The sequence below is a fragment of the Corvus kubaryi genome, unplaced genomic scaffold (genome assembly GCF_017639235.1).
Source record: "Corvus kubaryi isolate FWS band 111438036 unplaced genomic scaffold, C.kubaryi_AGA036_p1.0 71, whole genome shotgun sequence".
In the NCBI taxonomy this organism is placed as follows: Eukaryota; Metazoa; Chordata; class Aves; order Passeriformes; family Corvidae; genus Corvus; species Corvus kubaryi.
Window position 1 is genome coordinate 5,811,526 of NW_024582059.1, and position 69,651 is coordinate 5,881,176.

The 69,651-nt window shown below is 48.9% G+C and overlaps 3 protein-coding genes and 1 long non-coding RNA gene across 6 annotated transcripts in view; 3 read left to right on the forward strand and 1 right to left on the reverse strand.

Annotated features, from left to right (window-relative positions):
* The window catches only part of ERI1 (exoribonuclease 1), a 12,812-nt gene extending 7,990 nt beyond the window's left edge, over positions 1-4,822 (forward strand). For all 3 annotated transcript variants that reach the window (XM_042049599.1, XM_042049598.1, XM_042049600.1), the window contains 2 exons: positions 1,227-1,341; positions 2,328-4,822. In XM_042049599.1, the coding sequence (XP_041905533.1) occupies positions 1,227-1,341; positions 2,328-2,570 (358 nt within the window). In that variant the 3' untranslated portion in view covers positions 2,571-4,822. The remainder of the gene's footprint in view (positions 1-1,226; positions 1,342-2,327) is intronic.
* A 26,635-nt stretch (positions 4,823-31,457) lies between these two features.
* On the reverse strand, positions 31,458-37,674 carry PPP1R3B (protein phosphatase 1 regulatory subunit 3B). Its single transcript, XM_042049865.1, has 2 exons — positions 37,599-37,674; positions 31,458-34,873 (listed from the first exon to the last, which is right to left on the reverse strand). The coding sequence occupies exons 1-2, from the start codon at positions 37,610-37,612 to the stop codon at positions 33,982-33,984; spliced, it is 906 nt and encodes a 301-aa protein (XP_041905799.1). The 5' UTR covers positions 37,613-37,674; the 3' UTR covers positions 31,458-33,981.
* A 737-nt stretch (positions 37,675-38,411) lies between these two features.
* Positions 38,412-42,495, forward strand: LOC121674928. The gene is made up of 3 exons (XR_006019897.1): positions 38,412-38,583; positions 38,845-38,977; positions 41,364-42,495. It is a non-coding gene; the product is annotated as an uncharacterized LOC121674928 (long non-coding RNA).
* A 21,124-nt stretch (positions 42,496-63,619) lies between these two features.
* Positions 63,620-69,651, forward strand: part of LOC121674982 (low-density lipoprotein receptor-related protein 2-like) — a 13,799-nt gene continuing 7,767 nt past the window's right edge. Inside the window, exons 1-15 of the mRNA XM_042049895.1 lie at positions 63,620-64,095; positions 64,563-64,682; positions 65,008-65,127; positions 65,210-65,437; positions 65,664-65,777; positions 65,883-66,002; positions 66,301-66,426; positions 66,527-66,733; positions 66,896-67,064; positions 67,200-67,368; positions 67,579-67,804; positions 68,154-68,279; positions 68,474-68,689; positions 68,913-69,221; positions 69,468-69,651. The exon at positions 69,468-69,651 is cut by the window's right edge and continues 29 nt beyond it. Coding sequence (XP_041905829.1) covers positions 63,984-64,095; positions 64,563-64,682; positions 65,008-65,127; positions 65,210-65,437; positions 65,664-65,777; positions 65,883-66,002; positions 66,301-66,426; positions 66,527-66,733; positions 66,896-67,064; positions 67,200-67,368; positions 67,579-67,804; positions 68,154-68,279; positions 68,474-68,689; positions 68,913-69,221; positions 69,468-69,651 — 2,546 coding nt within the window. The 5' untranslated portion in view covers positions 63,620-63,983. The remainder of the gene's footprint in view (positions 64,096-64,562; positions 64,683-65,007; positions 65,128-65,209; positions 65,438-65,663; positions 65,778-65,882; positions 66,003-66,300; positions 66,427-66,526; positions 66,734-66,895; positions 67,065-67,199; positions 67,369-67,578; positions 67,805-68,153; positions 68,280-68,473; positions 68,690-68,912; positions 69,222-69,467) is intronic.

Genomic DNA, 69,651 nt, shown 5'->3' on the forward strand with positions numbered 1-69,651 from the left:
AGAATGAGAGGAACCCTGAAACAAAAATGGAGCTTATGAAAAAACAGCCTGTGGAATCTGAGCATAATTTCCTAACGCTTCTGTCAAGTAAAGCCCAGATAAATATTCTAGTCTATGAGTAGTTTGAAAAATAATTTATCAGAGTAGATTAGTAGATACATAATAGATATACAGGGTTTTTTTGACTGACCCAACTTAAATTAATGAGAGTTGGTTTTGGCCATGAGACCCTTTTCTCAAAGTTACTGAAGTTTTAGACAATTACTGTAGGTCACAGGTCTTTTCTGGCGAAGAACCCACGTTACTGAAATACTGTTGTGTCCAGTGTGAACCATTTAAAAAGGTGTCACACAGGACTTGAGGTGTACAGTATAGACCCATGTGCACCTTAAAAATAAGGAGTTAACATAATGCCATTCCAATCTTAATAAATTTAAGGAGCTATGGTAAATATTTCTGTTTAACTAATTTTTAACCTGTAATACATTGCTATCTTTGGAAGCAACGGTGAATTCAAAACAGAAAATGCTAAAGCAAAACTGGCGCAAGGCTGGTTATATTACTGGGCCTAAATGTCTCTGGAATTCCCCTCCAGAGGAATACCCTCAGTGAAATTCCTTAAGGAAAATAGGTGCATTGAAATCTCTGTTGTATAGGTGAGATTGCATAGACAGCTACAAGAGATGGGGAAAAAAAGCTTTACTTTAGCTTGCCGCTTACAAACTTGTTGGGGTGGTTCCCTTCAGGAAGGCAGGCTGCTAAATAAATAGGATTATAATTTCTTCATATTTTCATAGAGATCTGGTTTCTCATAAAACTAGGTGCAGTCGAGTTTCAATAGCCTACCTGAAATAGAGGTACATGCATACCCAAATAATCAGGAAGATTTAAGGTGTCGCTTGCTTCCCCGAGGGCTGTGTAAGCATCTAATTTATTGGCAGTTTTCAGTGTTGATGTGGTAGGTGGAGTACTTGGTGTGCTATTTTTTGTCTTAACCATTGTGGACCTGAAACTATCCTGGTGAAAGTCTTGCTCATGTCATTATTTTTTTGGCCATGATTAACAAATTCATATCAAAAAATTCTTTACCATGACTATAGCAAAAGAGCTTTTCCTAAACTGTTTTTCTTCTACCAGAGACAAGACAGCTCTTAGTTCTACAAGTGTGTAATATGTAGAACACAGGATTATATATGACTAATGTTTTCCTCTTTTGACTTTTTAAGATCATGGGATATGAGTAAATTTTTGAACATCCAGTGCCGTATTAGCCGTATCAAATACCCTTCTTTCGCCAAAAAGTGGATCAATATTCGCAAATCATATGGGAACTTCTACAAGGTTTGTACAAATTGCTGTTTCTCTTATGGGAAAACTTGGTTTAAAAGTCTAGAATGTCCTGTTGTGCTTGTCATCTCTACTTGTGTAGTATAAAATTATAGTACTTAAACTAGTTGCCTGGTGCCTGATTTTCAAATGTGCTTCATGTGCAGATCTCACTTCACTGATTGAAGATCATATAATCTACAGCATTTTGGTTTTAATCTTGTTTTTAAGAGTCAGGTTGTGCTCCTTGAAGGATTGTCTAAAACTTTTATACCGGTCCTCTTAGATCAAATGTATTTCGAAGTAGTTCAGCTGAAAAGACTGTATTGATTTTTCAATTTTTTTTTCCTGTTTTCATGCAATACACTACAAAACTAATTTGCACCTCTACCCTCATATAGTCTTGACTTTTGACAGTGTAATGGGGACAGAGAAAGATTAGGACCTCTAGATAAAAGAGAGATTGACATTTAATAAGGGAAGAGCTTTACTTGGTGCTGGGCAAATATTACAGGGTTGCTGTAGATGTTGCTGATCAGATCCTGTGAAGGTTGAAGGCATTCAGGATCTTGATGTCAGTGAGAATCAGGAGCCTGGTGCTTCTTTAATCACTTAGAATTTAGAAGGAAAACCAGAATCTGATTCCCTCTGCAATGCCTCTGTGGGTGGTAATTTGTTTTTGTAAAGATTGTTAAATTTATCTAGGCTGTGGCTTCTACCCTTGCCAGCACAGGTGTATCTTGAGCTGGTGCTGGTGAGAGGCCCTTGACATCATCTCAGGTCTAGACACTGTTGACTGTGTCTCCTCTGTAAAAATGGGAGTGTCTGTCTCACGAAGGTGCTTTGAAGCTAAATGGTTAGTGATCTGACAGAAGGCAACATGAAAGTAATATGTGACTTAAGTAGACTTAAAATCTGCATGTGTTTCTACTGCCTCGTGTTAGATTAAAAAGATTTGGTTCTGAACCTAATCCTTGAATGTTACTCCCTTTCTCCATCAGGTTCCTAGGAACCAGACCAAGCTGACAATCATGCTTGAAAATCTGGGCATGAATTATGATGGGAGACCTCACAGTGGACTTGATGACTCTAAAAACATTGCAAGGATAGCTATAAGGATGCTGCAGGATGGCTGTGACCTGCGGGTGAATGAGAGAATTCACGGTGGACAGCTGATGACAGTCTCCTCCTCAGTCCCCTTAGAGGGAGCCCCTGCTCCACAGATGCCCCGCTACAGAAACTAGCAGTTCAGGGTTCTGCCTCAGGAACTGCCCTCAGATACCCGCTAAAGACTCCAGAGCTTAGTAAATGGCCACCTCTGCCAGCTTGTCTGCCATGCAGAATCCTAAAGCACCTTAACTAATCATCTCTGTTGAAATAAAGAGGAGTGTGGAAGCTTTTTGCTCTTAGAAGCCTGTTACAGCAATTTTTTTTTGTACTGATGACTTCTGTTGTTGTTTCCAACTTAGCTAGCAGTGAGGTTGATATCTGGAATCCAGACAAAGTGTTAAGCTTTTAAGAGCATGTAATTTAAACACCTGCTAAGAGGGATTGAGTCTGTGTGCCCACAGCCTGTGGGTAGTATTTGTTCACTGTGATGTACTCCAATCATATCTAGCATCTCCTTATTCATTGCACACAAATAAACCATTCCTGGAAGAACTGAAAGAGCAGTGGTTGGGCTGGCCCTTCCTGATAAGGCACTCTTCTAAGGGTTCCTGCCAATTTTTTTGTTTTTTACAAAGTCTAGGAGAAATGGGTACGCATTCATCAGTTCTAAAGCAGTAGAGGAGTACTCTGTTGTTTGGGGTTTTTCTTAAAGGGATATGTTTGTCTGCTTCCCCATCAAATGGAGAGCTGGGTGTTGAATAAAAATTCCATTAACGTTATATGATAGTATTTTTCTAACCTGTGTTTCAAAGGGGAAGGTTCTTCAGATTTTCACTTTGAGGATCGCATCTCCTATTCCTACATAGCTGCCCTTCATTTAATGTTGTTTTTAGACACTATCAGCCATTTGGTCTTAACAATGAGTGAAGTAAAGTAAGTTCAAAACATGCCAGGTTGTTAAAATTTCATGCTGTGTGATTATTACATAAAACAGGAAGTTTCTCATTCATGGCTAAAGACATGCTTAGCTATTTTTGGTATCTTCTTGTGCTTCTACCACCATGAAGCTATACCTTTATTGCAAAACCTAACATTGGAAGATTAATGTAATTTTATTATTAAAGGCCACAGCTAATTACTAACTACTTCTGCTTTCTCCTCGGGCCTCAGATAAGATGATATTCAAAAGAGGCCAGAGTGTTAATTTGCTTTGTCTCCATGGACTGTTACAAAGTGCACCATTAATGTGATCAACTCTGCATTAGAATGGCTTGTTCTGAAAAGTGGAATAATATATTTTGGTTGCTCTTAGTTAAAAAAAGAAAAAGAAATTTGCTATCCCTATGTTACAATTCACCCGTTTTGCCATTTACATTCAGGACACAAATAACCAATTAATAAACTTTGTTAAGAACACTGACTGTTTGACTAATCAAACTCCTCCCAGCCCTGCTTTGCTCTTCTGACTGTTAAACTGCATCAATGGAACTGTGAAACCTTCCATTTTAAATTCATGTAAGAGGGAGAAGTGTTAGTCAATTCTCAGTTGCTTCATATGTTTTCTTTCCTGAGTCACAGATTTGGATGGTCATAACTGCTTAGAATGCTGGTGTTTAGTTTAGTTTTGGTTTGGTTTTTTTTTTCCCCTGAAAGCAGATACTTGTTCTCTTGTAGAGTTTTGTTGAGCTTTACGGTTTCTTTTCCTTTTGTAGCCATACTTGATGGATTTTCAGAAGGTAAAATCCGAATCTCTGATATGCTTGCTCCTAAAATACCATGTATCTGTCAGCCCATATTTTGTACAAATTCCTATATACATGCTTTTCACTGTAGTGACTGTAGTTCCTCTTTTTCTGAAGTACCATGGTAATTTACTTCTTTTGCGTCTGAGTTACTGTTGTGCAAGTTTCTGTGATGAAACAGTTTGGTTCAGCAGATCTCTCCTGGGCAGCCAGAGACTTTATCACTAGTCTTTATTTACAGGTCTGTAACCGGGCTCACAGTCGAATGAGAAACTTCTATTTGTTGCAGATTATACTACAGGTTGCATAAGAGCTGTTGTAATTGTACATCATTTATTTTAAGTACAGAGTTGTTTATTTTTGCTAAGTAACGTCAAAAAGATATTTTGAGGTAAGGGTTAAATAATGATTGTTTTCTGTTTACTGCTTGAGTAGGTTGGGATGCTTTTTATCAGTGAGCTGTAGAATTCAGTAGAATCATTCCAGATACTATTTTATCTGTCAGATTAATGTCAAACTGTAAGCTGGAAGTATTCTCACAGACTATTTGATTCTGTGATTTTGAGATGAAGTGAATTTTAACAATGTTTGCTGATTTTTTGGAAATGTAAACAAAGTTATTAAAATAATTTCATATTTTTAAACATGTCAGGTACTGAATTTGGTCTGTAAAGCATGAGATTATTTCAACAGTCCTGGGGGTCTTGGCATCAGCTCAGCTCATGATTGGTCTTCAACATTGCCATGGCTGGGTGGCTTAAATCCCATGCATGTGACTAGTTCACAACAATCAGTAATGAGATAAATTTTCCTGGATACTTCATACCGCAGGGGAAGGAGGCACTTGAGGGAGAAAAAAAAAGTGGTTTGGTGATTTTACTAGTGATGCTCATGTTCAGCCAGACAGTGTTTTTTCAGTTTGAGCTCATTTGTTCATCCGAAGAGGCTTGCTGAGTGCATCTGCTTTAATGAATATTTTAATTTATTAGAGGAGTCTTCCCATGCTGGAAAAATTCATTGACAACTATGTAAAAAACAATCCAGTCTCTTTTTTATGCAGGGAAAAAAAGCATGCAGACACTGATTGCCTTGTTGATCAAGTTCAAGGCTTTGTTCTGTTGTTGCTTTTTATTTCACATTTTGGGAGCTGTACTTGACAAATTCTACTACTACTGCAGACAGCCTTTGTGGAACAGTTGCAGCTTTAAACAAAGGGATTGCAGACTAATTTCAACATGAGTGCTTTCAAGTAGATTTCTTAATATATATTTATATGAATGTGAGAGGGATTCACAGAATCTTGGGGTTATGTTAGGAAAAAAGGTTTCTCAGACAGGTTAAAGAGCAGTAGCATCTCTGTGTCAGTGAACAAATGGGAAGGTGAGGTCACAACAGTTCATAGCCTCCCATTAACTCCTTGTGAGGTATGGCTACAGGGGCCGCTCACAGCAGGTCAGCTGTCCACAGAAACTGCTTTTGTCTGGGCTTGTCTGATAGTAAAACAATTTAATAATTTGGTCTAACAAGGTAGTTGTTGTTTCCATATTTTGTTGGAAATTGACATTGCAATGAGGAGGGGGCTGTTCTCAGCAGTGGAAGTAAGTGAAAACCTCAGTTCACTTTACATTCTCATGCCCTTGGAGAGCTCTCGCTGTTTCACTGCAGGCCTTGACTGCTCTTTGGTGACCTTGAGAAAGCAGTGTTTTTTCACTCATTTCTCTCACCCTACACTTCCCATGGCTGTTTTTAATTCCTCCCTTTCCCTTTTTTTTCTACTAATGAATGTTTGCCTCCTCTGGAGAGAAGTTCATGCTAGGTAAGATCTTTGTATGTTCTTTCTAATAACAACCAACAGGCCCTTTATAAAGAAATTGGAAGTCTTGCCTGTGGAGGATAGAAGAGACCCAGTTACTGACTGCAGCTTTTGAAATGGGCTAAATGTATGGAACATCATTCTGCTGAAACCAAGTCCATTCCAGCCTTCTCTCAAGGCCTTCGTATTTGGCAGCCCCGTGGGGTAGCAGTGACAGCTCACCAGGAGGATTCCCCAGGTGGAGATGCATGAGGTGGCCAGGTGTAGTCAGTACACACTTCTGTGGCCTCAGCTGAGCAGCTGTGGTAGGGAGCAGGCCAACACTTTGTTCTAGAACACCTTCCTCCAACAGAGAATGGGGTGCTGATCTGCAAGTGTGGATGCTGACAAGGCTTTGGAGGTTGAGCAGTGGCTTCTCTTTTGGGTTCCTTCAAGTTCAGTCCTTTCACAGCCTCCAGTGCTGACTGGCTTTTGCCCTTTTTAAATTGGAGGACTTGGTGTTGTGGGAGGAAAACCTGAAGCAGCTTAAGCGATGTGCTCTTTCAACTAAAGTAGTGTGACTGTTTTGCACTAAGTGGCCCCATATGGAAAAAAAGTCTTTCTCGAGTGAATGGTGAGCCCTGACCACCTCTTTATGGCAGAGGTGACTCTGGGTGTGTTCTGATTATGGATGTGATTCCATGGCTCAGGCATGTGTCTCCTCAGTGGCCACTCAGTTCAGGAGTGCCCATGGGTAGCACCATGTCCTGCTCCTGTGATCTTAACTTGCTGTGGTCATAACTGCACATCTTACTTGTAAATCTTGTGATGCTGCTTGCAGATATTTCATGGCAGGGTTTCTGCTTACTTTTCTGGCTAAATTAGTGCTAATTAGGAGGTTTTGCTCTTTGAAGTGAATGATAGTAGTGGTCTTGCATCGGTAAAGTACTTGCAGGTGATTCTGACCTCCTTTGTTTATGTTCCCTGCTTTCAGCAGTGTTAATTTTTAAAGAGCATATGTAGCCAAATGGATCTCTGTGAGCCAGAGATGTCCCAATAAGCAGGAATTGCTTCATTGTGGTTGCGTTCAGGTTTGGACTGGTATGCAGGACCTGGGCTGCAGGCAGGCTGTGAAGCGTGACACACCTTCCCAGAGAGTCCCATGCTGAGCAAAATTTATTTTATATTAATTCCTAGCTGAATTGATAAGTAGTTGAATACTTATGCTCTGTGCAGCATGAAAGTGCTTTATATGCAATTTAGAGGCAGGTGTAGCAGCCAGCTGTGAGACTGAGTGCCTCCTTTTCTCATTTGAAAACACTCCTATGTTTGTGATTCACTTCCATTTGTGCATAGATGGACTAAGATGATAGAGAGCTAAAAAGAAGGGAGAAGTGACATTTTACTAGTTGATCTAGGCAGTCTAGGCCAGATGTTACCTGTCCATATGGTCTGAGTGTTTGATACAGCTGAACTTTGACAAACAGGCTCTTTGGGATGCCAAGCACCATGTCCAGGGAGGGTGGCTGACTGCTACTGTGCTGAGCTTGGCTGTATTTAAGCACAATCTGGGTCATACCACTCTTGGCAGTCTTCAGTAAACGGGCAGACCTGAAGATAAGGAGCATTTATTTGAGCTGAGAAGCCTGGGAGGGGCATAGCTGAAAAAGAAATCAGTCTTCCAGCATCAGAGGGAATTGTGGTGGTGCCTGCAAAGCCTGTCTGTTGGTGTGCTGCAGATCTCTAGGAGCAATTTATTTCAGCTATGCTGGTGCTTTGTTTTTCCCCTTCTTAATCTGCAGAGTCACATGGGCATGTTTCTTCTTCGGACCCTTCTCAAAAACTTCTCATTTGCTGTTTTTGGGGCTGGCTTCTCTGAAATGTACTGGTTCACTCCTTGTTCTTGCTTGTTTTGCATACACGAAGTAGTCCTTTTTTGACCCTGCCTGTACTGATTTTCTAACAAGCCATGTCTGGAAGCAGCTGTACTCTCTGCTGTAATCCTGTCTGCACTGCTGGCCTCGCTGTTATGAACAGGTCTTACAGAAACCTTATCAGATCAGGGACTGCTGCCTTGTGTAGTGCAGTATTGGGGTTCCTGAATGCTGCTTCAGCCATTTAGCAGACACCAACAGTAGGGAAGACAGTATAAGTAAATGGAGAATCTATTGGCTTCCTTCACATGTCATGGCAAACTGCTTGTGGCAAATTCTCAGGGTTTAATGGTGCTTTCATTCATGCATGCTATCAAATGTACATCTCTGGAGGTGCCGCCACCGTTACAGATTAAAAATCATGGGAAGGGCAGGGTTATTTTGAAACTAAATGACAATTAAATTAGATGTGTGATGGGTATTTGTTTGTGTGATTGGTATTTGTTTCCACACTAGAGCTGCATTGGTAAGTGTAACATCATGTGGAGGAGGTAGAGCGACACTTTACTAGATTCTGCAAGTAAACCTGTTCAAATGCCTTTGATTTTTCTGGTAGGTTGTCATTAGACTTCAAGCATGGAAAACTTGAAAAAATAATGTTTTTAAACTTATCAAAATCTTTAAAATTATTGGGTTTGAGGGATTGAGAAGATTAAGAGTTCTACATATGATTTCAGCATTGCAGGGGGAAGTTTTCTTCCACTCTACTCTGGGAGATGGTGATGTCCCTGCAGGTGTTGGATCAAGGCTTCCAAAATGAATGATCCCCAGACAATGCTCTTTCACTATGAAAACAGAATCACTGTAACAGCCTATGATTTAGCTCCCTTTCTGGCAGAAAAAAAGAAATGCTGCCATGCTGTCCTCCAGCCAAAAGACCTGCCCACCTTGGTGGATACTGACTGCCATAGACACGGGAGTTTTTGTTGTTTAGTGACATGGTTTGGCAGAGAGTGAATGAACTCCTCTGTGCTTGGCTCATTTGGTGTGTGAAACATTTCTGTAGACGTTGTAGTAGGCGTGTCATACTGGATGAAACTTCTGTCTTGAACCAAGTTAGTCATGTTCAAGACTGCAGAGCTGCTCTTCTGAGCCAAGAGACCACAGACCTAATTAAGGTCCCTCTTGGTGGCTGTGGTAGTGAGCAAAATACTCTGAGGTGGAAACATCAGCTTTTGTGTTCGAGAGATGGAGAGCATGGATCTTGGCTGTGTGCCGCTGGGTATAAAGGAAGCTTGTCCCACTGTGTTCATACTGGATATGAAATGGCTTCACAGCTTAACAACTGAGCTGGTGGCTGCAGCCACGTGGCCATGGCTGTGGGGAGCTTTCCATCTGTCCCTCCTCTTCTGCCATCTGCAGAATATTTTTTAATTGTGTGAAATCTCCTTGAGCACAGCCTGCACTTCAGCCAGTTCCTTGTGCTCTGGAGCCATATATGCAGTTGTAATCTTTAAAGTGCTCCCACCAACCCTAATATTTGAGTTTTGGAGCATGTGTAGAACAGACTGAATTGTCTTCATGCACTCTAGCTGACCTCTGTTCCTCTATCCACACCACCTAACTTTCAACCTGGCAGGCAACCACTGCTCTGTTCACTTACGGTTTTTTTTGGCAGGACAAAGTATCTATAACATACCTTGAAGTACAACTGTCTGCTTTCTGTCCCCTTTTTGCTTTTCTGTTTAAGCTTTCCACTCTGTTCTCCACCAGCTGTGCTCTGCATATCTGGAATACAGCTTTCCTTTTGTTTTACCTCTTTCTTCTTTTGCTTCCCTATGCTGTGGTCCTGACCATGGCATCTTAGCACAGTTCAGCAGCTCCTCAATGTCAGACATAGAAGCTCCCAAAGCATGTGCAGTTGGGCTGAGCCCTGTGGTTGCTTTAAGGAAAGAGACAAGTGTAGTAACTTTTTGACACTGACTGTGGTTTACAGTGAAGTTACTATCCCTGCTCTAAAGAGGAAATCCAGGCATAGAATTAAATTGCTGTTCAAGTTCATGCAATGACTAAGGGAAGTGCTAGAAATGGAAACCAGCTGCCTTGTCTCTCCAGCTGCTGTCTTCCCTAAACCTTCCACTGTTTCTTTTCAGTAGACAACATTTTAGTGTAGGCTGCCACCAGAGGAAGAAGCTGTGCCACTGCTCTTGTAATTTTGGCTGAGCTCTTGAAGACGGCCTTGCCTGAGGGAATTCCACACAAGGTCCCGGTCTCCAAAGCAGCTGGCATTGCATGTCCTCTCTGGACAGGCAGGAAGTGTCTTCTGCAAATGTTTTCCTGAGCAATGGGGCATTGCAGTCTGCCTGCCCTGGCTCTAGCACTGAGACTTCCAAGAGCTCTGAGTGCAGGCAGTCACTCAAGCTGACAGCATAAAACCCTCTAGATTATGTTTGTGATGAGTGCAAAGGAACATCAGGAATTGCTCTTCAACTCTCTTATGCTGCCAGGAGTTGTGAAGGAGAAGGAACGTTTAGAAGCACCAGAAAGAAGGCATTAGAAGTGTCTGAGAATGAGGGGTGCTGATGGCACATGTGTTAGCAGGTCATCAAAATTACAGCACACCTACAGCTCATAGAGTCCTAGAATGGTTTGGATTGGAAGGGCCCTTAAAGATCATCTGGTTTCAGCCCTTCTGCCATGGGCAGGGACACTTTCCACTAGATTAGGTTGCTCAAAGACCCATCCAACCTGGCCTTGTACACTTCCAGGAATTCCTACATGGAATGAACAATGGATAGCCTAAACTGTGACAAGACAAATCTGAAATCTCAAGGCATAAAAATATGCTTGTTGGATAATAAAGGAATGGGATTGGGGCAATTAATTGTTGAGATAAAGAGACAAAAGACAGTGAGGACACCCTAATGATTCACAGAGCTAGGACAAGATAATCCTAGGATTACAGTTATGGCAGGATCCTCTTCCGATCCATGTTGTTTGATTTATTTTGGCTTCATGAGAGCATGAAAGTTGGTCTTGGGAGCATATATGCAGACAAATCCTCGGGTTGCAGAGTGTCTGTGGACCATTTCAGAAGCTGCGAAGGCACCAATGATTCACTGGATTGTAAGGATCCCACACAATATAGAGGGAAATCTGGCTGTGCTCACAGCCATCCTTGCAGAATCTACCATCACAAGAGAGAACTCAAAGGATGGCAGGGGACTGTAGTGTCCTACTACAAAACAACTTTTTTGATCCACTCTGAAGGGTACAACCTCAAATGACAGGCTCTGAAATGGAAAAGGTGTCTGTGAGTCTTTCCAGATATAGTGTACAGAAGTATGATGAAGCATACATTTTCAGCAGTTTAATGGTAAACAGAGACCAGCTAGAAAGTTGTTTTCTCAAGAAGACAGAAGAATTAGAAGCCTGTTGATTAGAGATGGTTCTCACTTGCTGGATTTGTTATAGAGTTACAGCTTTCAATCTAGCTCTGTCCCAATTCTACTTTATTTCTTCCTGTCTCAGAAGAGCCTGGCACAAACAACACGTAAGTCCCTCTATATTAAGCTCTTCAAGAATTAGACCTGTAGGGCCTGCTAGGGGAAAGATTTAGTTACCTAAACACAGGTGTCTGGTGCCCTCTAGTATCTGAGCTGTCTGCACAAAGCATGTGGGAGCTGCAGGACCTCCTGTCTTCTGCAGCAGCAGCTAGAGGCCACCCTGGAGACCTGAAGCATCTCCAATAGCACTGCTGCTCATACCTGTGTGTGGGCACTGGAATGGTGCCCTGGAGCAAGCCCACGGCCCAGTCAGCTTAACAGGAACAGACAGGTACTGCCAGAGGATGAACTGTCCCATTGGTGTTCCCTGCCTCTTTATGTGACTTAGCTGGGAGGTGGAAACTGTGCTGCTGCTGCTGCTGTGCAGCATCCAAGCTTCCACAGAACTTCCCTAGAGAGATGGGAATTTCAGGCAGCCGGGAGAGGGAATGCAATTTTGAGGCCCAGACATGATCTCCCAGACATCAAAGGCTTTGGAAAATGCGGATGTATTTCTCTTCAGTTCACTCACTAGCCTTCCCAAAAAGCATGGGAGGAACACAACTAGATCTGGATTTAGGTGTTTTGTTTCTGCACTTCAGTGAAAATGAATAGTGGCAACTGCTCTTCGATTGCTAAGGTTGGGATCATGTTCTGCTATACTTTGCACTTTGCACAGGGGTGGTGGAGGAACTGATCTGGAAGTCAATTACTTGCCAAAGTCCTCAATTGCAGAGCAGGGTGCTTAGCCTTTGGTCTTTAGAAAGTCTTGAACTGATTCAAAGTTGGGAAGAGTCTGAAGCACTTGCTGAAGTGAGGAAAGTGTGGTGCTTGCTTTTTGATAGTGGTTTGGTGCTAGTATTTAAGCTGGGATGAAGAGATTTCAGCTTTTCAGATTCTTAGAACAAAATGCCATTTGGGATGCTTGGTCTTAGCACTTTCAGGGTTAGGTGTCACTCCCTCTCAGGGCAACTTTTGCCTGCGAAAGTAGCTCTGTGGTTGTCTGCACAAACCACAAAGACTGAGACTGTTGTCTCTCCTGGTGGAACATGGAAAGGCATATCCTGCACAGGCAGGACAGAGCTAATTTATGTGCAACTGCATGAAAACAAGTGAAGCAAACCAGAGTGCTCAGCAGTGAATCCAGTCTTGCAAGACACAGAGACAGAGCTGATTATAGGTGAACGGGGTTGTCAAGAGACCTGTCCCTCCCCTGCAAAAAGAATGCCCCCCAAAAAATGGAAGGGGAAAAAAAAAAGAGTATTTTAGGACTTTATTTTTCCCTTTGTAAATTTGGAGCAGCCAGTCTTTCTGGGCTGCCTTCAGCTCCATCCTTCTTCTCAAAAAGCAGTTTATCTGTGCTAGAGACCGTTCCTGGTAACGGAGTCCTGCCTCTGGAAAAGGTAGTGCAAGGCCTCAGAGGGATGTGTATGCAACACTGATAGCACAGCACTAGCCTCTTTCCACAAGCGTGGGAATGCTTTGTGTTAATTATTTAGCCAGGAGAATTGGAAATGGCTGTGAGACTGTTGAAGGCAGAAAGGGACAGAGTGCTGGCTGCAAACAGAGGGACAGCAGTAAGAGAAGGGCATCTAATGATGGACTCTCCACACTGTCTTCAGTCTGGTGCCTCAGACAGGCAAAAAAACCCCACTGGAGAAAGAGGATGGTCTCATGGAGGAGGGAGAACAAGAAAGAATGCAAAGTGGATACAAGCAAATACATGCATAAGCATCTGCAAAAATGGTGGTGAAACCTAGCCATGTGCTTTGCAGGCAGAATCCTGCTCCTCCCTATGGGCTGTATCTCTCTTCTGCCCATAGATAGGATTTTCAGGTACTGGAGGGAGCAGGGATACCACCCTGGGCACAACCCATGGGGCAGGGAGTTACAGAAGTAAAGGACTGGCAGACAGCTCCCAGGCTGAAATGTGTTTTGCATGAACAGTTTGTACTGTTCTGTGTAACAGACATCTGCAAGCAGACCTGTGAACAGGTAGCAGGGCTAAGGTGTGCCAGAGAGTTTGTTTGCAATGAATAATTCAACCAGTCCTGCTACCCTTAAATTTAGATAATAGTGCTGCAGTCAAAGGCTTTCCAAATTTGGCAGCTAATGCTATTACGGACTTGCCTCCATGTTTAGCCTGGGGCCTGCACTATTTCACAGGTGACTTTGACCTTGTGTGACAGCATCATTGCAAACTGGTTCCCTTTTTACCTGGCAAATCAGGCACAAATTCTTTCACCAGGTTGCTAATACCAAACTTGTAAAGCAGCCGATGTTGTTTTAAAGGGGACTGAAAACAGAGCTGGAGGTGGGGGGATGCTGGCTGCAGCTGGCCATCTGAAACACCTTCCTGGAGTTCAGCAATTTTTCTCCCTAATGCCATCTTGCTGCTGGTGGTAGTATTCACTCAGGGTCCCCAGAGAGCTTAGCTGGCACCTACTTCTTGGACTCTGAATCATCTCGAGGTTTTTGCAGTGGCATCTCCTTTCTCTTTGCCTTTTCTGATGACCGTAGGACACCCTCTGTATAGAACACTGTAGAATTCATGCCAGTTCATCTTAACCCCAAAACTGGCAGGCTCAATACAAAAAGGAGTCTTCAGTGAATGCTAAGGGACTCCAAAAACAAAATTGCACAAGATAGAAAAGGACTTCTGAATTAATAGGATGCAAATGTAATTCTAGCATAAACCTTAAACGCAGATGCATATTTGCCAGTGACTTAAGCCTTTCCTGCAGTCCATGTAACCATGGATTTGGTGTCCACAAGTACACCTCTCTCCCAGCTGCTGCCCTGTTTTCTACAGAGCTCGTCACACCTCTGAGGACAATTCCCGGTGGTGCTTATCCAGCTTCACTCCGGTTTTTGGATGGGACAGAAAGTATCCTTGATGTTCTAGAGTTTGCCCTCAGGGGTGATTTCTCCTGATGAGCTCCCACCCACTTGACAGGAGCAAAGGAGATGGTTGGTTTCCATCTGCTTGGTGTTTGTAGCTTTGTTTCAGAAGAACCGTGTCCAGTTTGAGGACCTGCAGAAAAAAAGATGTCAACAAACTGCAGTGATCTGAGCAGTCATTATATGTAAACAGGCTCCAAAAATACAAGTTGGCAGAAAACCACAGTCCTTACTGGTACGGCAGGAACAGGCCTTGGACAGGGTGGTTTCTCTTATAAATGGTGTATGTGTGATGGAGAGACATGCCTTTCTTCTGAGCCATGACTACGGGGAGAGGCAGGGTGTGGGGAAATAATGCTGCTCTCATCTTTTACTCAATGCACTTCTGAGCTCTTGACACTGGGGAAGGTGTCCTGTCAGGCAGGAAGGGTCTGAATGTGCTCAAAGAGAGGCAGGACTGAGGAAAGTGTCAAGGCAGGACATAGAACTTCATAGTTTTGCTCAATGCCTGTATCTGGCCTTTCCTTATGTGTCCAAGATGACTCCAAGTACATTTCCAAGGTCAGCCAACCAGAACTCGGAGGTGAGAAGGGCCAATGGCTTCCAAGTCATGGAAGTGCTAGTAGCCAATTCTCCAGAAAGAGCAGGAGGGTGCATGTAGCCATAAGCATTACTCGAGGTGCTCAGGCCAATTTCAAGTTTTAGCCTTTCCTGAAACTCCTAAAAAAGCACCAGCATTTTTTTCCAAGTTGCTAGTGCTTTTTTTTCCCGGCCCTAGGTTCTTTTTTTAGACTTGCTAATGTGTTGATACCACGTGTTCTTGATTTGTCTGTGGACTACTGAAATAGAGAAGTCTTGCTTTATTAATATACAGAAAGTCTTTTGGTCTCTAGCAAGGAAAATATAAGAAAGTATTGAAGTGATGTTTACCTTACACATTATTTCAATTTTCAGATATTTGCAGTCCCCTGTGATGTAGCAATTTTGTAGTGGCATTGTGTTCTTGCTTGTTTACTTTGTAAGAGTGAGCTGAGGTTAAATTTCTGGTTTTGTATTGCTCAAGATGACAAATAACTCGAAATGTCGCTGTGGCGATGAGGGTCTCATCTTGAGGAAGGTCACTGCTTATTCAGGTGTCCTTTTTTCCAGCTCTAACTGGAGCAAAATGTTGGCCAAGTAAGTTCAGGCAATCTTTTGCAGAGAGGCAAGCATGACTAGCAGTGGTAGATGAAAAGCACTGATATATGTGAGATCAGTAACCTCCAGAAAATAGATCCCACTGGATGCTTGTGCCATTGTAGGCATTTTCACCATGGCTGGCAATCGCTTAAGCCAGCTGCAATAGTTTCTGCTTGTACTGCTGAAAACTCTCTGTTTAAGGATTGTGCATAACAGAAAACAAAGTCTAAGAAGGAAGCTTTGAGTTTCACGGTAGTTGAGAAATACAGGGCCAGTCCCTTGTCTGTGTTTGTCCAGTACTGAATCTTCTCTTCGGAATTTCTTTTCTTGGTGTTGCCACACAAGGCTGTAGGGCTCTGGATATTTTTGAACACTTTTGAGAGCCTTTTTCTGCTTGAGAAGGCCTTCCAGTTGCTGGCAAGCTGTGCTCATACTGAATTCTGCTTTACATGGTCAGTTCATAGCCAAGTGTTTGACTGCAGGGTGGTTTGTCCTTAGCTCGTCCTCAAAACAACATAGAAAAGGTCTCTGAGTGGGGAAACACAGCGACGTCTCCTTGCTCAGAGCTGAGAATGGAGAACACTTATTCTGTCAGCGGAAAGTCATTGGTTTTACAGCTTGGACACACTGTCAGCTGCACAGTGACTCCTTCTCAGGGGTCTCCTGTGCAATTCTGGTGCCTTGTGGATGGACAAGGGCCTGACCAGAGCAGCCCAGCTGTGTCCCACCCTGCTATGCTTGCCTGTGGAGTTGATAGCCAGTTCCCACCTCTAGTCACTGTGGGGCTCTGGCACTTAGTCACGTCATCTCAGATTTGGCACTGGCACTTCCTCCCCTGCCCTCTTCCTGGGAAAGGGCTGAAAACTGCTGTGATGGGCCATCTCGTGTGTCAAGTGTTTGTGTTTGGAGCAACACAAGCATCTCTGTACTTCCAGCCTGGCTTTTCTGCTTTCAGGAGCTAGCAGCAGCAGGGAAGCTCCCACCACCAGTGATCCTGCACCAAGTCACATGGGGTATGATGTCCTTGGAGGAGAATTCCCACTACTGGTATGCTCAGCCTTGGTTTTTGCTTTGGAGAAGTTTCATAGGTGTTTCCTGCTGCAGCAGTTCTCTCTTTCCTGCAGACTTGTGACCTTCCCAGGAGCAATGTTTGACCAAGGCAGATCTGACTGACAGAAAGACTGCAGATAGGTACAGGACAGTTGAACAAACTATCTCACAGCATCATGGGCTAAAAAACTACCCAGACCCGATGTCCCTGTGCTGCTGCAGGGAGAAGGGAAGGAGTGCTCAGCACAAGTGGCCGTGTTGGGTTCTTTTCTCTTCTCTTGATTGGTTGTGTAAGTATCAGTTCATGGGAGGCAGTGCTTCAGCAGAAGCAGTGACTGTGGGTTTTTTTCCTCATTAACTTTGCAAAAGCTGGCCCTGTTCCCATGTTTGCATACTTCTGTCAGTCTCCTAAAGTGCACAAAAGCCAAACATAGAGGGACTCAATTAAACACAGACTGCTGGCTTTTGCTCTTTTGCACAGCAAAGATGTTTTTTGAAGGAAATGTAGTATGCTTATTTAAAACCATATTTTAACAAAGCAAATATGTCAGACTTCAGCTAGCTTGGTACTAGTCTACTTAGCAACTCTGGGGAACGAGTAATTAACAAGCATTTGTCTCCTTTGGCAGGCAGTTGTTGAGAAAGCAACAGAAATGAAGAGGGAGTAGTTTCGCAGGCATTTTTACCACTCCTGAGGTGACTGGCTTTCTGCATTCCAGTTTCAGAGTCTTTCAGTGTACACAATTCAAACAAACTGTTTTGCATAGCAACAGTTCATATGGCTTTCACTAAGGGAGTCTGAACTCAGAAACATCCTGTTTTTAAACAGGATTTAGAAACACGGGGGCAGGGGGAGCAGGGAGTGACACGAGGTTTGATTCCCTATATAGAAGATGGTGAGATTCTCACTCCAGCATGGGCTCATTAGATGACTTCGTGGCGAAAATGCCAAATCTCAAAATGTTGCCAACAGGCTTAAAACCTGGTGGTCATCACCAAAATGTCCACCATAGCCTTCATGTCTTAGGAATGCCTTTGCCTCGCAGCATTCCTCACATTCAGGTCCATCAGCGTGGGCTGGGCTCGGAGCCTGTCACACCTCTTGCCACAAGAGCAAACCCAGAGAAGCAATGCTGGGCCTTAGAGCTTTGTAGGGCTGATCTTTCCCAGTCAGACTGCTCCTCGGAGGTCTTGGGCAGTTGTCCAGGCTTCTCTCTTCTCTGTCTCCTGTCTGACCTTCGTTCTGTCTGCATTGAACCATTTGGAGCTGCACTGACCCCTCGCTCTGCCTGCCACAAGTCAAGGCAGGCAGGTGAAGTCCCGGGTGACTGGAAAGGGGGAACATTGCACCCATCTTTAGAAAGGGTAGAAAGGAGGACCTTGGGAACAACTGACCTGTTAGCCTCACTCCTGTGCCTGGGAAGATCATGGAACAGAATATGAATCTGTGTTGATTACTTCCATGCAAGACAGTGTTTTCAGTGCTTTAACAGCATCACTGATCTGACACTGCTGGAGGCAGGACAATGGTGGGATGGCTGGCTAAGGCATCCTGTGTCTGCAATGGGCTCTGTCCATTTTATCTCAGAGAGAGGAATACTGGCACATGTTCTTGTTACCCTGTGCCATGCAGGCAGTGAGAAGGAGGGCTGTCTTCTCCCCATCTCCCTCTGGGGGATTCGCACCGAGGGAGTGGACAAGTATCCTGTGAGTCCACAGCTGTCTCTGGTGTGAGGGTTAACTGAGGAAAGGAAGCTTGCAGCAGCTGGGGAAAATAGGACTGCTCTCACCAGGGAAAAGGTTTGGAGCCAAGAGGCGGTAATAGCCCTGCCCTGGGTAAGAAGCAGCAGGCTCAGAGCCTGGCAGGGAGCCTTTCCAGACAGCGGGGCCTGAGTTCCAATGGGATTTTAAAGACTCCAAAGCATGGGTCCAACTTTGAAATCCAGGGTTTGCTCTGCCAACACTATGAGTCAAGGACGCCCCAGACTCCAGTGCAGTACCCACAGAAACATTTTTTCCATGCTAATCCTTCTTTTTGGTTGAAAAACTCCCTGAAGAGCGAATGCAAGGCCTAAGTTGAGTGTCTGGGTTTGTTTCAGGGGGGAGAAAGCCATAGTTGTGTCATAGGCAGACACTGCTCCCTGCAAGCCTTCAGGCCTCTCTCATGGTGAATTCAAACACCCTTGTAGGAAGGGGTTTGCTTTTGCCACGAAAACTGCAATGTTTTTATTCTTTCCTCGCCCCAAACCAGGATGGAGGGTCAAAGAGAATGTGAATCAAGGCTCAGGGAATACTTTGTGTTGGATTTATCCATGTTTCATCATGCAATTTTCAAACACTTGATGTTTGGCCTTTTAAATATCTTAATTTTCCTCTTAACCAAGCCATTCCTTGGCCCAGACTTTTTTCATGAAACTCCTGGTCCTAAGCGACTTAACATTAGTTCATGGGGAGAATTTTTGCCTCCAAAGAGGAAAAAGCTGGCTCCAGCAAAACCACAGCTGATTCTGCTACCCTGTGTTTAGTTGGCTATTCTTGGATGCCTAAGGAAAGGCTTCTTAACCCACCCTACAAGCAACTTGGGGGAAACTTTATGTCTCTCATTGGGTGCTCCCCATGGGCCTTCTGACTTAGAGTTGCATATGCTTTACTAAAAGAATTTTGGTGGAACAGGGTTTGGCTCAGCTGAGCCACAGGCTTACTTTGCATGACAGCTGGTGTGACTGAGAGCTGCTGGCTGGCTTCTGGTCAGGGTGTGACACACATTTTTTTCCTTCTTTCCTCGGGGGGATTTGATGGTCAGTGCTGCTTGTTGGTTGGGTGAGAAATGTGCAGCTTGCCTCACCTTGAAGCATCCTTGTCTGTGGCTGCTGCTGTGTCTTGGGGAGAGGAGTGACCTCTCACTAGTTCCTCGCTCTCCTCTACTGTGGAGGACTGTGGTGGAGTAGGACAGCCTTGGTGAGCCTGGGGAACTCTGCTGCCCTTCCTCAGACTTGTGAAGGCACACCGTGGAAACAGAAAAGGCCTCTCACTGCCATTTCCTTCAGTCTTGGTCTCTCATAATTCTCATTCCATGGTGCTGGGGCATCTCTACCTGCCTTCTTGGCCTTGGGGCTCCTTCTCCAGGTCCCTCCCTCCTCCACCAGCCCACAAGACCACCCTCTCACCAACCCACCGCTGCTCTCCTGGTGGTTGTGTATTGGAAGTGGCAGGAGGGGAGAGCAAACCATGACAAGGGGTCAGTCAGGCAGGCAGGCAGCCTAACAAAATCACAAAGCAGCGGGATAGTCAGTGTAAAGGTTGAGTAGGTGCAGGTCGACAGGAGTGAGGGTTGGGTTTGCCTCTCCATGAAGGCACTTTGAGTTGCACATCCCACACGATGGCCTCACCACGCAGCCCTGTGACATGTGGCCTGCAGGTTGTGTCTTGCCTGTTATTAATAACCCCGTCCTGATGTCTCTCCATGATACTCTTGCAAACAATTTTTTCTTCTTCTTCAATTATTGGGTGAGAAGCCAGGCCCTTGAGCAGCATGGCTGTCACGTTTCTCACGTCGGAGCATGGTTTGCTGTTCAGCCTGCATGGCAGCAGGAGCACCCAGATGTTTGGGTACCACTTAGCTGCGAACATCTTGGGAGCAACCTAGGGCATGGCTTGCCCTGATAGAAGTGAGGGGGGAATGATGTGCTCCTTTAGCAGCAGTGGGTTTCCAGAGAGAAACCAAGGCAGGGAGAGGAGACCAGGAGTGGAATGGAAGAGTTGAAATGGGGATTTCTATCAGGGAGCTTACCACAGGAGTGCAGGGCAAGGAGGAGATAGTAGTATGAAAGAGTGGCCTAGGAGAGGCAGAGACAACCTGAGTTTCTGTCTGGCCAGAAAAGGATTTGTCTTTACCTTGCAAACATGTCCCTGCCCGAGTATCCTTTAAACGTTCCATTTCTTTTTAGGTGTGTGCATTTTCAGTGCAAACTACACCAACAGAAAACAGAACTGCCCTCCCTGCTTCCCCTCCAGCCTGTTCCCTTCCAACAGACAGGTAGTGGTGACCTTCTTCCCCTCATTCAATTGTAAGTAAGGCTAAGGTATTGGGGGGAATTATAAAATCTAGGGCAGGCAAAGGATACTGAACCTGCCCTTGGAAGTAAATTTTTCCAGCGTCCCAATGACAAGGTCTTAGGTGGAACTCTGTTAATAATTCACACAGTAGACATTAAATAGTGGTATCAGGTTACATTAGAAAGTCAGGTGCTGATGGCTCTTTGTTGCTAAACTAATGGACTTTGGCTCCAGTGCAAACTAAGCACTGCCTTGTCAAATGCCTTGGAACAGAAATGGCTGTGGCCATCCCTTCTTCCTGCCAGACCAATTTGCCGAAAACCCGTGGCTGTCTTGGCAGAGAGAGGCTCTGTCTCTGCTGGCTAAATTTTTGGCTGCTAATCAGCATGAGCTGGGTCAGAACCTGTGCTGGGCTCTGAAACTTGAGCTTGGAATGTCTTTTTCACCCCTCGCTTATCATAAAGTTTCTCAGGTCCAGCCAAGCCATGTTGTACCAGTGATGACCTTGTGGCTTGACACTGTGGTTTGCACGTGCATAGCTGATATAGGTAATTAAAAAAACCACCAGAACAAAACACCTGCTCCCTTTGCTGGACTTGTTCTTCCTGGGTTCAGAGGAGTAACAGGCAATAAACCCCTATGAGAGCCACTAACCTCAGCAGATCTGGCTTAGATCTCACACAGAGAACAAATTTAAAACGTAAGCAAATAGTTTCACAAAGTCGTTTGTTAGAGCAGAGCTTTAACATAAAACTGCTTTAGCTTTAAACTGGTAGAAAAGCAATTTAAGACCAGGGAATAGAAAGAGAAGGGAAGGGGAGGCTATGGAATAAAGATAAAGTTATTTCAAATGATTTGCACAGCTTTGAAGGATAAACAATAGATAAAATTCATGTTGACATTGCAGAAAATAGCACGGTTATCATGCACTGGGTGGGTCAGAGGTTGTACTGCTGGGTGAAGGTATTGGGAAGAGGCAGGCACTCAGTATTTCTGGTGCAGGTTACACATCAGCATGAGGTCAGCAAGTCTCCGGTGAGAAGGCAGGAAGACTAGTGGCTCATCTCCAAAACGTTTTGTCCTGGGTGAATTTCTGTCCTCAAAGAGAGTGCCACTCAAATATGCTTTAATCTCAGTCGCTTTGGCCTTGGGTGTTATGGAAAGTTCCCAGTCTGACCATTCAAGAGACTCTGGCAGCCACACTCCCAAGGCCAGACTGCTGGGTCTGAAGCCCCTTCACGGCAGGAGCTCCAGTGACCCAACACGTGCCCCACTTGACTCCCTGCACACCCCACTCACACAGTGTCAGACCAGGTTTCCTCACTAGTTTGACCCCAGGTTTCCCAGAGCAGAGTCTCAGATGTCTCATTCCATAAAGCCACTTACTCATGGCACAGTAACACAGAAACACCCGGAGCTGGTGCCTCCAAAGAGGACCCCCAACGATGGAACCCCTGGGCTCTTATACCCTCACAATCTACCCGCACGCAAGTCTCGCTCTTCCTCCCCAGCCTTTGCTCCTGCTGCTGAGCCTCTCCATGTCCATCTACCTCGCTGGCATCACCCCTCTTCCTCTCCTTTGTTATCAAAAAGGTCAGCAATTCCCGGCTCCTGCCGTGTCTCTCAAGTGTCCATTCACCTGGCTGGCACCACCTGTCTTTGTGCCCTTTGTTATCTCAAAGGTTGGCAGTTTGTGGCCTCTTGTCTCTCGGGGCTCCTACCCAGAGCTCAATCTGCATCTCAATCTGCAGTTTGCAAACCAAGCTACCTGGACCAGATGTATTGGGTTCAAAACCAGAGGTACAAACTTTCTTCCTCAGATGCCCTCCTTCAGCACACAGGTCAGCCAAGATCTGGTGTGTGCATGTTTGCCTCTGGCTTCATAATCCCAGGTGGGCTGCCAGCACCTCTGCCCCTGCCTGCCAGTTGCTGAGTGGGCAGTGCAAGAGAAGATACAGGAATGGTCTGTGAACATGGCAAAGAAAGATGCCCACCACAGGGCTGTGCTTAATGGTTGTCTCCAACACACCAGCATTTGGAGGGGAAACCACAAGCAGAGACACCCTTGGGTCCCGTTTGCCATGTGGACTGTTGATATCTCAACTCCAATCCTTCATGTTATGCATCTTTCCCTTGACTCTTCCTCCCCTGTTTTTCACAGAGTGGATGCTGTTTTCCAGCATTCCAAAAGAGGAGTAATAATTTCCATTTAGGCCACCATGCCCTGAGTACGTGCTTAGTGTTGGCTTTGTGCATCCATTTCCTCTGGGAATGCTCTAGGCTGGCTGCACAGAACATGCTAAGAAAGTGATTCCAGGAGAATCAGAGTCATCATTAGAGGAAGGTACTCACAAAACTACAGCTTGGCAAGCTAAGCGAAGCAGGGAGGGCTGCCTGGCATGTTGGCCATGCAGTGCTAAGAAGAGAGCTGCAGTCGGGCCAGCTCTACAACTCAAGGGACCAGGAGTGGTCAAACAATGGAGCTTTTGCTAATTCTGCAGTGTGGGGCTTGTGGCACCAAGTTGGGAGAGCTCTGTGCGCCACAATGGAGAAAACAGAAACGGTCCCAAATCTGCTGAATAGGGAAATGCCATCCCAACCATTCAGAAAAGAAATTGGAAGTCCTTTCAAAGTAGCACAATGCCAGAGAAAGCTGGCCCAAAAAAGGTCCCAGAGATCTAATTATAGCCTGCAATCAATGCTGCTCTTATCCATGCTGCTAATGAACATACATGAAGTGAGCAGATTTGCTGCTCCAGGGCTTCTTGCAGTAGAAATAGCAGCTTAGTAATAACTAGCTGCCTTGCCTGATTGGGGCTCACTTTGACTTCTCCCAGATTCCCAGCTATTGGTGCATGCCCTTTGGAAATGTGGGTGCTGTAGCCAAGGTTGTTCAGGGTGGGGTAACCAGGTCAAAGCATGTGGCTGCATTAATGGCACATGGAGAGTTGGATGATGAGGGACAGGCCTCCCAAGAGGGGCAAAATGCCACCATTCAGAATGTGAAAGAACACCAAATTCCCAAAAACTAATTGCACAGTGAAAAAAAACCTTTCAGGTGCCAGGTTATGTCCAACAGCTTCTTCCTGGAAAGAAAAAGTAATGATCACGCTACTTCTTCAGGGAATGAAGCACAGAGAACAGAGGCCAGCACCTCTGTATTATCAGATCAGCTGTTGAAGCACACAAGGCCGTGCCAGGCAACCACCTCTCCTTTGCATGCTCAACAGAAAAGAGATCCTGTACCTTTGGCTCTGGTCCAGACAACACCTGCCAAGTGGAAGGAGAGGCTGCTGCTGCTGCTGCTGTGGAGGAGTTGCCTTCATGCACAGACGGGAGAGGCCAGAGGCAGTTCTCAGGCATCTGGGTTTTTCTGGCATTCATTTTTTTCCAAACAAACTAAAAAAACACAAGCTCTTGTCTCAGCCTTGAAGAACTTGCAGCCTTTCACTAGGTAGTGCAGAAAAATAGACACTGGCTGCAGTGAAAATAATGACCAGAGCTGAGAGAGTCCCTGGGACCAGAAGAGGAGGGACTGCTCTGCTGGGGTCTGACCTGGGAACCAGCCTTGAAGTCACTCTAGCTTTGTCAAGCATACTCCTTTCAAAAAACATCCTAGAAGCATATGGTCTCAATTTTCACATGGCTGGTGACATTTCTTCCCTGTATTGCCTGAAGAAAGCTATCTGGATGATTCATCTCCACCGTTCAAAAACTGCACCAGTTTGGAGTGGTCTGGTTCCCTGGGGCTCTATTTACAGCTTGGTCTGCTGGGCTGCGGAGCTGCTCCATACCAGAGAAGAGAGCATTCTCTCCAACTGATGGAAAAGTTTGAGTTATGCAGATGTCTCCAGGATTCAAAATTTTCTTTTCTCAGGGTCTATACTGCAGCTGGGAACTCGCCTTGGTGACTGCTCACCCATTCCTCTTACAGGGTCACCCACACCTTGGAAAAATCTGGCTACTGATTCAAGCTCAGATGGGTTTGATGATTCTAGTTGTTCTCAGTGCTCCTTTGGTGCAAGCTGCTGTAAACTGCATCTGATCTTTTCCTGTAAGACCATATCCAAATTTCTGCCTTCTTTGTTATGGAAACAAAGGCAACCCACCACTGCAATTTGGAAAGGAGGAAGCAGCCAAGCACAAACACAAGCAGCAGAGCTGAAAAGCAACATCAGAGCTGAAAATACGGCTCCAGGTTAGCTCATGACCTCCTGTATTTTTCAGAGGAAAAGAGCCTTTCCTTCTGTTTGGCTGGAGGTAGAGCTGGGAGGACCCTTACTTAGACCAAGTTGTACAGAACAGGCTCACAAGTCTCTCTGTTTGCGGCTGATTCTAGGAGGGTATGCCCTCAAGCAGGCAGATTGTGTGTCAGAAATGCAGATTCTCTGAGGGTGGAGCTTCGAGATCCTGCCAGATGGGCGCTTTTTCCAGACTCTGGCAGATCTCTCATTTTGTTGATTGGATAGCTGAGCTGTGGCTGTCTTTCTCCCTTGTTCTTTCTACCCATGGTGGGGGAAGATGCTTGTCATCACTGGGGGCTTTGCTGTAGGGAGCTGGCTGATGGCGAGATGAATAAACTGCATGTGCTGTGCTAGAATGCCAGCATGACTCCACTTAGCACCACTGAGACACAGAAGACCAAGGAGATTGGTCAGGAGTGACCTGCAGCCATTTCCCAGCCCCTTGAAAATCATGGCTCAAGTTGACACGTGGCTTAGAGATGTTCAAAGGAGCTGCACCTTCTGCAGTGTGGCTGTGCAGCTGCAAAGTCTGGGGATCTGAGCAGTGCTTTAATGCTGAGCACCATCGTACTTGTATAGAGACAGAAGAAGCCTGAGAGTCTCTGCTGGCTCAGCTTGGCATGATGTGCAAGCCTGCTGGCACTCTTTCATCCCAGACATTCATCTGTGATGCAGGATTTTCCCAAGCTGTCTCCAGCTGCAGCTCTGGTAGATCTAGCCCTTCCAGCATGCAGAAGACAAGAGCAGTGAGTGTTTCTGATGCCAGGTTGTGTAACCCTGCTTGAGGGGCTTGTCCCAAGCCCTACAAGATCATATTCTCCACTCCAGGAGAGGCCTGAAGCCTGGATCATTCACCTGCAGATGTCTAGCAGACCAGCATTATTTATGGGTGTTTTTTGTAACTTGCCTTGCTGCTGCATTGCTGTCCTGTAGGATATGTCTCAGAAAGCACGATGAATTGAGCGGGGTGCTTCCAGCACAAGCTGTAATTCTCATACGGTCCTCCTGGTCCAGCAGCAGCAGCTGGAACTGGCAAAACAGCCAATGTCCTGCTTCCCCATCTAGTCACCTTAAGGCCAGGGGTGGACTTTTCCTGGCACAGCTGAGTTGTTCCATGTTGTCAGTGAGCCAGGGAAGGATGGCTAATTCAAGCTCCTGGTCTCTTGCGTGTTCCACAGTCATTGCTGTGGCCAAGAGAAGGCCCTCAAAGATCTGTCCTTGCTAGCACATATTGCTCCAGTTTCAGAGGGAGATAACTGCTTTCCCTCCTGGCTTCTCCAGAGTGATCCTGAGTTGCCAGCTGGAGCCATCTCACATGGTGCCAAGCCCCAAAGACATCTTTGGGTTCCACGGGTCCTAAGCAGCCTGAGGCTGCTGTGGGTTTCCCAGGTCTGAGAGTGAGCTACCAAGTCCTGTGTGCAGTGCCTGTGTTTGGTGAACTAAGTGGTTAAATATTAAATCCAGACTGATACAGATAAGTATGACAAGTTTTTACTGAACTACTAATAAATACTCAATTTCAGGCCAAATCTGGATACCTCTTAGCAGAAATAACACCCACAAGACAGCTTGACTGAACAAAAGGCATGTTTCCTTGCAGTAACACCAAAACTAAAAGAAGGAAAAATTACTAAAATGCTCAGTCATCCTGCTATTAACCCCCAGGAGTGCATCCCTGCTGGCTTTATGGCTCACTGTTTATCAGCACTAGGCTGTTATTGCAGGGCATTTAGAAGCACTGAAAGATTTGTGTGTAGATTCATTGGTTGTCTGAGAGATCTTGTTGACCACCAACTTAAAAATTAGTGTGTGTCTGCTATGATTGCTTGCATGGCTATAAAGCACTCAAGAGATAATTGTTCTGGTCTCTGAAGTTCTTCTCCTGCCGAAGCCACTGCGGAGGAGGTGAGGGTTTGGTAGATTTATTTGGTTTTAGTTTGCCTCCTATTGTGACTGATGCCCTTGGAGACAGCTTCTTGGAGAAAGTAAAGCTGGACTGTGACAGTCCTCAGCCCAAGAGGGAGACCTGTTCCAATGTCTCCTAGCCCAGTGACCAAGTGTGCTGTTGAGTGACGGGTGGAAGGTGCCACATCACCTACAAGTACCCTGAACCCTGGCCTGCAGCACCATCAAGGACATTCTGCCAAGCTCGTGGATGAAGAAACACTGCATTTCTGATGGCCATGCAGATGCCAATAAATCACAGCAAGCAGGGAAATGCAGGAGAAGCAACACCTGCCAGGTGTCCAAGGGAACACCATGTGAAAGGGGAATGGTCGTAAAACCCTCAGTGGACTGGAGATGGCTATTATATTTTGTCCTATGAAAGTGACTGTCTCCATAGCACTGGAGTGTCACCACACAAACACTGAGGAATTACACTCCTGCTGATAATAGTCCAGTTTTGTTCTGCCAGGGGCCATAATGGTGGAAAGCAGGTGCAGGAGATCATGAGTTCCCTATTGCTAAATATTGAGTGTTGGGAGGCAAACTGGGGTCTGTTTCGCTCAGATTGGAAGGTGGGCTGTAGGTCAGTTTAGGCCTTTGACTCTTGACAGTGGGGTTTTCCAGAAACTGTATTTGGAATATGGCTCTTCCCTTTACTGCAGCATGCCTTGGCTGCTCTCTTGCCCCGAACTACACGTATATTAGGACTTGCCAGCCCTGAAATATTTTTGTCCTGTAGCTGCTTACCTTGTACCTTGAATCTGGCCAGGAGCTGGAAGAAACCAGGTGCTTTGGCAAGACTACAACATTGTGCAGAGTCCTTTGATTCCTGAGGACCATGTCTTTTCCCCTAGGAGAGCAGTGCGGCCCTGGGACAGGGCACAGAGATGTGGTGGCGTCTCCATCACTGAGTTCATCCATATGGATGAGGCCTTGAGTGACCTCAGTTAGCTGTGAGAGTGGTTTTGCTTGGAGCAGACATCTTAGAGACCTCCTCCCACTTGAACCTGTCAAGGATTCATTAGGTAGAAGACATCACCATGGTCTCAACAAGACTCCCACACCAGAAATAGTGGAAGCTATAAAAGCATTTACTCACTTTTCATACTCTTCTTATGCCTTCAAAATATATTTCTCCTGAGTTAAGGAGTTTGAGCCTTCCCTCCTCCTGAGACTGCATAGCAGCAGAGCAGAGAGGAGATCTGTGACTAATGCATTGGCTAGAAGGGCTCGCCCATATCCCATTCCAGGAGCCAAAGTACTTAAACTGGTGACTGGTCTGACTTATCTGTACCAAAGGAACAGGCCAGCTACAATTATTTTTCCACAAAGACACCCTTTTTCTTTCTTTTAGTCTTGTGTAAATGTCAATAACCAGTCTTTACAGACAGCTAACTGTTTGGCAGGGCACCCCTCCAAGGGGGAGGATAAAGACAGGCTAGGCAGCTTCTCTGGCTGCAGAATGACAGAACCTAGCTGGGCCAGAGAAGCTGGTTTGAAGCTTAGTTCCATCAAAAAAACCCCAAGGACATAAATATGGTTTATGGCAATAGTTTAGAGCCAGCTGAACTGCCCAATAGGAGCAAGTCTGTGGAAACACCAGGGAAGCTTGGGAGTATCACAACCCAGCCCCATGCTGCTGGCTTTTTGGCAAAGCTCTGTGCTGTTCCCAGGAGTACTCATGCTGCTGCTGAGAGCTGTGTCCCCAGCACAGCCTCCTCCCACTCCACACAAGTGCCCTTCCTGCCCCCTGTGACCACACACAAGCTTGTGGAAGGCATTGTGGAATCAAGCTGATGCTTGAGTCTGGTGATGGTTACACTGGAAACAGCATCATGGTACATAAGAGAGAAAAGAGCAGTGCCCTGACAAGGGAGGCACTACAGAGCAACAAGGAGCTCTGTGGGATGTGCTGAAATGTAAGCCCCATTTCTCCCTTGCCTTGTGGTCAAGAGACTTCCCCGCAGAGACCCAGTCTCTTAGAGGCTCATTGGCTGGTGCTTTGTGGAGAGGAAACGGAAGAACAGTTGACTGCTGTTGGGAAATTACATGCTCTAGTTTCCTCCCCTCTTATGCTGCCCTCCATTAGCAAGGCAGACACATCTTCCACAGGTCACTCTCCACTGCAAATGCCTCTAAGAGCTACATTTAAAACCAAAGAAAAGTTTGGTCCAGCAGCAAAGTACTATCTGGACACATTTACACTCCCATGCTTTAGAAGAGACATGTTTCTTACCCTCTGCATATTACCCCATTCTGGGCAGTTTTTCCCAAGAGCATCCCCCCCACCCGGGCAAACATCTCAAGGAAGAATGTGGGGTGCTCATACAACATTTCTGACCCTGCTCTGCCAGGATGTAGGTGCAGAGAGCCTACATCCTGCCTTTGCCACCATATCCAGGACCTGCAATCCAGGGTGCTCTAGAGGAGGCTGCTGTGACAGCAGTGGTTCAGCAGAGCTGCTCTACTGTAGGACAGCAGCCCCAGGCCAATGGGAGATTGGCAAAGGGAGTTGGATGTGGAGCACAGGAATACTTGCCCCTCCTCTCCTTTACCAAACTGTCCCTGGAACACAAACTTTGGAAACCTGGACCTCCAAAGACCTCCAAGATCAACAGGACACCACAGCTTAGTTATCTCTACCCAGAGATGGCACCGAAAACCCTCAGGATACAGAGGCTTGGGAACTTCAGAGAAAAGTGGTTGGGGGAGGAGGTGGAATGGCATGAGCATTCTAAGAAATCTTTGGATATTATCCAGCAAGTACACAATCATACCTGCTACCAAGGGCTTTATAAATGCAGCAATTGCAGTGTCTGTGTCATCTAGCACGTAACACTTGGGCATTAGGTGAGAAACCCCAGTGCCCTTCTAATGCTTGCACCATCTCCTCAGCTGCCCTGGATGACTTGGACTTCCCTTACGTCTTAAACTGAAACTGTCCTCACATGGGGTTTTCAGCCACAAGGCTGTCACAGGAAATGTCTGGCTGCAGTTTTGTCATTCATGAGCTTGGGCCAGTATTCAAATGTGAAAACAGCCTTGGCCAAGCCACCCCAATCACCAGGTGATGTGCTGAGGCAGGGCCACAAATACCTTTTAATTTTCTTTTTTCCATGCAGCCAGAAAAACAATCCAATTACCTTTTAAAAGAGACCTGTGGTGTATGTTTGATTTAAAAGAACCACAGTGGTAAAAAAAGTCTGAAGCATTTTTAGTAGTGCTTAACAACAGTTGTTTAGATGTGGAGGTGACAAAGAATTTGTGGAGAAAAGGGAGCAGCAAAAGGCTACCAAGAAGGTGAAGCCCTTTGCCTCATGCTGCTGTCAGGCAGGGGCTTACGTGCAGGGCTTGTATCTTACCCACTGCATGAGAAAAATCACACACACATAACTTTCCCCCTGCCCCCAGCACACTCTTCAGCCTTTCCCCTGTCCTTTTTCCAGGACCCAAGTGCTCTCAGCTGGAAGAATCCCACCACAAAGAAAGGGCCAGAAGGGCCTCTGGACACAAGCAGCAGTGGGTGACAGCCAAGGCAGACTCCCCTGAGCCACAGGGCAGTAAATGATCACAGGCAAGGGACACCATGCAATAACCTTGTCCTAGGTGCATGCAGGCCCCATATTTCTCTGTGAAGGGGAGCAGCTTCACCCCCCTGCGTCAGCATGCTTGGTTTTGTGATGCAAATACTAGGGGAGGAACCAAGAAACGAAAAGCTTTACCTTACCCAGCTGCTACAGAAAGCAAAACACCCTGTAAAGAGAGCTCATCTTATGACAGCAGGAGACTTGGAAAGAGCCACAGTCAGAAGGCGCTCGGTTTTATCTCTGTATAGAGCAAAGGCCAAGCTCACTCTCCGCAAGGCTTTGCGGTAAGATGGGAAGCACTGCCCACAGAGCTGCTGAAACCAGCACACACCAAGACAAACACATCTTCCTCCCCTTCCCCATGGCTTTCCATTTTACCTCATCTGTAAGCGGCAAAACCCACCCAGCTCAGTAGTTGATTGTTTGAAATACAACACCTCCAGGGCATCACCGAGGCTCAATCTTTGTGGTGAAAGCCAGGTCAAATGCAGAAACTAGCCCTGGCTGGCATTCACACCAGCTGTTCCCTTTCTGCAAAAGGGCATGTTTCCTGCTAGTGCTTCTTATTGCAATGACAACAGGGACAATTATTTGGACATAAAGAAGGGTCTAGCTTTCATCAGATCCTGGTATAGAAAAGAGTCTGCCCCCACTTCTGCAACACCTCTCCCAGCATCCATCACACCCCAGTACACAGGCAGACAGTAAAGCACTGATCCCATATCAAGCCGGCATGGGGGAAGGGGAGAAAGGGGAGAACGAGACTGACTCAAAAGCAGAAAAACCCGAAAAGGCTGTTCCTAGCACTGCAAGCAGGAGAAGAGTGAAGAGTAGTTCAGGAACACAGTGATTAGTGGGGAAACCTAAGAGCACAGAGAAAAGGGTCTGGGCTCCTCCCATCGCAGGGCTGCAGAGGCAATGGAAGCATTTGTGTTGGCAGGAAGGCAGCAGGAACAGGCAGCTCTTTCCTGTTTCGGGCAGCAGAATTCAATGTGGATGTATGTTCCTCCCTGCCAATGGCCACTTGCAGGAAGCTGGACCCGTGTCCAAATCGCCTCCCCAGCCCCATGGGTGCTTAAATAAGATGATGGCAAGATACACAGCCAACATTTTGTTCCACCTTTATTTTAACAATCAGATAAAAACAGAACCATATTTTTAAAAGAGTCATTACATGGCAATTATAAAGTGCATTTTCCACTTGAATGTTGTGTACAAAAATATCTTTTAAAAACAAACATGCAAAACATCCTACAAGGCACTTCCAGGCATAGAGCAAGGAGAGCAACCCCCTCACTTCTATGTTCACATTGGCAATGGAAAAAGGGAAAAGGGGAAAGGCCACAAGTAGTATTTTTAAACTGCTATTGGTCAAATAGTCAGTTCCCAACCTAGCTTTACTTATGGCACTGCTCTTCTAGCTTAGCTTCCACGTTCCTCCCTAAGCACACCCAATGCACAGCCTGAAAACAAGCCCATAAGGAGATCCCACCATCCACAGCACCCCAGACCCACATGCTTTGTTTCAGCTCACAAACAGCTCTCCATAGGCATAAGAAGGTGCCAGGAGAACACGACTTTTCTACAGTCAGTGTCTTACAGCATTAACACCATACACTAAATAAATACAAAGTATCAGCATCACTCAAACTTGCCTTAAGTTTAAAACCAAGCCAAGCTAGGCAACAGTCCCTCCCGGAGAGACCAGATGCAGGCTCTAAGGGCTGACTTGGGAAGCTGTTAGAACAGAGAAACCAAGCCTGATGAGCTCTTGGCTAGCAAGTAGATTCACCACCTCGACTAAGTGATCAGGCACAGTGGAGACACGCATTGATTTCGTATTTTGAAAAAGCAGCAGTTGAGGGCCAGCTATTCTTCCTGCAAGCTCTTGTCCCTTTTGATACCCAACAGTGATCCCAGTATCCCTTCTAGGTTAGAGTAAAACAGCTTGTAAGTATTTACACAGTAGTATCCAGAATTAAAAGCTATGTTAACAAAGTTTAGTAGTCTAGCCTGTTGCTTCTCTCCAGCACATCCACAGGCCACTACAGGCACCCAAAATTATATAAAGCTTATGCACTAGAAAAAGTAGTATTTCCTTGACCTCTATTTCTACAAACTGTTCAGCACTCTCCCTTTGAGCTGAGGGATTAAGTTATTCTGCTCAGTTAACACCCCAGAAACTTTAAGAGGCTGTATGGCACTGCCAAGCTCACCACCTCAAGCACACATCCAGAAGACAAGCCACCTCTTTAATCATAGGGATGGCTCACATCTGTGATTTGTCTCACATGCAGGGGTGCTGTCAGGATAACCCCACATCTCACTCTCCTCATGGCTAGTTCTTTGCATAGGTGGGGCAAGCCACTTTTTATGGTCAGAGATGCAAATCTGGGCATTTGCAGGTCAAACTGGCAGATACTGCTCCAACAGTGAGGGGAGCCCAGCACGCTCATCCAGGACAGCCACAGCACTCTCACATGTGAGCAGTGCCACACCTTTAGCTGCCAAGCAGTCCATGGCACAGAGTAACAAACCATTACCAGATCTTAAAAGCAACATCAGTTCCAAAGCCTGCTCATCCCAAAGTATTGCTGGGATCGCACATACCACCCCTTTCTCAGTCAAGGCACTTCCACCACAGTGGGTACACAACAGCCACCTTTGTATACAGGACACGGCCTAGACAGCCATGGGGTCTGTTGGTGTTTAGCTCCTGTAACAAACAAGCAGAGTCTCCTGCACAGGACCCTGGGCCCCAGCTGGGCAAAACTCTGGTTTACCACCTACAGGAGGAAGAAATGCGTTTTCAGGGTCCAGCACAGCCAACTTCAGATGTCCATCAGGGGAAAAAGCATCATTGATCACTTGTGGTTAAAGAAACAGGAAGGTTTTGAAGAAGGCAGTCAAGGATATCAACCACAGCTGTATTACAAGCACCACACAGCTACAGCTAATCTATTTTTGGTAGAGATTTTCAAGATCATCTGATATAACAACTGGTGACTAAGCATATCAGATCCTCTCCCACAGGCACATCTCCTAATACGGCCGGCTGTAAGGCCACACTTCCTGTCATCACACTGCATTTTCACTTCCAAAACACACTTTCTGCCTCCAGTAGGAAGGGCCTCACTACAAGGATATGTGCAAAGAGAGGACTCCATTCCTGGCAATCCAACCACACTATTTCCTGACAGGCACAGGCTGGCTTTGCAAGGAGAGCCCTGCAGCTGTAGTACAGCCCACTAACAGTATAATACTAGGACATATTTTGAAAGAGCCTTTTAATAATAGGCAGGCAATACAAAGCAGCCGCTACATAGCTTGGACAGGCAATATAAGCACTGTAGTGTTTCCCTGGACACAGCAACTTTACTGAAGAGGAAGAAGTGCTGAAGACACATGAGCAGTCCCTGGTCCTCTGATCATCTGGAGAGCCAGAATTGCTTCTCTGATTATAAGCCCCCTGCCAGCAGAGCACTGCACATCTGGTTTTGCTAGGAGGCTTATGCTAAGCTACACAGAGCCGTACTTCTTCCACCCATTCATTCTTCTGTGTTCAGACCAGCCCCAAGGCCTGCAGACACACCAGCAACAGTTACTCAACCTGGGCTTTGTCCTTGGATCAATAGTAGGGCCCAAGCTTCTCGTAGCCTGAATAACTGGGCCACTCAGGAAAGAGGCCATAGGAGCACCGGGGGCTCCCAAACCGGTCAAATGCACTGCCAAAGTCAGGAGCCTGTGGGGGACGGACAGCTTCCTGGGCAGACTTCAGTTCTGACCGTATGATCCTGTAATTTGTGCCCCTATTGTTGTCCCAGTACACCTTCCCATTGCACTCAAAGGAAATGGCAAACTCGACTCTTTCGTGTGATTGAATTCCCTCGGGCAAGCTGATGTCAAAGGAAAATGTGTCCTGATCTGACCCTCCATACATATCCTTGACATACTGGCACGGGTGATCTACAAAGCTTTTCCAGGTGTCAAACGTCATCCGGATCTTCACAGTCTTTTCAAAAGCAAGGTTCTTAACCTTCACCGTTCCCACAATAGATTTCTCCTTTAGCACACAGTTTTCCAGACAGACACAGTCTGTCTGGAGGCGGTTTCTGAAGTCCAGGTAGTCTACAGAGGGCTGAACAAAATCCAGGACAAAGCTGTCCTTCTCTACTGTTGTCAGACCCACGATGTTGTCTATCAGCTCTGTGATGTTGAAAGGAATATCAAGTGGATCTTCAAACTCTGAGAAGACCTTTACCATTGTCAGAGCGAAGCCTCTGCTATCTGCAAACGACACCCTCTTCTTCACTTTGTTGTGTGTGAAGGATTTTGCTGCCTCTCCTGGTCCGTTCAGTGCAGTCTTGCTGCTCAGCTGGATGCAGGGCCGCAGTGGCTTGCTTGGCTTTGGAGCAATTTTGCAGGCACACTTCTCTCTTCGCAAGGGTGGAGAGCACAGGTACAGCTGCATTGCTACATCCACAGCCATTGCTTGCTTGTGAGGGAAATAGTCTAATACTCTGGAAGATGAGAAGAAGGGTCAGTTGGTGCTAGAAAACCATTTTAATATGAATTTTGTCAGAAAATTGATATATCACTTCCCCCCCAGCCATCCCAAATAAGCTTGCTTCTTAATTAAAGGCAGGTACTTGCATGGTGTGATTTACAGACACTGTGAGAAACACACTGCAGCAGAAGTGGCAGGACCAGAACATTTCCAATCCAAAGCAAAGCCCATGGCTCAGTCCTGCCCATGCTCACAAAACCCACAGATTATCAAATTTCAATGCTACGTAAAGCAGTATTCCTGCTGCGCTTGCCTCCCTCCAGGAGACATTCTCCTCAGGGCTTCACAAGCTTGTGTAGGAGTAGGAACTCAGTTTGTCACAAGCTGCTGTACACAACCGGCTTCACCTCTCATAAAACCCCAGATGTCAGCCAGTTCAGTTGAACTACACACTTTGCTCACCACTGTCCCCCAGAACTGCTCCATCCAAAGTGCCTGCAAGTAGTATTGTAAGGATAGCAACAGTCTGACACAGCAGGAGGGCACCGGCTTAGCCAGCACTGCTCTGGAGCTTTCTTCCCTCTACTCCGCTTTAAAACAAGTGTCAGCTCAGAAGGCACATCAGCCACTTCTATCTCCAGCAGAGTCTGCACCTCAAGCCTCCACAGTGTTTGTGCTAAGCCCCTGGAAAACATCCATACAGCCACAGGTCTCTGCCGAACACAACTCCCCTACCCGAGCTTCACTGAGGCTTTGGAAGCAAGTCCTTCTCCCAGAAGGCCGTGTGTCACTCCACTACAGCCTCTCCTCCAGCACCCAGCCTGTTCCTTCAGGGATGCAGCACCATCTCTCTCTATACATCCACCGTAGGGCACTTTGCCAGATGTAGCTCCCAGAACACTGCATCTATCACTCCCTGCCCTTACACTGACGTTCAGATGGATGCTTTTGGCAGACTCTTTTGCCTGGCTCTGGATAAACTACTGGATGCATTTATCACACACATCCCCCTTAAATCAACTGTACTGCAGGTGACTTTAAACACAGTATACCCTTAATAAGAATCCTGCTTGGCTGCAGGCCAGGCTTCAAAGCTGCTCCCACCACAGGGCAGGATGAGCCAGCAGCAGTAGCAGTGACCACTGGCCTTGTGATGCAGCAGAGTTCCGGCTGCCAAAGCCATGCACAGCCAGCTCTAGTACTTGACTGCTGCTCCCATGCCAAGAAAAAGCAAGAGCCACACTCTCCAATTCAGTGCTTTAACTCCCCACCCTGTAACACCAACACAGCAGCTCTGAGCAGGCTTTCATAGCATCCACTCAGCAAGGGTATCTGTTTATTCAGAGCACATGTGCCAAGGCTTGCATCCCAACACACCCACCAGCCAACTCCTTCTGCAGTGCCTCCTTTCAGCTCAAGGGCAGCTGCACTAGACAGACACATCAGATCCACCTAACACTGTCTGCTAACACTGTTCTGCTCATCTCTGCCTGGTTTTACCAAGTTTTTGTTCATACACACTTTATATAGGTCATTTCCTCCTTTAAATTAATGCAGCCTCCAATGCATCTACTCTTACTTGGGTCAGTTTCATCTGCATTGCACCTTTTCCCAGGGAAATTTATTCAGCTGAATTCCTGTAACTTCTGAGAAGTCAGGTTTCATAGCAAGCCTTAGTTATTCACAGTTTTAGAATGAAGAGGCCATAAAATACCCAGCCCAACTGCATTGCTTGGGAGCTTTTTTCCAAGCTAAAAACTATAGCAAGAGCTCTTCATAACCAACTATGAGCATGAGCTCTGTGCTTTTATGAACTGTCTTTCCAGCTCATTTGATATCCCAGAGAACTTTTTCTGCACTTGAGAGCCTGCTGATGCTCAGCTCTCAGCCAGAGGCAGGTTTCCCCTTTCGGGGCTGATGAGGGTTGTCTTGAACTTCAGATTCTTTGAAGGTGGGAACAGGGATATAGTTTTGAGAGCTCATGCAGGAAAGAAAACTCCAGAAAGCAAACAGTGCAAGGCAGGGAGCCCTATGCAGGTACAGGTGCCAACTCCTTTCCCTTACCCCTCAAAAAGGGAACAAACTCGACTCTGCCTCCGGACTTCTTCTCATAACTTTACCCTCTCCTGAAAAGGATGTCTGTCGCCACTCACTCCTCCCTCCTATCATTCTACGAAGGAGAATTAAGCCAGAGCCAAGGAATTACTTACACCTCCCTTACGAACCCCTTCCGCTGCCTCCGCTATGCTTCCCACTCTACCTGGGGACAGGCGACCCCTTGCACAGGGCTGGGCGTGCAGCACTTGCCGAGCCAAAGTTCGCAGCCGGCTGAAGCAGCACTCGGACGCTCCGCACCCCCTCCTGCTCGCCGCCCCAGGGAAGGCCGGGCCGCCCCGCGGGCACAGCCCGCTTCCCGCAGGCATCTGCCCGGCGGTGTTAACTCGCTACAGCCCGCCCCCTCCGCAACACCAGACAAGCCGCGCCGCCCAGACCCGGGAGAGGCGGCGGAAGAGAGCCCCGCGGAGGGGCAGCCCCGCCGCCCCGGCTCCCGGCACAGCCGGGGGCTGCAGGAGCCAAGCCGCAGGACCCCCTTTTCCCCCAGGAACAGCACCGCGGCGGGGAGCGCCAGAACCGCTCCCGCACAAGCGAGGCAGCTGCGACCCCGAGCAGGAAGGAGGCAGGGAAGGCAAAAAGGAAGAGGACCAGCATTAGCGCCGGGGGCCGCGGCCCACCCGTACCTGGTGCAGTGCATGGAGCCGATCCCGCAGCACCGCCGCGCGCCCCGCCGGCGCCGGGCCGGCCTCTTAAGGGCGCCCGGCCCCGCCCCAAGGAGCGACAGCCAATCAGCGCGCTTCGAGCGAGGGCGCCCCGCACGCGAGGGGGCGGGGCGGACCGGTGGGCGGGGCCGCGGTGTCCAGCGGGTGCTGAGGGGCCGGGGGGGGACGGCGGGTCCGCCCGGCGGGGGAGCTCCGGGGGCTGCGCCGCGGCTCCCGTGTGGGGGGCCCTCCCTGAGCTGCGCCGCGGCTCCCGTGTGGGGAGCCCTCCCTCAGCTGCGCCGCGGCTCCCGTGTGGGGGAACCTCGCCGAGCAGCCCCGCCGCTCCCCACCCCACGGAAGGGGAAGCTCATTGTGGTAGAAGTGACAAGCTCTGTGTCAGGCTTCAGCTGGCCGCAGCCCCTCACTATCCGTCGGCTCTTGCGCCAGGTTGCTGTCCCTATGTGTCCAGAATCACAGAATCAATTTGTTGGAAAAGACCTCTGAGATCATTGAGTCCAACCTATGACCGAACACCACCATGTCAACTAAACCACAGTACTAGGTGCCACATCCAGTCTTTCCTTAACGCCTCAGGGAGTGTGACCAACTCCCCGGGCAGCCCACTCCAATGTCTAACCACCTTTTCTGTGAAGAAGTTCCTTCTAATGTCCAACCTAAACCTCTCCTGCTGCAGCTTAAGACTGTGTCCTCTTGTCCTGTCACGGATTACATGGGAGAAGAGGCTCCTTTCAGGTAGTTGCAGACAGTGATTAAGGTCTCCCCTGAGCCTTCTTTTCTCTGGACTAAACACCCCCAGCTCCCTCAGCCGCTCCTCAAGAGAACTTGTGTTCCAGACCCATCACTTGCCTTGTTGCACTTCTCTGGACCTGCTCCTGCACCTCAGTTTCTTTCCTGAATTGAGGGGCCAGAAGTGAGAACAGCAGAGGAGGCTTTCCAGACGCCACAAGTAAGCAGCCAAACCCATGAGAATCTGCTCTTGAGACAGGAAAGCCTTTTTGGGGCACCAATCTTCCTGTCTGAGCTGGCCCAGGGTGTTTGGGTGCTCAGGGCTGGGTGGGGAGGAGGGTAACTCTCACACTCATATCTTTAGCCACAGCCCCAAGCCTGTGCTGGCCCTGGGTGGAAATCTCAGAGGATACTCAAAAATCTGCTTTCCAGACAATATTTACAATGTGCAGTGGAAAAAAAATGCTTTTTTTTTTTGTAGAGGTGGCTTCCCTCCCTGAGGAAAAAACACCAACAGGGCCTGTCTGGCAAAGAGATCAGCTCCATGGGAATCCCTATCTGGCACATGGGCAGAACTGGAAAGGTGTTTCCAAGATCCTGAAAACATCTGCCAGGTGAGTCGATGCTCTGTCATAGATCCCCACTGCTTTGCAGGGCCAGCTGGGCCAAGGGGTCTTCCCAGCTGTTCTCCTGCCTCCAGTTCCCATTTCTGCTCCTTGTGTCCATGTCAGCACAGAGCCCAATGTCCTCAATAATGTGGAAAGTGTGCATGGAGCTGGCCTCCCTGTCAGGGGAGTGGCTCTGTGGACAAACGCCACCTCCATGGGCAAGCAGCAGAAGCTGTAAAGCCTGCTGGAAGGTAGGAAGATGCATTTACCTTCTCCCCATGGTAGTAGTGGGAATACTTTTTGTGCTACATCTAGCTTCTAACTGCACAGCTGCGAGCAATGCTGCTCTCTCTCACCTTCCTTACAGAGCAGAAAAGCAGGATTGAAGTGTCAACATTTGTTTTCCATTAACTTGTGGAAACACAGACAGCTATTGTTAAAGCTGGAGACTTCCTGCTGGAAGCTGACATTTAATAAACTTATTACTCTGCAAGGCAAAAGGATTCTGTTGGGGGGGAAAAAAGCTGCACTTTTTTTGTTTTATAAACTCTTTTTTGGTAAAAGCAATGGTAATATTTAAAGTTGGGGAGAGAGAGCTGAAAGATGTACCCATTGCAGGAGTGTTGCAGACTTACAGTAATATTTCATGTGCTGAGGGTATGGTGGGATTTTAGCATGTGTTACTTAATGACAGGGTTTACAGCAGAAATGAGGAGACCCATGTTCAGATTTCCCCAGGAGCAACAGGCAGACATGGGATAAGGTGGTCATGGCCCGGATCCCCTCCAGTGCTGCCCCCCCTTCTCCAGGCAGAGCCACTGCCTCCTGGCTCAGCGTCACTGGTCCAGAGAAGTTCAGGTGGAAGCGGTAGACTTAATGGGATGAGTCCCAAAACTGGTGGAAGCCCTGATCTGACTCACACTTGTCACTCTGGTCCGCCACAAGTTTCTCCTGCTCCTTGCTGGCAGCTCGGCACCACGGAGGTGCCGAGGGAGATGCTGGTTCCTCTGTGCTGTGCAGGCTGTGCCCAGCCAGCCCCAGCACCAGGCATGGAATGCACACGAGGTGGCTCAGGGTGCATGTCTGCCCCTGTTTGCCATGAGTGGGGCACGGTGTTTCACAACTGTGGCTCGGTGTTTGCCCCTGAAGCAAAGGTAGGTGGAAGCCTGGGCAGGGCATTGCGGCAGACTGTGGACACAGTCTGTTATCTCTGGGAAGCTGAGATAGCGGCTATATTTAGCTCCATGCTAGGCCCTTGTGCAGTGGTCTTTGTGATTTCCCCACAGCTTTCCACCCCTCCTGCCTTGCTGAGAGATGAGAAGAGCTTGTTCCCTGGCATGAGGAAGAGGCTGCACGCTGCTTCTCTCTGGGGGAGTGTTGCAGAACTAGTCCCATCCACAAAAGACAGCTCTGGAAGGAGGGTCCCTCTCTCTCATCATGTCTCACCTGGGTTTCCTTCCTCATTCAATGAGTATTTACCCCAGCACATCCTGGTACAGGACATGGTGGCTCCTGCATCTCTTGGATGCAGCCCTGCTGGTTTGCTGCAGGGAGGATGAGCTTCTCTGCCCCTCCTGAGGGGCCCTCCTTCCCCTGCCATGCTCCCTCAAGAGCCATCTCTACCAGCAGGCTTGAGTCGGTCCTCAGGGACCCTTCCTGGTCCTGCCACCTCCTCAGTGCCCTACTGGAGACATGGGTGGATGGAGCATCTTCTCCTTCTTGTTGGGAACCTGCAGGCTGCTGCGACAGCTCAGCTTCCCAGCAGCTGGCTAGTGGGCAGTCCCGGCAGGAAAGGGGAGAGCGGCCAAGAGTGTTGTGCAATGTGTCCACACCACATCAGGCTGCAGGGCCAAGGCTCAAGGGCGAGGGCTGTAAACCAGTGGAGTGGTTGATGTAACAGGGAGCTGTGCAGGGCCTGCTGCCATGGGGCACCCCATCCCATACCTCATGCCCTCTGCCAAATCAGCAGCCACTTCCCACCCCTTTTAGGTTTCATGAGACTCAGCAGCTGATGGGGAGAGACCCAGTGAGCATCCTTGCTGAGCAAAAGCAGAGCAGGGCTTGGCTGCAGAGGCCAGCTGGCCAGTGGCCACTGGTCAGTGTCTGTGCTTGCTGGCCAGCCAGCACTGACAGCTGCTTGGCCAGCTATGGCCAGTGTGACAGAAAGCTGTAGGAAACATGGACTCCCTCACCATCAACTTGGTAACTGCAGTCAGCTTGGTACCTCTCACCATCATCTGTAACTGTGTGCTGAAGCCTGATGTGTTGCTTGGGAGCTCCTTGTGCTCCCAGGCCCCAGTCCAGCTTCTCTAGTGTCACAGCAAACAGCTTCACCAAAGGAAAGACTTGAGAAGACCTGTTGGGTGATGTGATTCCCCTTTTTTTTCCATAGGTCTCAAACTCCTGTGTCTGTCCCAGGCAATTAAGCAAAGATCATTCGACGTGCCCCAGTATCAAAGGAAATCCCACTCTTGGCTAAGGCTCTTGACTGTGCCTTGGGGAGCTGTGCTCCAGGGCAGAGGCCCCTCTGCTTCTCCTGTCCAGAAATGAGAAGCTGCTTCAATATACTGGCTGCAGGCCTGAGGTGGGGTATTTATCTTGGCATGGCTCCCTTTGGATCTCGTGTGCACCCATGGTCAAACACCCTGTGGAATGTGTACTCTGCCCACTGAAGACCATGACACCTTCCCTTCCAGCCCAACATGCACAGCGAAGATGGTGTTGGGCCAGATACAAAGCCTGGCCTGGTACTGTGTGCTGTAGAGAAAGACTGGGTATTACAAAACCATGCTTCTTAATATCAAAAATGCCCAACAAGAGAGACCTTGAAAATCCTTGCAAAAAAAAGAGGGAAATTATGGGGGAATGAATGAATGAAGGTAAATTAGCTACAACAAATGCTTTAAGGAAAGCTGCTACTTAGAGAGAAAAAGGGGAATGGGCTTTCAGCAAAGGAAGAGCTCAAAGGTCAGCACAAGGAGACAAATGACAGTAGAGAAACCAAATGACAGACAGACAGGACCAACAAAAACAGAAGTCCTTGGCCTGGAGTACAACGTGCTTGTTGAAAATGTTTTAGCAGTGCTAAAGTGAGGCTGGGTACCAAGCTGGAAAAATCTCTTCTCCAGAGACCGGGGCCCAAGAGTGGGTGAGTCCCTGCAGGAAGAGAATGCTACGTCCTGCTTTTTCAACATATATAATGTTCTTTTCAGAGAGCTGCTCAAGGACCTTGAGCAGGACTGCCTTCCTGCAGTCTACAGAATTCATTCCCATCAGTGAGGTTATGGAAAAATCATAGCAGTAGAAAGGAGGTTTGTTGTCTGTCCCAAGATTGCATAAAGCAGTGCAACAACTGTGTACCCATCCTTACTTCTTTTTTCTTGAGAGCATCCCTTCCTCTACTGAACATGCCCTGTGGGAATGTCTGGCTTGACCTCCCAGAAACTGTTCTTTGTTGTGTGTCCTGGGTTGCAGTGTATTCTATTACCATCCTCAGGAGCTGTTGAAATCAGGTGGAGCAGTGTTTCCTTGCCTCCTCCCCCCAGACTATCTTTCTGTTAATGGCCCATCATTGTCCTGCCTCCTGACTCAGAGATAACTCCCTATGGACTGTCTTCTGTTAATGAGCCTAATCAACACTTGGCCTCATGACTCATTACCCCATTGTGAGATGCTCCACCCAGAGGGAGGAACCAAGCATCCCATCGTGGATATAATCTGGGACTCTGACCACCAGCGTCACCCCCCTTCCCACTGGATTTCCAGAGGACAGGAGCTACACAGCCACCATTGGACTTTCTGAGGAAGAACAGACTCTTTTACTACAGGATCACTGCTTCAGAGGACTGCAGCCACCATTCTACCAGACTGCTACCACCACCCTGCCTAACAGGGTGTCAGGTTGTACCTTGACTCTGTCAGTTTGACAGTGTTTTCTTTTACTTTTTTTCCTTTTCTTTAAATTCTATTAAATTGTTATTCTGACTTGGTGCCTCCCACTGGTTTATTTTCAAACTAGTATATTGTGCTTCAGCAGTTGCAGAAAAACATGGTGGTTTTCCATCCCTTCTGATGTTTGTTTGAACCGAGGAGTACCTGGTTGTGCAGATACTATGTGTAAAAAAAAAAATCTGTAAACAGGAAGGAAGAAAGGAGCATAAAGACACAGTTTGGATTAAAACCTCAGATCCTCCAAATTCCCCATGTGCTCCTGCAGGAGAGAGACAGCAAGGGCTGGGCTGGAGTAGCAAGAGTAAGAAAAGGAATTTGGGCTGTTTCAGTGGATGCACTAGTGTGATTGCAAATCCAGAGGGATGCTCAGCTCCTCTCAAGCAGGCTGAATCAGCCCAGCTGCATTGACAGCTTGCCTGTTTTATACCATACAGGTATCCAACTGGCTGAACTCGAACCTGCCCTAGATGCATAAATCATAGTGAAGCAACGTATATTTTAACTTTGGTGCCCTACAAAGTCTGCAAACTTTATCTGGTGGGGCAGATGTCTTGGGAACTTGTGTGTATCCAGGCTGGGGACTCTGAGGGCTTATCTTTGCACAAGAGACTGTGCTTTGCCTGAAAGCCACTTGTAGGCTGATGAAGGCTGGGACAGAAAAAGCCAGACTGAGGAGTGCATGTAGTTCTTGAAGATAAATATGATCCTAAGCTCCTTTCAGGGGTTCATACCCTTTAGCTGAGCCTCTCTGAGTATCTAGGCTCTCTGCTGCAGCAGAGAATGGTCCATCCCTCCGCGAAGCATTTTGTCTCATCTGTAGATTAATGTCAGTGAAAGATGAGATCTGTTGCTTTCTGGACCTGCCTATGTTTGTGCATTCGCTATAGAGAGAATCTGAAAATCAGCAGGAACAAGATGCCTGACTTTTAAACAGTATCCTGAGCAAGTGCCAAAGGCAATGTCAGTGGTAAAGGCAAAAGCTCAGGGTGCTGAGGAAGGAGGTCAGCTGAAGCCACTCCAGTCATCAGCCTTTGCATTTTTTGAAAATGTTTTTCAAGTAACCTGGCCTTTTTATTTGGAAGTTTTAATTTAATCCCAGGTGGGCAGAAGTTACATTCAAGGATTTTTACCCAATTAACCAGAATCTTGAAGTTTCCTTCTTGCAGAAACTAACTGCTAGCAAAACTTACCCCTCTCTGGGGATCATGTACTTCTGAAGATGCACAATAAATGCTACTAAGTAGGTCACTTGAGAGCCCAGCTTTGGAGCATACAAATGCTTCCAGTGTCTGCAGGTACCTTGTCATTGCCTCATCTTCTGAGCGCTTAGGATCCTGCAGAGACATCTCTCTCCCTGCCTGGTCTTACAAGATCCAGCTAATCTCATCTCCACCTCACAGGATTATGCACAGCGTCTTTGCACCGCATCAAGGACTTCTAAACTTGGATTGGATGAAGCACATTTAGGAAATGTGCCTGCAGACAAGAGGCACACCCAGGGCAGGAATAACTCTTAACGGGATCTGGAAAGCGGGCTAGCTATTCATAGGAAGGTTGCCTCTGTCTCTGGCTGGGGAGGAGGGAGTCAGGCCATCAAATGGTACGGTAAGCAGTGTTCCAGTGCTGACAGCTGGGAATAGCTCATGTCCCGAGCCCACAGAGCCTGTGAGCATTTTTGTCTGTCTCTTTTAGCTCTCCTCCTCCTCTAGTCTTTGCTCATCTCATATTACTGATCTAACCAGCTTCCCTTCATCAGCAGCTACTGGGACCCTGCTGTGGCTGAAAACCAGAGTAAAGAAAATGCAACGTCCTCCCAAAACTAAGACAAACTGCTTGGTGTCTCTCAAGCTTCCTTAAATGCTACTGATTCCTGAGCAGAAGTTAAAGTGCTGTAAGGCAAGTCAAGATGGTGCAGACACAGCAGGTGGTGAAAGAGAAGATCTTTGGCTTTGTAAATAAGAGACCAGCTTATAGTGATTTGAATCGAGTGGCACCAGCAAAACTGTAAAAAACAGCAATAGTCAGGAGCTGCAGGAAAATCACAAAGTTGAAATAAATATTATGGTTTTGAAAGTCACCACAAGTAGGCTGGGAATTCAATTTGCTGATTTATCTATTCCTTAAAAAGGAGAGACAAATCTAGAAGAGGTGAAATAGTATGTAGCAGGTGAACACCTTGGGGTTTGGTCTTTTTTCACCTTCAGGACTGCAGTGGTAACTCAGGTGTTTTTCCTGAAAGCCAAATGCCACAATAGGCCATCTTTCCTAATTTTTCAAAAATACTTTGACCCCCACTGCATTAGTCCAATTTTGCGCAGTACCACTCCATCGAAACTCATAGTGCAGTGGTGAAAAACTGCAGACAGTAGTACCAAATACTCTGCACTAATTATTTCCATTCATCTAAGGGTTACTTCAGAATACAAAGTCTTCAGGCTCCCAGGGAAGCAACAACCTGGAAAAGACCAAACACTGTTTTCTGAGGCTGGTTGCTGTAACCTTATCATCTGAGACTCTCAGAGCACTTTGGATCTCCTCAAGAGCATGTTCCAGAGACAGGAAGTTGCTGTCACATCCTGGAGATGGGCTGTATATCTAAGCTGGCTGCCCCACAGAGCGATGACCCACCTCAAACCCTGCCAACTTTCTCAGATCTCTGTGATTGCTTAGTCTTGAAATTGCTCAAGTCCAGTCTTCTGACTTCGCCTTCCTCAAGGTCTGGTTGGTTCCCCTCCCTCTGCTGGGTGGATCCTCCTTGGGAGTCTTTACAATGCATAATGCAGCTCAGGTTGTGGCTGATGTGAGCTGGTTATGAGCGGTTTGACAGCTTTGAGACAACCTTTAAAGCCCTTGGTCCCACAGCTTCTAGAGTTGTGCCTGTGGTAGAGTTTGCTCAAGTAAGGAATTTGCTTAGGTCCTCCACGAGGTAGGCAGAGTTAGCTCAATCAAATTAAATAACCAAGTACTGTTTGATTAACAGCTTAACCCAAGCTGCTTGTGGCTTCCCTGGCAGCCAAGGCTGATCCAGCCTGTGCAACAGCACGACTGGGGCTTTGCACCATTCCTGTCCAGGGAACCACGTGCGGGACGGAGCTACCCTGGCACCCAACCTGCCTCCAAGATTTTTAAAGCCTCTGCTTAAACGTGAGTTAGAGCAGCTATAAATAGCAGACAGTGGCCCCTGGTTAACCCAAGGGCTTTGATTGTGGAACTGGCTCAGTGTGTGAATGATTGGCTGCTCACAACCTCAGCTCTCACATTGACTGGGGGCCAAGTTCATCAGTACTCCTGGTTTATTACTGCCTTGTAGTCTGGGTAATGGAGGGGTGGGAATATGTTTCATTTGACACCTGCAAATATGAAAATACATATCTGTCTATTATATGGCAATAAAAATGCTTGTACTTAATTACAACATACAATTCATAATCAAAAATAATAAAGCATAAATTTCAAATTAAGACTTAAGTGCAAAGCAATCTGTAATTGCTAAAATTGAATAATATAATTACAATAAATCTCTTGATAAAGGGTTGGAAGCAGCTGCCTTGGGGAGGGGAGGATGCTTGACACCAACATTGCAAGGCAGGCAATGTCCCCATCTGGTATGGATGCTGCAGTGCATAGTCTGTCACGGATTTGACAATTGCCTACCACAGTGCTGCTGGCCCCCAGCATTTCTTATCTGCATGAACACACATCCTATTTATTGAGCGGACTTCCTTTGTTTTGCAGCTCACTCTCCCTTATGAGTGTGTTATTGTCTTATGGTCAGACGTTGTGGTTGTAATGCACAGCACTCCAGGTTTAATTGCTTTCTCAGTGTCATTCCGAAGTTTGAGTATCTTAAATCATTGTCAGGGCTGTGTTCGCTGCTGCCAGGCACTGCCAAGGCTGTTTGTGAAGCACTGTGCCCAGTCTGTGTCCCCAGTGTGAGACAAATGGTGACAGGCTTCAGCCCAGTGGCTGCCACCAGACTGGAGCATGTGGCATGTAAGGAGAGACCAAGGGAGATGGCTTCTTCAACCCAGTGGAGAAATCGCCAATAGAGCCCCAGGTGCCTCTTCCACTGTGTGAGTGGTAGACAGTGAATGCAGAGCCAAACCTTCTCAGAGATGCCCAGTGAAGGGACAAGAGCCAACAGGCACTTCTGCAACACAGGGACCTCTGATGAGACAGGTGGAAACCACTGCTCCAGAACAATGGGATGGCAGTACATGGCCCAGAGAGGTGGTGGCACCTCATCTGTGGGGACCAATGAAGTCTTGCCTTGGCCCAAACATCCTGAGCTGACTGTGAGAGTGTCCCTCACACAAGGAGTGAGGATGGGACAGACACCTCCAGAGCACCATTCCACACATATCCATCCATGATTGTATGATTATATTTCCCCATTTGAAACTGTTGCCCGCTGAAAGCATTGATGGCTACGGAGTCCCCTGATGTGGTCTGTGGGAGTTCACAGACCCATCTCAGTGGACCAACGCTCTCACAGGAGCAGGCGAAAACCCACAGTGCTTAAAATTAAGAGTATGTGCTACAGTGAGCAAATACAGAAGGATGAGAGGCAGACAAGACATGGAGAAATCAGTTATCAGTGTGGCATGGAATCCAGCAAGATATCCTAGTCTAAGGTAAACACATGCGTCCCTTGCTAATACAGAGATATCTTCTTATTCTGCATAAAGCAATTAAGCCTCTCTGCAGGTTGTGCACAAGTGAAGTGGCTCACAGACCTTTGCCCACAGTGCACGATGTGACTCTTGCACCTCTAAAGATTCCTGCCTGCCTTTGCTCCCGCTGCAGACCAGGTGGCATCCTGCTGGGTACCACTTTTCCCCACAATATGCTCAGCTGCCATCTGCACTGCTGTCTTAAGTAAGTTTGGCTGGTTTGTTTCACTACTCGCTCTGGTCTAAGACTTTCTACGTGAATGAAGATCATATCAGGGATCCTGTCAACCCATCAGCTGCTAGCAAGAGACCACTCTTATTTTTTCCACTTGTAAAGGAGGTGTATGTAAAATATGCCACTCCCTGTTACAGGACCTTGTGGATGCTAAAAACTGATGTAAGTTCAAAAAGGGACCAGATATATTCACAGAATCAAAAATGCCACTGTTGCCTGCAAAGACACTCCCACCTTTCCAGGAAATCTTTCCTCTGCGAATCAACCTGCCTGGGAAAGTAATCAGAAGCGAAATCACAACAGGCTTGCCAGCATTTCTCTTCCTCTGCCATAGCTCTCTCCCAGACAAGGTGAGGGGAAAGATGGACAACACTTGAGCTTAAGGTTTCACAGAAAATCTTACTCAGTGTCACAGGTATATTGGAATTTCTCCCTAGAAATCTTCACAGAAGGCAAAATTCTATGGGGAGAGAGGGGTAGATGCAGAGCAAAGAGCAAGACAGCCCAGCTCTTCCTCCCTACCTGAGGGCTTCTGTGTAGAAACACAGAATTGCTGAGGTTGGAAAAGGTCTTTAAGATCATCAAGTCCAACCCTTAAGCCAGCACTACCAAGTTCACCACTACACCATGTCCCTAAGCACCACATCTACATGTCTTTTAACATCATCTAGATGTTACACTCAGCAGGTGAAAGCCATATTCTCTGATTTTGGTGGTCAGACAATCACAAACAAGACCATTTGGTATTAAAAGTACCAAGGCTGCCACTGAGCCAATAAATTAGCAGCACCATTCTATGGTAAGTTTGGCCATACGCTGAACTGGCAGTCTTTCAGTGAACCCTTGGGATTTTCAAATAGCTTGAAATCACCTGTGGAGACAAATAGTGACAGGCATCCTCATGCTCCCCCACCTACATGCTTCATCTGGAGAACCCAGGAAGCACTGGTAACTCCAACCCCCCTGTACTGGGAAAGCTGGGACCAGTAGCAAGGGCAGTGGTGAGCATCACTGGCATAAAACTTGAAGATGCCTGCCCTGTGGCAGGTGAAATGAGTCTCTGCTTGATAGTGCACAGGGCCATGAGAAGTAACAGCCTAAGTAAGAGTCTGATTTCTGTGATCCTCTAAGCCAAATTATCATCCAAAAGCTGTCCTTTTGTCAACACTGGCACCCCAACTTCTGTGCAGCTGGCTCAGTGCCTGGACAGGGAAGGGCCCAGATGTGGGCTAGTGGCATTTGAGCTCGAGGGCTCACATGTCTAGAAAAAGCCTGATAAGAGCCAGGAATGCAAGTGGTCCTGAAATAGGGTAAGGGCAGCTGGGGAGTGCCTCATATGGATACATGGGCTGGGGCATTGGGGCTTGGTATGCAAGGAGATGACACCTGCCCCACACAGTGTCACATTTCACTCCCGAGATGACTCACATGGGGTGAGTGACATGTGCTGTGTCTCAAAGGCACTGTGGAGACTGCCCTTGGCCTGTCCTACACAGAGCTGCAGGAGGAGGGGGGTCATTTTCCCCAGTAGTTCCCAGAGCTTGAACAAGCCTCCATGGAACTTTGAGTGATGAAGAGTGGCCCTGACTGCCAAGCCATGCACAACAGACAGCCCTTCGAATTGTGTGGCATGTGCCCCATGTGTCAAATGCAAAAACCTTGCTGTCCATGTCATCTAAGAGGTCCCCAAGCTTGGCCACCATGGTAGGGCCCCAGAAGGTGCACAGCCCTCCCTGGCCTCCCTCTGGGATGTCCCAGGACTATGATGAGGAACAGCTCTCCCTGCTGCCCTTCCAAGTTCTCCAGCCTCAGTCTTTGCCTCCTTGGGTGAGGTTTTGGAGATACAGCCAGCCATAGCATTCTCATAATGAGTTGCTATTCTGTTGGCCTAGTTTGGGGAACGTTGTAGGGAAAGAGGAAAAGATGGTTTTCCTAAGTTTCCGTCTCTCACAGGTGGTGTTTATAATCATCCTGTCCACAGGCAATCTGGAGTTTGGGCTGAAGCGTCTGACCCAAAGCCAGTCCAGACATTGCCATCAGAGCAAGGTGTAGATTCAGGGGCAGATCAAAGTCAGGTTTCAGCTCCAAAGAGTGGAGCAGTGCCTGGAGGCTCCTTCATGGTTTGTCTTTCCCATGCTGGATGGGTTTTGCTTTTACCAGAGGCTGTGACCCAGTTTGTCTTTCAGTGACCAGGTCTGACAGTGACCGAAGATCATCCAAAAGAAGCCCCTGAGCTTTCCTGAGCTCTTTTACTGGGTTGTCTGAGATATCTTGATCCATGGGTCCCAGCACAAGATAAGGCAAACTCCTTTCTGGGGCAAGCTAGAGACTGCAAGAGACAGGCATGGGCTGGCATCTGGGAGAAGCATGCTAGATAAGCCCAGCACCAAACAACGTGGCAGCCAGCTACTGTGTGCCATGCGAGTATTGGAGATTATTATTTAACCTATAAGTAAACGTCCTCCTATCTTGCTCTTCCTTTCGTCTTGTGAAAAAGGATTTTCAAGCTCTCTCTAATTTGTTTTAGTTGTCTAATGCCTTTCAGTCTCCCCCTGGAGTCAGCTTGGAGGAAAAAGCAAGTGGGTGCTCACGTTGAGCAGTTGTAGCCAACAAAGACATGTGCTCCATGGGCATTGTTGCCAAGTGCCCTGTGCTGGTTGTGGGTGCTCTTTGGGGTGCACAGCGCTAATGTCTGATTAGTTCAGTCTTAGCTCCAGGCTTCAAACAAACATGGTGAGCAAACGCCTCCCAGAAGATGCCTCCAGCAAGCAGCACTGTGGCTTTCCCGGTCATCCCTCTGGGGACTGCAAGATTTCCTTTTCCCTTGCTGTCTGGACTTCCTGGGAGGTCGTTGCTGATCCACCTCAGGCACAAGAAGCTATACCTTAAGCAAGTGCCTCTGTGCAGCCCTTTCCTCAGGGTCTCTGTCACCGCAGAGTTTAGTCTAACTCAGACTTTCCCTCTAGGCAGGCCTGGAGGATGGCAGCAGAAACCCGTAGTTCCCTTCTTGCAGATGCAAGAGGAACGTGGGAGCCTCAGCTCAGCAGAGGCTGAAAGACTGGCACAGTACATTGAGTAAAGTGCCTGTTTCATATCCAGTGGAGATGCAATATAACATGCCAAAAGTTCTCTGCCAGCAATCCTATCCACAAACTCAAATTTTTGGGAAACCAACTGCAAACAGTATCCCAGCATTCACCTTCTTTCTGCTCCTGGCTCACTTTGCTTCCATTCTCTCTTCCCCATGTAGTGGGGCAAGAGCAAAGTGAAACAAGGGCTGAATGAAGCAGTAGAAAGTTTTGCTACATCCACAGAAGTGCAGGAAACTGAGTGTGGCCAAAAGCCAGAAATGGGGCATCAAGGAATTTCAGACTAAATCACCTTAACTCTGCCCAGTGCTGAGCCAATGGGAGAAGTCCCTCTGCTTTGCCCAATGGCAGGATTGAGACGGTGAAACAGGGGATCTGCAGAAAGGTCTTGAAACTCCCCTGTGGTAGGTGGTACAGGACCCAGTGGGGCCTTTCCCTGCCTAGTTTGGAGCATCCCCTTCCCTCATTGCATGGGGAGCAGAAAGTCTGTGCTTGCTGCTGATCACATGGAGATGGTGAGTGTGTGACTGTGCTCTTTAGCAGATCTGGCCCCATGTGACTGGTATTTCTTTCCAGAATTTACTATTCTCTTGTATTCTATAATGTTCAATGATAATTTTCACTTGATTTTGAAGTATTGAATTGTTAGGCAGTACATTAAACATTCAATAAATGTCACTAATTGCAACACCCACAGAAATATCATATATTACAATGTTTTAATCCAATCTGTAATGCTCTGATGACAGAAGTTATTTGCCAATATTTTGAAGTCAGGCAGAGTGATTGGGAAGAGCGTCTACAGCTTCCAAGTTTATATCTAGGCCTCAGATGGAAACAAGTACCAGGTTTATGCTGAGCAGGGCTGCTGAATAGTGTGGTGAGCTCTGTACCTGTGCCTGTGCAGCCCTGGAGCACAAAGTGAGCACAGACCCCTGCCTGACCTTCAGCTGCAGCTGGAGAGAGGAGCCACCAGGCACCAGACTCCCATCTGTGAGGAAACTTCTCCCTGGCATCCTGCTGGGATGCAGCCAGGCCTTGGCAGGTGCTTGATTGTCTCTCAGGTATCCTCAGGATGAAATATTTGTGCCCTGCCGGGCTGGTATGGCTCAGCAGCAGCTACATAACAGCAAACCCTGGGTGTCTGCACTGAGACTGAGCATCTTACTTCATCCCTTCATCCAGAGATGGGCAGGTGCACTCGAGGAAACATCTGGCAGCTGGTTTCACGGTAGTCCTGCAAGACCAAAGTCTCACTCCTGCTGTTTTACTTTTTGCTGCCATGCTGGGGCTGTTCTGATAAGCCACAATTATTTACCATGGCCTCTGGAAGTCCTGCTGTGCTGTGCTGTGCTCTGCCCTGGAGGCTGCCTGGATTTGGGCCTCTCACTGAGGCTGGGAGATGCTGGCAGGCTCAGACAGACTGAGCTCCTGAGTGTGTAACCCCAGGGTTATCTCTGAACGACCAAAGAGCCTGGCAGGTTGTATGCAAGTGCAGCTAATAGGGGGGGAGGTTTCACAGCCCTTGAGCTTCTCCCAATTACTTTCTGCCTTTTTTATTGCTTTTATCATCTCCCCAAAGGGCCTGGGACTGCCTTAATTGGAGATGGGGGCCCTGATGGTGGGTTAAATATGTGCTTTTTCTTCATGAATAAGGCAATCTATATCCTGGCATAGAATCATAGTCATAGAATATACTGAGTTGGAAGGCAGTGACAAGGATTCTCCAGTCCATCTCCTTGCCCCGCACAGGACAGCCCCAAGAATCACACCATGTGCCTGAGAGCATTGTCCAAACGCTTCATGAACTCTGTCAGGCTTGGTGCTGTGACCACTTCCCTGGGGAGCCTGTCCCTGTGCCCAGCCACCTGAGTGAAGAACCTTTTCCTGATATCCAACCTAAACCTCCCCTGACACAACTTCATGCTGTTCCCTCAGGTTCTGTCCACAGGTCACCACAGAGAGGAGATCAGTGTGAGCTTCTTCCCCACGCAAGGAAGCTGTAGACTGTGGTGAGGCATGCATTAGATATGTGGACAGCTCACACATGCTGAAATTTTGGGCTGCCCTTCTTTACCCTGATATCTCCATAAGACACAGCCTGCTCAGGACAGATTCTCACCCCAATCATGAGGGATGCAATGACAATCACACCCAGCATCTCCTGTATGACAACATCCCATGAGCTAGCTCCCTCCTAACAAGCTTAGGCAGTGCTGTTTGCTCGTGGTGGTGTCATCAGCCCCTTGGTACTTCCCAAAAAGCCACAAGGCTACAGGGAACGTATTTGGCTGGATCAGCACAGCTACACCCCTGTGAAGCTAGAGCCCATCCAATAGTCATAGTCCCAAGGCTCACACATCTTTGTTTCCCGGAAAAAAAAACGTAGCTGGGCCATGTATTTGTGCTAGATGCTGCAATCTGTGGCTGCCCAGAGCTCTAGTTTGCTGTAGATACATTGCTACAGCCAGCCACAGGGCTTTCCAAAGGGACTGGCAGCATCCACTCACTGCAGGAGAGGCGTGCTGAAGGTCACAAGCCTACTGTTCCCTGCAAAGCTCTTCCTTTGCAATGGCAAGAGCACATCCCAAGGGTGCCCAGGGCAAGAGAAAAGCTAGTGGTTCCCTGGAAAGCAGAGCCAGCAACCCATTGCCTGCCATGCTCCATGTCTTTGTTTGATAGCACTGCAGAGATGAGGTGAGGTCCTGCCAGGAGCTCTGCTGCTTCTACTGGGCTTGATCTTCCTGGAACCAGGATATTTTGGAGACCCTGTGCTTGGGTCTAATGCTGGCTTATGGCTGGCTGTTGACCTGTGGGTTTAAAAGGTTTTGAGAAGGGGATTCACAGAGTGGCTGACCAGTAGGCTTGTAGGAAAAGGGGTTAAACCAGAGCACTGGGCAGAATGAAAGAGGGTGCCACCCTGAAAGGAGAAAGTGAGTGCAATTCTTTATGTCCCAGGATTTACTGGCACAGTCCCTCCAAGGAACAACCAAATGTTCGATGCTGACACTCCTACATTGCTCTGAAGGAAAAATTCAGAGACAGACCACTGCCAGAAAGGTGGCTGTGCCCTGGAGGGCGGATGTCAGCATTTCCCCATGCATTGGGCACCTCCTGGGAGACTGCCAGTCTCTGAGAAAAGCCTGGCACACCTTAAAAATCAGGACCTTGGTAGCTTCTGGGCATCCCGCTGGAACAGACAGGCCAGATTACAGGAGATTTAAAAATCTTCCCTCAGGTTTTCCAGGGAGAGCTTGTAGGGCATCTTACCAACAGCCGCCCGAGACAAGGTTAAGTTACAATGAAGAGTAGTGTAGGCAACATCTTTTGCATTTATTCATTTAAAGTTGATTAAATTAAAATTCTGGCAGTTAAATGAAAGAAAGACTGCATCTTGGAAATTAAAACCCTGCCCTGGGATGGGGAATTAGCCTCCAAAGCAGAAAGCCCATTTGAATACTTCTTATGAGAAAACTGAGGCAGTGTCAGAGTCATGGCTACAGGGCTCTCTCCTCCAGTTGTTTTCCAGTCTCATCCTAGTGAGTTTGACATGGCAGCAGCAGAGTTGTCCCAGATGTTAAGCTCTGGAGACTATAGGATTGTTTTAAATAACGTGGGCTGCTTGATTAGCTGAACCAACCTCTCTGCCAACACACTTGCTATGTATGGCAAACACACAAACATTTTTGGCTTCAAGCACAATTTCCATGTCATCAATGCAAAAAATTAAGTGGGCATAGTATGTCATAAAGGTAAGAAGACAATCCAAACCTCGTACCTCACCAAAACACAAAAGAAGTCCCTTATTTACTTATCATTTCAGGAAAGAAACAATTTAATCTACCAGCCACAAATATAACACTAATTTAACTTGGTTGCTGTGAGCACTAGGAACTTGATACAGCAAGCTCCTCTGTGAGAAGGCAATTGTTTCTATTTTTGTAGGGATTGGTATTCATGAGATTAAGCAAGATGCTCTGGATGCAGCCCCAGCTCCCTGGGTGCCTGTTTTTGGGCAGTACTGCAGCAGCAGTGTTTTTCATGGGGCTAAAAGCCCAGTCAGTGTGAAGCTGTGTGCAGTGCAGTTTGATCTGGCAGAGAGCAAAAGCTGCCATGAATCATGAAATAAAGCCAAAATGCCCATCCTGCATGAGACTTTTGCAATCTTGTTCAAAGGATTTAGGCAATGTTTTTCCAGGGAGGAATACAAACCCTGACTATTTATGTCTCTTGCTCCCATCAAATTTTCATGGAGTGCTCCTCCCCTTTGCTTGAGCATTGGAATTTCTCTGCCGGTTCCAGGCTCAAGGCAAACAGACACTCAGCAGTAAAGACTAAATGCAGCACATAGCAAAGCCCATCACAAAATGTCAACTCTACAATAGCAAATAGCTGCAGTTGCCTGAACTGCTGCCCTTCTTGCTCCCACTGCCCACCTTCCTGGCATCTGCTGGGTAAGAGGAACAGCTGCTGGTGATTGACTTTGGAAGCAGGGGCTGCATGGTGATGCCAGACTGCCAGGGGCTGACCCCATCTTGATGCTTTTCGTCTCTTAATCCTAAAGTCCCAAGGGCTAGCAGGAGAGGGGAAAGTGACAGAAGTCCCCAAGCAAAACTGTGCTTGGGAAGTGACCAGATTTGTACCAAGTCCAGCCAGCATGATCACTACTGTTGGGCCTCCCAGGCTAATCAGCTGAAGGTGATCTGTGGCCAGCCTGATGTCAGCATGACATTCCTGGAACCCCACACTCATCCTTGTCTTCTAAGCTCCTGTGGTATGAGAAGCAGACAGCAAGGCACATTTCCCAGTGCAGCTGATACCATTTCCAACACTGCCAATCAAAAAGGAAGACACGAATGGGCTGTGAAGAACAAAAGCACATGTGCGTATATTTTAAAGCCGTTTGGGTCTGCAGCACTGGCCATTCTCTCCCCTGGAGTGCACTGTGCCATGTGCTCCAGTACGTGCAAGTGCTGATGCGGAAGAGCAGCATCCTGCAAGGCAATGGGAGAGCTTTCACGTTCAGCACGAACCTGCTCCTGTCATCCTTTTCTGTGTCTGCCAGAGGTAACTTGGTTGTTTAACACAATGTGTTCTTGGTTGCCCCAAAGAGCTTTTGGAGAAGAATTAGCCTGGAAATATGTGACAATTCACTGTGTGGTAGAGATAGGGATGCAAGGAGTACTCCTATGCATGAAATCCTACATCTGGGATTTACACTGGGCTTGGGCTCAGACCCAAGCTGATGGTGCAAGGTGAGAAGCACCACTTCTGGCTGAAGAATGAGGGTGGGCCACACCATGTCCCAGCAGGATGTCAACAGAAAGCTGTGCAAGTACATGCCAGCTGCAGCAGGGATGCCCTATCTCACAGGCACCTGGCTGCCAGCTGCAGCTCTCAGGATATCAATGCATGGATTAACCCCTATCCTGTCTGAGACAGGCCTTTGGAATGTCCAGGAAAGGAACAAAATGGAAATTCTGCAGTTCATCTGCAGCCAAGGTGTGCCCATGTCTCAGACACTCTGCCCAACAATGGTCTCCCCAGTGCCAAAGAGCACCAAGGATTTTTAAAGATCTGGGGTGGTTTCTACACCATGGACAGGGTAGGTATATTCAACCTTGAGAGGGCAGATGCAAGTGGGCAAGGAGGAACTGTCTTTCACCCTGTTAAGCTCTCAGGTGTCCTGTTAGAAGGAAGCAAGTGGAGCTGGTTTCTTTCCACAGTACAGAACTGAGAGGAGGAAGTCTCCATTGTTTTGATATTGAGGTTTGTAAGAGTTCAAAAAGGAATACCTTGAAGAAAAAGCCATCAAGGGCTATTAGAAGGAGACACAATGTCTGGCTCAAGAAATGCTGATCACTGAAACCTGGATGAGGTTGCAGGGAGAACTGCACATTTTCCCAGTTCTCTCTTCCTTAAGCATAATTTCTTCTTCATTGTGGCTTTTTTTTCCCCCCCTTAATTTTGTTCAAAGCTCCTTGGGGAATAAGAAAGGGGATAATATGTGGAGCACAGGCTGTCCCAGGGTTATAATGCTTTACTGCTCACTGGCAGTAAGTAAGATCAGCTGTGATAGCCTGAGAGGAGGGCAGATTGGCCTGTTTTATAGCCTCCTTTGTCTCCCTGCAGCTCTCAGTACTGCTCAGTCATTAAAGAAGTGACCCTGAAAAGCATTGGCAGAGGATGAGGTCTGCTGTTGTTTCCTGCACGAGTGGCTTCACCATGTGCTTCGCATCACAGTGGGCTGCACTGTCACCCCAGGCCTGGAGCAATCAAAGCAGGTGAGGCTTTAATGCAGCACTGAGAGCAGGAATCAGTGGCTCCAGGGTGACATCATGAGACAAGGGGGGCATCCTGGTCCAGGACACCAACTGTGCTCCTGGGAGTGAGGACCAAGTGCACCTAGATCCCAACCTGCACCATGGTGTTCACGGAGGGAACACGCATGAGTGGATTGGATGAGAAGCCGTGATATACCTGCTACCTGCTCCAGCTGAGCCTCGCGTCAGTAGCCAAGTGCAGATGCAGCCTTCAGTATGTAAAGATGTCTCGGTTTTGAAAGACAGGTGTCTGCTAAGGAAGGCAGAGGCCCCCCTTGAAGTGGCAGATATAACCCCTTTTCCCTCCAAGTTATTATATTTTGAAATCAAGAGCCTTTAGGCGAAGATGTGGGAAATAGGAATAACAGTTCTTTACTATATATATATATGTATATAACCAGTCAAACAAAACAACAACAACTCTGGCAGTAACAGCAATCACAAACCCAGTGCCAGCCTTCTCGGCTATCGGGCCCTTTCCCCTCGGGTGCAGTTCCGCTCGCAGCCGGCAGGGGCGCTGGCGGCTCCCGGTGAGCAGGGCAGGTGCGATGGTTCCCCCGCGGCTGCAGGGGGCGCTCCGGAGCGAGCTCGGGGAGCACGCGGCACCGGTGCCCTGGGATCCCGGGAAGGGATGGGACAAAGGCTTCACAAACCCCTGGGCAGCTGATCCCGGGCTCTCAGGAACAGCAGGCTGAAACAGCAGGCTAGAACGGCGGCTGGAACGGCAGGGACGGACGCAAATCCCGGGTGGCAGGCGAGATGTATCCAGATGGGAGAACCCCACGGAGGCCCAGGCAGGCAGGGCGAGCAGGGCTACAGCGTAGCGAAAGCTCGAAGCAGCAGCGGGGCAGGGCAGCCACAGCCCGGTCTCCAGCAGGGCAGGGAAAGCGGCTTTTGGGGTCCCGGCGTTGCTTCCAGCGGGAAGAAAGAACGGCCAAAAAGAAAAAAAAGCAGCAGCTCCTTTCTCTGCAGCTTCTCTCTCCGGACGCTCAGAGCGAACTGACCCCACACCCAGGTGTAGACAAAGGAGTAGCCAGGCCCGCCCCACTCCCCTTTTTGTCTTTCTTAAGTACAGCTATTTGTCCCCTAGCAACATGCATATGGGAGAAAATTTCTTTAACAGGAAAAAAAACTAAGACTAAACTAAAACCCCAACAAAAGAACAAGAAAAAATCTGCAGGCAGTTGGAAATCAGAAAGCCAAACTCCCTTCTATAAAAACCCCAAAGAAATCTGGTCAAAGGTGGGTGGGGAGGAACTGTTCTGGAGGCATGTTAAAACCAGGCTAGTTTTCCAAGCAATGGTGAATCAGATGTTTTCCTGTGAAGTTATATGCATCTAGAGAGAGATGACAAAGACAATTATTTTTCTTGGTGTGCCTTACTAAGCAGCTAAAAGCAGTGATGTGAAGCTAACTGGGATCTGTGATGGCAAAGCAGTGTTGGATTGGCTGCTTCTGGTAGAGGAGGACCTTTTCTCATTATTTGAGTTTTTACTCTGTTAGATAATGAGGTCAGCCAGGGAATACAGTGAGAAAGCATCTTTACCTGGGCTGTTCACTCTTGTGTTGAAGGGATGTGTGTGGAACCAGAGATGGAGTATGGACAAGGAAGAATTTGGAGTTATTAAATAGAGGACGGAAAACAGAACAGAAAGGGAAAATGCTGTGTGGGGTGGGTTGGGTTTTTTTGTTTTGTTGGGTTGTTTGGTTTGGGGGTTTGTTTTTTGTTGTTGTTGTTTGTTGTTGTTTTTGTTTTGTTTGGGGGGTTTTTGTTTGTTTTTTGTTTTCTGGGGGGCGTTTTGTGAAGAGTTTTACTTTCTTTGGAGAAGAGCGAGGTGTGGCCAGATTTTTTTTTTTTCTGTGGTAAAGAGTTTCCAAGTTTCCTTGGAAAAAGGAAGAAACTGCCAGATCCTGGTCACAAAAGTTAGAAACTTTTAGAAAAGTTAGTCGGTGCAAGGTGGCATCTTGCCTGAAAGCAGGACTGGCTGGAGGGGTGAGCAAGAAGTGGGTGTGACAGTGTGGCTGCTTTCAAGAGTGGAGGCACTGTGCCAGAAAGCATGGTGGGACACAGAGATGAGGCCAGAGGAGACAGTGAAGGGTCAGCCACTGCTCATGACAGCTGGCAAGGCATCCATAATGATGAATTCAATCCCAGTCACTATAAGCAGCAGTGAATTCTGCCCTTTTTCCAGCCACAGGCTCAATCTTCGCAGGCAATCTCCCCCATCTGTGCGGGGGATGCGCAACTGCTCAGGGATGGGCTGCTCACCTTCCCACTCTCTTGGCCATGCCCTGCAGCAATGGGGAACAGCAGCACTTCACACTGCTCTAAATATCATGTCCAGGATACACTGACCTCATGGACCTGCCTGGCAGGAGACACCTCAGTGAAGCAGGGTATCAAAGGACTGGAAACAGTCCTTCAGCATCCATATAGGTGTGTGTGAATCTGTATATGCATCTGTCTATATATGTGTGTGTGTACACACAGAGATGAATGTGTGCCACCAAGTGGCAGGCCCCTTGTGTCCTCCTAGCAGAGCTACCTCAGAGAGCCCTGTATGCCTGCAGTCCTGGGGAGATGCTTCTGCCTTGTTGGTGCAGGCTGGCAGTGATTTTTCCTTCCTGCTCCCAGTGTGGAATGATCAGAACCCCCGAGCCAAGTCAGAGCTACCCAGGCGAGGAGGCTTGTCCCCACCATCCTGTCCTGGGCTAAACCTGGCTTGGCCTTCTCACAGCAACTGTATCACCTTGTCCCGCCTCCCAAGGCGAGACAAGGTGCAAGGGTGCAGGGAAGCTTTGAGCAGGGTGTGGTGACAAGCTGTGAGGCTGAAAGTTGGGGTGTGCGACAGGGCTGCTGTTAGGCTGAGCATGGCAGCTGCAGGTGGACATCCTGATTTCCTTCTCCCTTCCCTCCAGGATATCCTCATGGATAACTCACCGAGCCTGGGAGAGCAGAACAAAGCAGGACCTTCCTGCAGCCTTCTGCTGCTCCCCAGTGGCGGCGTGGAGAGGCACCACAGGCGGATCCTGATGGGTGAAGCCCGGACGGGAGACGGTGAGGGAACTACGGCATCTCTAAGTGGAGGTCGTGATTTCCTTCTCCATCTTCCCCAGATCTCACAGTTAATTCTCAGCGGGCTGGGGAACAGTAGGGTGACAAGGATATGGGGGAGACATAATCACAAGCCTAGAGTTTTTTTGAAAAGAAGCAAACATTTTTGGAACCTTTCAGGGCAGTAGACAGTACCTTGTGGGTTTATTTCCCCAAATCAATGAAAGCTCAAAACGGTCTCAATTTCCTTATCCTGATAATTCACTTGCTTCTTAAAAACATCTTCCTCCCCAGTTGTGTTCTGAAATAAAAAGCATGAAGGCAAACACATCAAGTTTCCAACCTGCCTAGGGTGTTGAAAGCATGTAGCTCTTTTAACTGCTGAGAACAAGAAATTGTTTCCTTACTGTATTCATAAAATTAGTCCTCCAAATGGCCTGAACGTTGTTCCTTTCAAACCCCTTTTAATTAAGGGAAATAATACTGTGGTAAACAATGCTGTTTCTTTAAGCATCTTGCCAGGCTGTATCACAGCAGGTCCTAATATTTCCCAGTTCTCCCCAGTAGTGCCTTAGGTTTGTAAGCTTTTATTTTTCAAAGCTGTTTGGCCTTTGGGACATGGGAGGATTTCCCAACCAAAAGTCTCAGTGTTGGTGCTCCCCCTGCCTGTGCCGAGGCTCTTGGAGGCTGGAGGTGCCACTTGTGAGACCACTCTGTTCCTCATTAAAATACCCCCCGAGGCAGGTGCTGCCACCATCCCTGTTTGCTTTTGCTGGGCACTGAGCTGGCCGTAAGGGTGTAGGTTGGAGGGACATTTAAGCAAAAGAAAGACAATGCTGCTAAGACAGCAAAGTAGAAAAATGACAAATGAAAGACAATGTCTCCCACCATTTCCTATCCCTCTGGCATGGCATCTGTCACCCACTTTGCCAGGCTGTCCCAGGACAGAGTTACTGAGATTACCTGATATGTCAGGGAGTCTGGGCACCAGACCAAGGCACCACTCTGCAAGTCTCATGGGAGTGTTGCTGTCAGTGTGGCTGTGGGCCAGACCCTGAAACAGGAGTTGTAGTTCTTGGGAGCACAGGATTGAAAAAGGGTTTTTGTTACCTGGAAGAAGCTTCGGTTTCTGAAAGGTAGTTTGTAATGCTATCTCTTTTTATTTTATTTTATTCTATTTTATTTTATTTTAAGCATTGAATAAGATGATTTCCTAGGAAGAAATAGGTATCTCATGAAATCCAGTTTTCCCACTGGCATAAATTTTAGTCAACAGATTGCAGGCAGTTTAATTTTGAGTATAGTCAGGCCACACAGCACAGAGGCAAGTAGAGCTGTCCTTTCTTTATGGAAACAAGATTGCAGAAGTTTGATAACTGATGGGAGGCCGAGTGTCCCACAGATTTTTTTGTTTTTGTTTTTTTTTAACAGCATGATGTCCCTTATCTTTAGGAAAAGGCTGCTTAGAAGTTACTGAAAAGGAACAGGAATATGCCAATAACAAAAAGAGAATGGGATCAATCACATAGCAGAAAGGATACCTGTAATTTTCTATGAACAATATAAAATCAATCACACTACTTAATGTGAAACTGCCTCTGGATATTTGAAAAAAACCTGGTTTTGCTGTATTCAGAATAGTTAAAGGTGTTAATGGGACATGGTGCTAAACTTTTTAATAGCATTTTTCATGCTGCTGTTCACATGAGCACGGATTTGTTCCCTCTCATTTTGGTGCCAGCCTTCTCCTATCATCAAGCCCCCCTTAGATTTTGGAGGCAGAGAAGGGAGAATCTAAATGTCAGTGAGAAAAGGAGACTTCCCCACTGATGGAACTGTTAAGAAAAAACAGAAAATATCAAAAAAATCTCTTCAGAAGTCCAGAAAAAAACAACCAGTACCTCACAGAGCAGAAGTCATTGTAGGTATGTATAAGTATAATTATGTACGTTGGGGTATTGTCTATACATACATGTACCTGTATGTTCTTTTATCTGTACACATGTGTGTAAAATATTTTGACTTTAAATCATGCTTCAAAAAAAATCTCCTGCATTTTAAGGGGCTGGACACACCAGGTCTCCTCTCCCTCACTGCTGCCCCAGATTCCCAAGCTAAGGCTCAGGTGCACTGGGCATTTCCACCACACCCACTAACTTCTGGACCATTTTTCACAGTCCCTCTGCTGCCACTTGCCCTTCCCAGCCAACCAGTGTGAGGAGTTATGGCTTTGGTGGTGTGGGTACACTGTGGGGTGGCAGACCTGGGGTACAGGGCACATCCCCAGGGACCTAACACAAATCTCAGCATTGGCCTACAAATGTGAGGAGGGCATGGGAGCTTTCTGGATAGTCTTGGGGTTGGTTGCCTGGATACTGCTCTGTCCTTTCTGTTCTCTTCCCCGACCACTAGGACCACTTTGCCTGAAGTTCCTGCCACAAGGGTGCTCATCATCCCAGGGATCTGCACACTTGTGTTTCCTGGGGAGTGCCTGAGGAAGTCAACTGCCCAGAGCTACTGGGATGCTGCCCAGAGAGAGTGGACAGCTGGGTGTGGACACCACACCTTGGAACAAATATCTCCTGACCCAGAGCTGTGCAACACCCTGGTCTTTCCATCTGCCTGGGGGTGTCTCTGCTCTGAGCTTCCAGCTGACTTGGCTGTGTCAGAGCCCTACCTGTGCCAGCCTTGTGGCTGGTACCATCTTTTCTGTGGCATGCAGGAGATCATCCTGGAGCTTTCCCTTTCTGAGCAAGCCGGAAAACATGTACATGCCAGAACGTCTCACAGAAAGACAGTGGTGCTAGTAAGTGTGCACCCACTGCAGCAACTTTCTAGACTCAGCTCTCATGCAGGGCAGTTTGATGGGAAGGCTGGAGAGGATGAGTGCACAGCACCCACAGGCCAGGGATGTGCTTGGAGTACAGACTAGTCTTGGGGGTGGATAGACACTCACGCCACCACACGCAGCTGGCCGGGAGACAAGCCAAAAGGGATGGAGGGGCAGCACACCGGCAGTTTCCCCCGGGTATGTGGCGAGAGGTCTGCAAACTCCCGTGCCCGGGGGCCATCTCCGCGGCTTGGGCGATTCCCCCGCTTTGCCTGCTCCTTTCCCAGGCAGTGGCAGGTGCCTTATCCTCTCGCCGGGCTGTTTTCCTCCCTCGGCCGCTGCTCTCCCTCTCCTTGTTGTGCTCCAGCGGCTCTTTCACAGCGCTCAAGGTCGAGGCCGGCCGGCCGGGGGGGGTGCGCGCAGCCCCGTGTTTTCGGGGGTGCCCCCGCGTTCAAGGCTGCCGCTGCCTTCCCACGCCCGGCGCAGGTGCTGCGGGCCCGGTTCTCACGGCCGGCTCTTCACAACAACCCCCGCCCGGCCAGGCGGGGCGGGGGCCAGGGGTCCCTCCGCACCCCTCGGCTCTTGGCGGGCGGCGGGTCCCGAGAGCGCCCGGCCCGGGACCGCAGCTGCCCCGCCCGAGGCCGGCGACCCCCGCGTCCCGGCCGGGGGGCTCTCCGGGGCAGCGTGGCGCAGCTCCCGCGGCGGCGGGGCGGGCGGGGGTCTCTGCGGGCGGCGGGCGGTACCCGCGGTGCCCAATGGCCGCCCGCGCCCGGACATAAAGGCGGCGGCCGCGGCTCCGTGCTCCCTCCGCCGGCCGGGCCCCCCGGAGCCGCCCCTCCCCGCCGTCGCCGCCGCCATGGGCCGCCCCCCGCCGCCGCTCCGCCGGGTCCTCGTCTTCCTCAGCATCCTCCTGCCGCCGCTGCTGCCGCTGGCCGGGAGCGCCGCTGGCGCCGGGACACGCCGCGCCCGTGAGCCAGGACCAAGGGGGGCGGGCCTGTGGGGAGGGAAATTCCTGCCTCATCCCAAGGGGCTGCGGTGGGCGCCCGCCGCATCAGGGCAGCTTCCTCATCCCCCCACGATGGGCAATGGGGGGGTCCCTGTCACCGAGGATGTCCCCGTTCTATTCATCCCCCGGTGATGTGCTCCTGCCCCCTGTGGCATACTTGTCAGCCAGACAGCATGGGGACCCCTGCGCCCCGAGGGACCCCGTACCGCTGCCTAGCGGCTTGGGGGGTCCCTGCCTTCCCTGAGCGGGGACGAGAGGTGCAGCTCTCACCTGTAGCCCCAGAGGAGATCCAGAGGTGGCCCTGGAAGGGACCGGTCCCTCCCCGCGCTGGGCTATGCCGGGACCCCCAGGCTGCAGGGGGGCTGTGCAGGTGGATGCCCGGTGCGGCCGCCCTGCCTGATCCCGGGCCCGTCTCCCTCTTGCCTGCAGCGGCCGCCAGCCCCACGTGTGCAGCCTCACGCCAGGCCGCCTGCGCTGCCGGCTGCATCCCCGTTCCCTGGCTCTGCGATGGCGAGCAGCAGTGTCCTGACGGCACGGACGAGCAGTGCGGTGAGTGGGGGAACACTGGCACCCATCCACTGTCGTGGGGTGGCCTGGGGGCTGTGCTGCATGGGCATCAAGGGGCCCTGGTGCTCTGGGGAGTGGCGGGGCAGGACAAGCCGGAGGCACCTCAGTCTTTGCTAGCTCTGCCTGTGTGGCATCCTGCAAGGACCTACGTGCCCCAGAGATCCTGGGGAATATCTGTGGCATGAGAACACACCCTGGAATCTATGTTCCTTGGGCTCTGCCAGCACCTGTCCCGTGCCAGGATGAAGTGGACCTTTGTTGTTCTGCCACAGCAGTAGGTCCCAGTGACTGTGTGTTGTCCCTGCAGATGTTGCCTGTGGTGGGGACCCCCATGTCTGGCAGTGTGACGATGGCCGGTGTGTTTCTAGCAGCTGGCGTTGCGATGGTGCCGCTGACTGCCTGGATGGCTCTGATGAGCAGGACTGTGGTAGGTACTCTCTGCTGGGGGCTCTGAGGGGGGGTGGTTCGGGATGCAGGGCAGGCTGGTGAGTGCTGCGCTGTTTCCTCAGTGTGCGGGACAAAGAAGGTGCAGTGTCCTGGCACCCACCACTGTATCCCGCACTGGGAGCTGTGCGATCGGCACCAAGACTGTGAGGATGGCTGGGACGAGGAGGGGTGTCCCCAGCAGCCCTGTCTGCCTGGGCAGTGGCAGTGCAGGAACAGGGTGTGCATCATGGCTGAGTGGAAGTGCAATGGGATTGATGACTGTGGTGATTCCTCGGATGAAGATGTCTGCGGTAAGCAAGAACACTGGATGCCCTCAGTAGGGTGAGACCTGTCTGGGCCATGTGTGAATTAGGGAGTACTTTGTTTTCCTGGGCTCCAGCTTCCCTTGGGATGGTGACAAGCTTCCCAGGAAGCTGTTGACACTTTGCAGGGCCTTCCCAAGAGTCTGGGACCCATGGTTTCCCCTGTGCCCAGGGTATTGGCCTGCCTTGCTGACATGAGCTGTGTGTGCCATAGCCCCCTGTACACCTGGCATGGTGCGGTGCGATGAGGGCAAGTGTATCCTGGAGTCCCTGATGTGTGATGACAAGGATGACTGCCTGGATGGCACTGATGAGCCCAGCACATGTGGTGAGTTACATGCAGCTGCTGGCTGCTGCCCATATGGGTGGGGCCAGGGGGAGGGGATTCACGGAGCTGTCCTGCCTCCTGTCACTCTTTTCTGTGTCCCCTCAGGTCGGAGCTGCTTTGTACGCAACGGGGGCTGTGCAGAGACGTGTGCCGACACACACTGGGGAGTGCAGTGCTCCTGCGGGGCTGGCTGGGTGCTGCAGGCAGATGGGCAAAGCTGTGCTGGTAAGGGGAGGTCAGGGTGCATGTGCTTCGGTCAAATGTGGCCTTGGCCACTGACAGCAGTCTCCATGGAGCCCATGCTTCTGGGGGAACACCTGCCTCTGCCCTGCTCCTGCCTGTGCATCACACACGGTCCCATAAAGATTGTGTCTAGATCATGTCCGAGCAGCAGCTGGTGCATTTTGGGGCTGAGGCCCATGTTCTGGTATCTAGAGAGCCTGCCTGTAGTCCCAGGGGAGCTAGCGGCAATACTGTCTGGGGCAGCTCCATGGCAGGCTGCTGATCTCACCTATCCATGCAGATGTGGACGAGTGCTCCCTGGAGTACAGCCCCTGCAGCCAGCTGTGCAGCAACACCCCGGGCACTTTCAGCTGCGCCTGTCTCCAGGGCTACACCCTGCAGCATGGCACTGCCTGCGAAGTGGCAGGTAGGGAGAGGAGGGGAGCCCAGGCTGGCTGAGGGGCCGGGCAGTGCCCCTAGCTGGCCATGTCCCTGGTCAATGAGTGACTTGCCTCTCACCCTGGCAGACAATGCAACACAGATCCTGGTGGCCGTGGGGCAGGACCTGGCCCTTCTGGATGTACGGACCCAAGCCTACCGGCCCCTGCTCTCCACTGAGACCGAACCCCGTGCCCTGGTGTATGACCTGCTCCGAGAAACCTACTACTGGCTGACAGAGGACGGAGAGCTCCGTGTTCACCACCCAGGGAAAGGCACAAAGCCTCTCTATGCAGGTGAGGAGGACCAAGCCTGCTGGGTGCTGTAGCAGGGCTGAGATGGATGCTGAGAGCTGGCCTGCCACCCCAGTACTGCTTTTCCTGTATAGAGGAAGGGGCAGCCTGGGTTTGCCTCACTGCCTGGAGCAGGTGTGCCTTAAAACTGCTCTGTCTCTACAGATGCCAGAGAGGTGAACAGCATTTCCGTGGACTGGTTCACAGGGCAGCTGTACTGGGCAAGCAGCCATCCTCCAGCCATCTGTGCTGGGCTGGGCGATGGCCGGGGTTATGTGACAGTGCTGGGGAAGGACATTGCACCAGAGCAGCTGACAGTACATCCAGCTGCAAGGTGAGCAGTGAACGAGCCAGGGTTGGCCCAGGCTCCTGGGATCACGATACTGGTGCTGACCGTGTCATGCCTGCTGCGGGTCTATGGCAGCACTGGTATTATGCTGTGAAGTGGGTGCTTAGTGCCTGCCCCCAGGTCCCTGTACTGGGTCAACCGTGGACAGAGGGGCCGGGCAGTCATTGCTGCAGCCGGCATGGATGGCTCAAACCGGCGGGAGCTCACAGTTGTGTCCATGGAGGAGCCTGTGGGGCTGAGCCTGGACCATGTGGCTGGCAGGCTGTACTGGATCAGCGAGTACAAGGAGGTAGGGATGAGGGCGCTCTCTTCCACCCAGAGAGATGATAAGGTGGGAGTTGGGAGGGTGGCCCTGGTTCCCCTGTGTCCATGGCCAAAGCATGGGAGGGAGCAGGGAGCAGGGAGTGGTGCCTAGGTCTGGCATACATTCCTGGGCTGGGAGGAGAAGCGTCAGGGTCTGGGGATGCCACATGGGCACTGTGCCTTGCCTTGTCCCCAGTCCATCGAGACACTGCGGGTGGATGGCAGCGGGCGCCACTCCTTCCACGCTGTTTTGCGGAGCCATACGGAGCCTCTGGGCCTGGCCGTGTTTGAGAGCCGGTTCTTCTGGACCGATGGCACAGAGCTGGTGTCAGCAACCTGGGCCTCTCCCCAGGAGCACGCAGTGCTGCTCCGTGCCTCTATCTCAGCTTTCACTGTGCTGCATGCACTGCAGCAGCCTCCCCGTGAGTACCCTGTAGGTGCTGCACTGCTGCAGGGCTGGCAGCATGGCAGCAACCCCCACTACATCCCTGGGTGCTAGGAAAGGCTCACAGGGTCCTGAAGCTCACCAGGTCGTGCCCAATGGTTTGCCTGATCCTGTGACAAGGGGTTGTGAGGTTGGTTCAGAGGGGACCTATAAAACTGTAGGAAAGCTGCCAAGGCCCATTGCTTTGGGTAGACCTGAGCCCTCATGAGACATCGTTACCCTGCCTCCAGCCCTTATCCAGACCCAGGACAGTCTGTGGTATTTGGGGATAAGGAGAGATATTGGGGTCATGACTGCTTGAGCTTTTAACATCCTCTTGCTCCCAGGGGACACTGCTGCATGTGCTCCGGGCCTGTGCAGTCACCTTTGCCTTCTGTCCCCTGTGCACCCTCGGGGCTACAAATGTGCATGTCCAGAGGGCCTCTTCCTCCTGCCCTCGGGGAAGTGTGCAGGTGAGCAGGGTCTGGCTCTCTGGGGTGGTTTACATCCATGTGGGAGTTGGAGGAGGGCCACAAGGGGCTGTGGGTTTGCTGGGATGAGGTTCCCGGCACACACCAGTGCTGTGACATTTCTGTCTTGGTTCATGCTGGTGACCCCATCCAGTGTCCCTGGGGCTGTGCTCACATACTGCCCTTATGCCCTGCAGAGCTGTCCATTGTGTATGCATCAGGAAAGGCCATCTCCCTGGTGCATGTAGGCCCTGGAGCACACACCAAGCAGGTGCAGGAGTGGCAGGAGCCCTTCCATCTGCAAGATGTGGACTGGCAGAGGTCAGTACTCTATGGGACAGATGACCGTGGGACTCTGCTGCGTGTTGTGGGCCACCCTGGCAGGAGAGAGGCCATTGTGACTGGGCTGCCAGGTGAGACCCTATGGGGTGATAGAGGGCACCGTCCCCTTCCTGATGCTCCCTGAGGCCTGAGGATCTCCTGGGTGCAGAGCACAGTGGGCTGGTGGTGCCCACAGTGAGGCCATGTCAAGGCAGTGGGCAGCTGTGCCCTGGGTTTAGGGTCTAGGGGCACCCAGGCAGAGGTGCAGGGTCATGGGGCAGCCTCGTAACTGCTTGCGTGCCTGCTCTTGCCAAGTGTGCTCTGCCCGTGTGGACATCCGCTCGGGGGACCTGTACTGGCTCGCATGTAACCGGAGGGACATCGGGGTGATCCAGACATCTGACATGTCCCCGCGCATCCTGCACCGGGCTCACAGCAGCATCCAACACCTCTTCTTGGACTGGCGGCGTGGTGCTCTCTACTGGCTGGCTCGCGGGCAGCCCCTGCAGCAGCTGAGCCTGGCGGGGGGTGCTCCGTGGGATGCCTGGAATGAGACGTGGCCTGGAGACCTGCCTGCAGCCATGGATAGCAGAGCCTTCAGCGTGCTCTGGAGCTCAGCCCTGGGTGAGCCCTAGTGGTATCTGGAGCAGGAAGTGGAGGTAGTAGACGTAGGCAGGAGTGATCAGCCATGTCCTAAATGCAGTATGTCCCTGCCTGAGCAGTAGGATACTCATGGGGCAGACTGTGTCCTGTGGCTGAGTCCCTGGCCTCAGCCATGAGGTCCCTGCCATAGCTGTGGGTTGTGCAGCACAGGGGGGGCCATGAGGGGTGCGGGCAGGCTCCAGGTCCTACCATGCCTCTGCCCCACAGGCCTGCGGGCGCTGAGTCTGACCAAGCGGCAAGCAGTCACCCTGGCACCCAGCTGGCCCCATGGCCTCATGGCCGCCTTTGAGCCATACCTGGTGTCGGCAAATGGGACAGCTCTGCTGCTGTGGGACCGGAGGACGCTGGCCCTCGTGCTGTCCATGCCGGCAGCAGGTGTGCAGGGAGCGGT